Source organism: Talpa europaea (assembly GCF_964194135.1).
Source record: "Talpa europaea genome assembly, chromosome: 11".
Classification (NCBI taxonomy): domain Eukaryota; kingdom Metazoa; phylum Chordata; class Mammalia; order Eulipotyphla; family Talpidae; genus Talpa; species Talpa europaea.
The window spans coordinates 17,020,957-17,092,141 of NC_140078.1; the positions used below are offsets into that span (position 1 = coordinate 17,020,957).

Below are 71,185 nucleotides of genomic sequence, written 5' to 3' on the forward strand. Positions count from 1 at the left end.
AGGAAGGAAGGAAGGAAGGAAGGAAGGAAGGAAGGAAGGAAGGAAGGAAGGAAGGAAGGAAGGAAGGAAGGAAGGAAGGAAGGAAGGAAGGAAGGAAGGAAGGAAGGAAGGAAGGAAGGAAGGAAGGAAGGAAGGAAGGAAGGAAGGAAGGAAGGAAGGAAGGAAGGAAGGAAGGAAGGAAGGAAGGAAGGAAGGAAGGAAGGAAACCGGCCTGCAGAGCTCTGCAGTGACACCAACTGGCACGTTTTGTAACTGCATGTCAGAAGCTTCACCAACTCTGTTTATACTAAAAACCACCGAATTGTACACTTTGTGGAGTCGATTTTATGCCGGGTGGATATCTCAATAAAGTTGTGAAATAAAAGACATGACGAAGTTATAGCAGCGTGAGGCTATTGTATGGTATCCTTTTTTCTTTTTTTTTTTAATTAACGCCAATTTTATTTGTGGGTAGAAATCCATTCCAACAGATATCCACCATTCCACCATTACCGAAACAAGGAATAGAGATAATAATGAGCTGCATAAAAACCATTTGGAGACCTCATTTTATCCCAGATGTCCTAATGCAATTGATCTCAGGTAGGAAGGATGGAAGAAAAGGTGCAGGGAGCAAGTTTAGTCTGCAGGATTTAACCCTTGGTTCTCAGAACCTAATTCTGAATCCCCTGCTTATGATAGTGTCCCTGATGCTTTTCATTTTTTAATTTTTTTAAAGATTTATTTATTTACGAATACAAGAACTGGGGTACAGGCCAGAGGTGTGGGGGGTGAGAGGATTCAACAGAGACAGAGTGGGGAGAACAGGCAGATCAACTTCAATGCACTGCTGAGGGGAGCAGTAGGCAAGTCAGGAGAGGTCTGCTGTGCCACTGTAGTGCCAGGACGGGCTCTGAGCAGGTTGTCTATGATCCGGCAGATAGGTAAAGGAGAGTCTTGGAGCCCTCGGTGACCTTCTCAGGCTTTTATTGAGCTTTACATGCATCGCAGCAACCAGGTACAATGGCAGGCAGGAGTGCCAGGGGGCCAGGAGGCCAGTAGGCCTCTAAGCCCCCGGCAAGTCTTCACTCTGGGCTTCTCTGGCCTCTTTCTCCCCCTTTCTCTCCTGCCTCTCCTGCCTCTCTCCTGCTTCTTTTCCTGCTTCTGCTTCTCTTGGTGACTGTCTCAATACTCCTCCCATGGCCCACGGAAGTAAATAAGATAGTTTGCAACAATGCAACAACTAAGGGTGCCCCATCAGGGAAGGCAATCCTAATGGTGGGAGGGCAGAAAAGCCTGAAAAAACCATTTATCCTACAGCCATGTAGGTAGCTCTCTGGCCAGGGATCGAACTCCTGCTGCACTGCGAATAGCTTCAAAGGTTGTGGGTTAACGCCTTGCGTCACCAGGGAGGCCCCCTGATGCTTTGTAAAATGGTAGTTACTTGATTTACCCAATAGGTTTCTCACCAGTCCACTATCTACACACTGAGGCAGTGAACTTGGGGACTTTTCCACCCCCCAGAAGCCTCTAGCCAACTTCCCCTCACTTCTGATTGGTTAGAATTTCAACACATGTCCCAGCTTTGACCAATGGCTCTACCAAACATCAGCCAGGGGTGGGGCCATCATACCTGGCCCTAGGGATGATCTGTCTCCTGGGGCTGAGGTTCCGCTGAAACCCACTGCTGAGCAGAAGTGGAAGGGTCTGTTAGCAAGGAAGAGGGGGATGTGGCTGTGGAGAGGCCCAAACAAGGGCTTCTTCCACAGACTGGGTGATGAATCTAGTGAGCTGTGGAAAATGATATTCTGCTAGGCTGCAATACCTGAAAGCATCTGGGTGTGGGGACAGGGTTTGGGGTCCATCCCTGGGATGCACCCCAAGAACCAGAGCCCTTATACAGCCCAAGAGTAAGGTGGGAAGCTGTGGAAAATAGCTACTATTCACTATCTGTGTTCCGGAAAGGGCTGAAGGAAAGAAGGGGAACACTTCCCCTTATGGCTCAGTAAGGATATCAAGAGACAAAGGAGAGAATGCCAGGAGTTGAGATGCCAGGGTCCTGGCACTCCCCCACTCTGGGGTTAAAATGCTGGGGGAGGATGGGTATGGAGAAGAGAAACCTCAGGTGGGTTTAGAGGTTCTTAGAACAGAGGCACCATATCCTGGTTTCCTAGATTGTCCAGGAGGCTATAGATCACCCCAAAGTTCAATGCCCAGCCTTGCTTCTGAGCAACAAGTCAGAAATAGTGAGGGGGTTGACTTTCCAGAAACTGGTGACTGGTGAACCCTCAGGAAGGTAATATCTGGGAGCCCTAGAAAAGACTTTGAATCCTATGACTCCTGAATCTTATGGAGGCCCATGATAGATCAACTACCAAAATGTCCACAATTCTTCACCCCTTCTCTATCGCCATGCCCTTTGCAGTATGACTTTGCAGCTCCTTCTAGGAAGAGGTGAAGTCTACTTTCTAGCCTTTGAATCTGATCTGACCTGTGACTTGCTTTGGCCAAAAGAATAGCAGAGCTGACACTGTAACTTGCAACCTCCGCTCTGTCTCAAGACTGTCCCTTTACTGTGAACACACCCAGACTAGTCTCCCTGAGAGACCACATGGACGGTTGCTGAGTGGCCCAGATGACCGTTAGCCCTGGAGTTCCCTAGTCAACCCGCCCCTGATCTCGAGTGCATGAGCAATCCTGGTCAAAATCAGCTGAGATGAGAAGAATCAAGGAGCCAAGCCCAATGAAATGACCAACCCACAGAATCACAGATTAAATAGCTGGTTCGTCTTTTAAGCCACTGCATTTGGGGTGATTTGTTACATAATAATAGCTAACCACTGCAATGCCTTACCTATTACAATAAATAAAATGAAGCAACATTTGAGATCAAAAGAAATAGCCAAGTGAGGAATCCATGCCAACAGATAATTCAGAAGTTCCCTGCAAGAGTGACACAGAGGTGCCGGAGTTCTGGAGGAGATTTCTAGGCAGATGGGCAATTCAGAGAGGCTCCAATATCTGGTCTTCTCCACAGAAGAACAATAAAGGGAGCAGCAGGTTCTAACAGCACTTCCAGCAAGGTCCAAAGGGCCAGACGGGACCAGTGCTACCTCAGCACACCCAAGGCAAAGGGCTGAGGGACCCAACCATACAATTTTCTTATGACTGACCAGAGCACAAGACCTTCCCTCCTGCCCCAGGGTGAAAAGTCAGCTTCTTCTGTCCCCACAACCTCAACTTCCTATTTCAGGACCATGTGGAATAGGAAGGACAAGGGAAGTCCTGAACACCTGGCCTTTGATCAATATTTTCCTAGCCTAGAAAAGACGGTGTTGACCTAAAACAGAACGGTGGTGGTTACAGGGGCTCCACCCCTACGTGCACTGCATTTTTATAACTATTTTACAGATCAGAAAACTGAAGCACAATGTGCTCAAATGATTGTCCTAAGGCCACACAGTCAGAAACAGATAAAGCCAAGACTTGAAGCCAGACAACACAGCTAAACAGGCCATCAGAACCGGGGGAGACTGGGTTGCTTGAACTGGCAAATTTCAGCACTTCCTCCAAATTGACAGTCAGCCTTATGGGAGCTGCGGAGGAGTTTTGATCAGTTACAGAAAATCAAGATGTCACAAACACAAGTTTTTGCACAGCCTCAGTGTGTTTCATTTGAATCCCAAGAAATAGAGGCTTAGAGAATTACCATGATTATACTTTTAGGAATGGGGGCCGTGCCCTCCCTGCAAAGCCAAAAAGGAGGCCTGGGGGCTTGTTTTGTAGTAAGTCTTTCTTCTTAGGCTAGTGTCACCTCTGCAAATTCCTACATTTCATGAACAATGATGGTCAATATGTGCACCTAGGGCCTCCCCTGGTGGTGTAAGTGGTTGAGTGCAGCGCTGTGAATCTGTCCGCAGCCTCTGCAGCACCGGTCTGATCCCTGCCAGCGGGTGAGGGTCCCACGTGGCGCAGCAGACCTCTCCTGTCTCTCCACTGCTACCCTCAGCAGTGTATTTCAGTCAGTCTGCCTGTTCTGTTCCCCACTCTGTCTCTGGTGAATCCTCTCACCCTCCCGTGCATCTGGCCTGTACCCCAGTTCTTGTATAAATAAATAAATCTTTAAAAAAAAAAAGTGCATCTAATATGCTCACATCCATCTCACATGGAGCCCTCACACACATGCTTCAGGTAATGACCACAACAGGGGCAGGGGGTGGGGATTACTGCTGTCCCCGTTTTGCAGATGAGGAAAACAAGGCTCAGCCAGGCCAAGTGACTGAGAGGGCACCCAGCCAGCAGACCCAAACTCCATCCTAAGTCCAGCCAGCTCCAGGCATACGGTGACAGCCCTCATGTCCCCTCCAGAGCCTGAGGACAGCGCCTGTGGCAAGGAGTCATTATGATTTTGACAGAGTGATTATAGGAACCACTGTGGGGATAGTTATGCAGAATCCCTCCCTGTAGTGCCAGGAAGGCCACTGAGCAGGTTTCTGTGATTCAAGCAGACCAGACGGGTAAAGGAGTCCTGGAGCCCTCGGTGGGTTTTTCAGGCTTTTATTGAGCTTTTACATATAGTGCAGCAACCAGGTACACGGCAGGCAGGGGTGCCAGGAGGCCAGTAGGCCTCTAAGCCCTGGCAAGTCTTCACTCTGGGCTTCTCTGGAGTTCTTTTGCCCCTGTTTCTCCTGGCAATATCTCTATACTGCTGCCATGGCCCACAGAAGTAAATAATAGAACTGTAACAATGTAACAAAATGCAGGTGCCACATCAGGCCTGGCAATCCTCATGGCAGGAGGGAAGAAAAGCCTGAAAACCATTTACCCTACACCCCACCCCACCCTACCCCCCCCACACACACACACATACACACAAACACACACACACCCCTGGCTCCTTCCTCTTGCATCAGCACTTTGTCTTACTGTAAACACTTCCCCAAGTAGCCTTGTCTGAGAGAAGCAGAAACAGCCTTGCCCACTGACCCGAGCTCAGTTCCTGCACACACCAGAGGGCAGAACGGAAGGCAAGTCTTGGGAGCTGCGGGAGCTGCCCTCCCAATGCCCACCACAGTCATCCCTGCCCTCTGCTCCCTGCTGCCAAAGCTTCTTCTCCTCTTCTCAGGTGAGTGGGACCTGGGACAGAACAGGATCCCCCCCTGCCTGGCCCCAGAGAGGTAGCGGGAGCCCTAGCAATACCATCAGGATGAAGTGAGAGGGCAGTTGAGAGCCTTCCTGACCTCCATGGACCTCCTGGGACCTCAGTGTCCCAAGAGGCAGGACTTCTTGAGAATGTAGTGAAATTAAGCTTCTGGGCCCTGGGCTCCCGGAGTGTGGGTTCAGGTTCCGACACTTGTAGGGTCGTGTCGGAGACCATGCTCTTTGGGGAGCTAATGGGACCTTTCACTAGCGGGGCTGTATTAACTATAAAAGTGGTGAGGCTCAGCCCAGGGCTGGCTGTGTAGTTTGCCGGTCCTGTGCAAAGTGAAAACACAGGTTCTTTGTTTAAAACATTTAAGAATTTTAAAGCAGCCAGAGCAGAGAATTGACGCCAGCACGGGAGCCCGCTTAGCCTGGCCCTGGGCGACCGTACCCATCCCAAACCCACCAGCCAGCGCTGGCTCAGCCCGAGACAGGCTGGAACCTCACCTCCGATCACTTTTAGTATCTTCTCTCTGGGCCTGTTTTCCTCTCTTTAAAGTGATCCAATCATAGGGCCCACTTCATGACTTTTAGGGAGATTCACTGACATGACACCTCTAAGCACCTGGCATAATGTAAATTTAACAACTATTGGCTAACATGGTTGTACCTGTGTCTCTTCTAAACCAAGGTCAGTTTAGCTCAAGTCTTGGGGCTCCTGGGCACAGCTCAGCCTCAGAATACTCTTACCAACCAGATAAGATGCCTGGCTCTCAGTGGGTTCATCCCATCTCCTGCCCATGTGGTTGGGGTCCTGTCCAGGCCCTGTAAGGTTCAGCTCCCTGCTAGACCCTATAGGTTCAGACTCGCCCTATAGGTTCCGGCTGGTGGTGAAGTTCATTAAGGGGCCAGTGCCCTGCCATGCCCTATAAGTGCAGGCTTCCTGCTGGGCCCTATGGGTGCCAGGTTCCTGCTGGGTCTTATATTGTCAGCCCCTGCTGCATTCTGTTGGTGCCAACTCCCTGATGCGTTCTCTAGGTGAAGTCTCCTGTTGGATCCTGAGTCCCTGTTGGGTCCCGTTGTTGCCCGCTCCACCTTGGTTCTTTAGGTGCTGGCTCCCTTCTGGGTTCTATATGTGTTGACACCAGCTGAGCCCTACAAGTGCCAGCTCCCTGCTGGGCCCTCTCGGTGCGGGCTTCCTACTGTGCCCTGTAGCACAGGCTTCCTCTGGGCCAGGTGGGTGTGGCCCCCTTGTGGGCACTATAATTACCAGCTCCCAGATGGTTCTGTAGGGTTTGGCTCCCTGCTGGGCACTGTAGGTGTTGTCTCCCTGTTGTGTGCTGTAGGTGCTGGCTCCCTGCTGAGCACTGTAATTGCACAGTGCCTGCTGGGCCCTATAGGTCCTGGCTCTTTGTAGTGTCCTATGGATGCAAGCTCTCTGCTGGGCCCTATAGGTGCAAGCTCCCTGCTGAGCACTCTTATTGCCCTCTTCTGCTGAGCACTGTAATCACTGACTCCCTGCTGGACACTATACTTACTGGCTCCCAGCTTGGACCTAGAGATGCTGGGCCCCTGCTGGGCTCTATATGTTCAGGCCCCCTGCTGGGTTCTGTAGGTCCAGGCTCCCTACTGGGCTCTACAGGTGCCGGCTCCCTGCTGGATTCGGTAGGTGCCAGATCCAACTGGGTCCTTCTGCCCCTTTGCTGGTTTTGTAGCTTGCAACTCCCTGCTGGTCTCTATAGGTAATGGCTCCTTGCTGGTCCCTGTAGTTGCCAACTCACTGCTGGATTCTCTAGGTACTGGCACCCTGCTGGGTTATGTAGGTGCAGGTTCCCTGCTGGGTCCAATAAGTGCAGGATCCCTGCCGACCTCTCCTGATTGCCTGCTGCTCCCCTTATCAGTGTATTTCTTTTTTTTTTTTTAAGATTGATTTATTTATTTAAACAAGCACTGGGTACAGTCAGAAGTGGAGGAGTGCGAGAGAATTCACCAGAGCCAGAGTGGGGAGCAGAACAGGCAGAAGGACCGCTGAGGAGACACTGCTGAGGAGAGCAGCGGGCGCTGCAGGAGAGGTGTGTGCGCCATGTAGGACCCTTGCCCAGCGGCCAGGGATCAAACTGGCTCTGCAGAGGCTGCAGGCAGCTTCGCAGCCTAGCGATCAACCGCTGTGCCACCAGGGGAGGCCCCTTATCAGTGCATTTCAATAAATCCACCTGTTCTGCTCCCCACTCTGACTCTGGTAAATCCTCTCACACGCACACACCGCACACACCACACCTCTGGCCTGCAGTTCTTCTGTGCAAAAATAAATAAAATTTAAAAATAAATAAAAGATTCCTTGTGATGCATCCCCTCCATTCTGCCTCCTCCTCAAGCAATCACCTATCTGCTTTCTGTCACTGCAGACAGTTTGAATTCTCTAGAACACTTTACAACAAAGTTCAGACAGTATGCCTCTGGGTCTGCTTTTACACAGCATAATTATTTTTAGGTTCATTCCTGTTGCATGCATCAATCATTTGTTTTTTCCCCCATTTTTATCTAGTGTATGGATAAACCACACATCATTTTTTCATTCACCTGTTGACAGAAAGTTGCGTTGTTTTCGGCTTGGGATTACTAGAAATAAAGCACCTGTAACTATTCGTGTGAGCCCTGGTGTGAACATATGCTTTCATTTCTCTTGGAAAAGAATCTAAGAATAAAATGACTAGATCATGTGGTTTAACATTTTAAGACACTCGCAAATTGTACCATTTTATTTTTCATCAACAATGCCTGAGAATGACATTTTTCCTCCAGATCCTTACTGACACTTGCTACTGTCAATCTTTTTAATCTTTTGTAGTCCTTCTGGTTGGTTTGTAGTAATATCTTGTTGGGGTTTTCCATATGCATTTTCTAAATGCATAATGATGTTGAATATCTTTCATGTGCATTCTTTTTGGTGAAGTGTGTGCCCAACTCCCATTTTAAAACTGTGTTCTTTTGAGTTTTGAGAGTATTTGTTACAGTCTGGTTATCAATCTGTTATAAATAATATCTTTTGCAAAGATTTTCTCCTACCCTCTAGCCTGTCTTTTCAGGCTAGAACAGGAGTTTTGAACAGGAGTTTTTAATTTTTAGGAAGTCCAATTTATCAATTTGTTTTTATAGATCATGATGTGGGTGTTATATCTAAGCATATGGTAGATTTCACTAGTGAAGCCATCTGGGCTTTGAGTTTTTCTGTGGAAAGGTTTTTAATGCAAAGTAAATATTTTAAATAGATAGATAATAGGTCTTTCAAGATTATCTATTTCTTCTTGCAGTAGCTTTGGTAGTTTGTGTTTTTCAAGGAATTTGTTCATGTTGTCCAATATATATTCATTGAACTTGTACAACTTGTCAGTAATATTATCTCATTATCCTTTTAATTTCTTTAAAATCTGTGCTTCTGCGTCAGAGAAGTGATAGGACCAGGTGGGCTGGCTCTCAAGAATGGCCAGAGCAGGGCTGAGCATCTAGGAGTCTGCCCTAGTCTCTCTAGCTCTTCTTGGGGTAGGGGGCTCTATCTTAAGCTCCCCACCCCCACCCCAGTTACTGAGTGTCTTTCAGAGTCAACAGGTGATATGACACAGGGCTGGGCACTGGCAGGTGTGAGCTCATTGAACCCATACATGATGCTGGAAGGTAGGTGTTCCTCATTCTTATCCCCAGTACCCCTTCCCCTTCTCCCCCATGCACAGAGAGCCCGGGAATTAGGCAACCACACAGCTAGACTCTTGCCAGGATGCCTGGCTCTGCAACACTGCTCCACACAGTTTCACTGTGAATCCTTGCACTGAACCACCTTATCTCTTTCCTTGTCCAACACAACCTTCAGTGTCCTGAATAACTGTGCTTGGCTAACTAGTAACTGAAGAACTATGTTCAGCTTGCCTGGAGAGCTCCCGTCCTTCCTGCCCTGCATGAGACCCTCTTCTTTCACAGGAGCCTGTGAACAGAGCCTCGAGAGCAGCAGCGAGGGGCAGGTGCTACAGCCTGAGGGCCCCATGCTGGTTCAGGAGGGTGAGTCGCTCCTGCTGCAGTGTTCTGTGGCCGGCTCCTGCGTCGATGACATGATCAAATGGGTCAAGGTGAGCGATCAGCGCCAGCAGGAGATTTACAACTTCAAACATGGCTTCTTCCCGGGAGTGACACCCTTGATCCAGCGGACACTGGAGCCACATAATTGTGACTATTCCATCTATTTTCACAATGTCACCAAGAAGCAGGCTGGCACCTACCGCTGCGTGCAGTTTGATGACTTGAGTAAGAACTCAAAAGTGGACCTGGATGAGGGCACCTCAGTGCTTGTGAAGGGTGAGTATCAGGCTCTCCTCTGTCTCCCAATATCAGTCACCTTTTTTCACGATCCTGCTGCACACGCAGACTCTCGGGGTTATACAACTATTAGCATAGCACATTTACAGACAGTTGGGGTGATTTTGCTACACCTGTCTCATTCTGGAACCCAGACTGGAAAGGTGAAGCTACCCGAGTGCCCAGGAGGCAGAGGCACCAGACGGTCCATCCCATTATCCCAAACACATTTCCAGCTTCTACTCCCCTAATGGCTGCCCACAGCCCATTGGCTGCAGCAGATGACCTTGCTAAGTGCCAAGTCCAGAGATAAGGAAGTGCTGGCCACTGGGAGGCCATGCAAAAGCATGGAGTACCCAGAGTACCATGTGACCAGAGAGGGTCAAGGGCTGGAGCTCCCTAAATAATCAGTTATCCTACCTCTAAGTTCACCAGGGGTGACCTGGAAACCCAAATCCTGGGGCTGTCATTCAATTGGAGTGTGTACTTAAATCAGTGACATCATTTCTACATACTTCAGGTGTTTCATTGGTAAAGTAAACAACATAATTCCTACTTCAAGGGCCATTCAGGTATAGAAAACAGAAGAAAGATGTTTGTGAAGCCATTCTGTGAACTGTTAATACAAAAAACATTGGGGCAATGGAGGGGCGGGGAGGTTCATTTTAACATTTCAGGCACACTGCCAAGTCGTGACAGGTGCCTCATCTGTGGTCCTGTGTCCTCTGGGTTTCCAGCCTCAGAGGGATTTCCTAGGCTGTCTCCACCAACAGAGTGAGCACTTCATAAGGGCCCCAGCTCCTACTGAAGGGCTCAGGAGTGGCAGACAGAAAGGTGTGTGTCCTCTAGCTTTCCTCTTCCCCAGTTTTAGCATCTCTGCTTCCTTACTGAGTGAATCAACTAGTGAATGATGATGGAATGGGAAGGGAAGAGCTGGGGAAAGAAATCAGACAAGGAATAAGTGAGGCAAGATATGAAGGAGGAAATAAGAGGACAAAGGAGTAAGAGAGGGAAATCAACAAGGACCCTCTCTTTGGCTTCAGGAGCTGGAGACCAAGAGCCAGACCTCTGGATCATCCAGCCCCAGGAGCTGGTGCTGGCAATTGCTGGAGACACTGTCATCCTGAACTGCACAGTACTTGGAGATGGTCCCCCTGGTCCCATCAGGTGGTTTCGAGGAGCTGGTCTGAGCCGGGAAGCCATTTACAACTTCGGAGGCATCTCCCACCCCAATGTGACAGCGGTTCAGGCCTCCAGTGTTGATTTCAGCATTCTTTTCCAAAGCGTCTCCGTTGAAGATGCAGGCACCTACTACTGTGTAAAGTTTCAGAGGAAACCCAACAGACAATACCTGTCTGGGCAGGGCACCAGGCTGAGAGTGAGCGGTAAGACAGGGGATGTAGAATGTTGGTGGGGGGGACAGCTTTATCCCAAACAAGCCAGGTCTTCTCAGCCTCCTTGACTTTACATAAGCACTTACCTCTCCCTGGAATGCTTTCTCTTTTTCTCTGTAGTACTCCTACTTACCCTTCAAGACCCAGAACAAATAGCCCCCTCTCTGTGAAATCTTCTCCCAGGCAGAGTTAATTTCTCCCCATTCTGGGCTCCACAGAACTTTGACTAGACCATTAATGATTCAACAAAAATATACTGCATGCCTGTTGACTGCTCTGTACTGTACCTAGGTGCTGTGGACACTGCAAAGAATCAGACATTGTCCCTACCCCAAAGATGCCCAAGCAGGTCTAACGAGCCTTTCATAGTTACCAGGTTTGACTTTCAGCTCCTATCCCAGGTAGCAACTGCCAGACTGATCTGAGTAACCCCCAGCTCCTACACAGAACTCAGGAGTGGCAGGACAAGGGAAGAAAAGGGGAGAATATGAGACAATCTTTCTCCCTTGCAGCAAATCCCATATCTCCCCAAGATGCAGAATTCACCAATGAACATGGGCAATACTGGCTACCTATACCAGGTGAGTATACCTAACTCCAGTGGAGTTAACCAATCCCCCACAAACAAAGGGGCCCAAAGTTGGGTTGGGCATGGGAAGGGAGTGGTCTCAGACTTCTAGGATCCACCTGCCACCAAGAAAATTCCCTGGACTCCATCTCAACTACCAAACCTGAAAACATAACGAAAAAAAATACTTTAATAGCCAATGCTAACTTTTCAGTGGGCAATGTGAGGGTTAATAAGCTCCCTGTGATTCAGTGCAAGGATTCACTGTGAAACTGTGTGGAGCAGTGTTGCAGAGCCAGGCATCCTTGCAAAAGCCTAGTTGCATGGTTGCCTAATTCCTGGACTCTCTGGTGTCCTGATCTGTGCATGGTGGGGAGGGGCACTGGGGATAAGAACGAGGACGCCTTTGTGTATGGATTCAATGAGATCACATCTGCCAAATGCCCAGCACTGTGTGTTGGCACTGAGGGACACTCAGTAACTGGGGCGGGGGGGTTTGGATAGAGCTCCCTATGCCCAGATGAGCTAGAGAGACCAGGGCAACCTCTCTGATGCTCAGCCCTGCTATGGCCATTCTTGGGAGCAGCCCACCTGGTCCTGTCACTTCTCTGACACATGTTGCCTTAGCGGAGCAAGCCACTTCCCCACTCTGGGTATATATGCTCATCTATTTAAATTAGATTGTTCTCTTACCTCCTAAGATATGTTTGAGGACTATATCAGACTATTTGGAAGTATTTAGCTCAGAGTCTGAGAGCTGAGCAGCCTGTTGGTGAAAGCAATTTCTTTTATAGTCAGAAGTCAGGGATATTGTCCAGATGAGGAAAGGTACAGGTAGCCTATTGGGCAAAACTTCTTTAGGCGCTGGACAGAGGTCTCCTCCCCCAGTGTAGAAAGAATGTGGGCCCAGAGATGATAGGGCAGCTGGGCCCACCTCACCAACAAGGAGCACTGAGGTCTGGGCTTCTGGGACCTTACACCAGGTCCTTCCTGAGCTCTTCCCTTTGTGCTCCAGGCTACCTGTCTGTCCTCATACATGTGATCCTGGGACTGAAGGTGGTGACACTGGCTGTTTCCCTGCTAGTCCTGGCTGCCCAATGGAGGAGTGTCCAGCAATAAGACATCAAGATCCCAGGCCCAGCAGAGCTGTGCTTAGCATAGGGTGGGGGTAAGGGGTTAGCACAGCATATGCTGAGTCAGAGAGGGACCCAGGGCTCCTAAACCATTTTTCTGCCTTTATCCCAGCCTCAGATGCTCCTGGATCCTCCTGGATCCTTCTATTTAAATTTCGTCCACCTGGTAAAATTCCCCATTATATACCAGGCTCCCGTCTGATGTATCTACCTCTCTCTTCTCAGCCTGTTCCAAACCTCGTTGTCCTCAAGGCCCTTGTCCCTGCTGCAGCCCCTCTGGAGTGCCCAGGGTTTCCTGGCGCATCTCTGAGCTCGCCCAGTCAGACCTCTGGGGCCCCTCCAGTCATATCTTTCTCTTCCTCTTTTCCTGCATTCTTTCCTTCCCCTTGTGGCTGGCTCAGGCAGCTCTAATAGTTAGAATGCAGACTTTGCAACTTGAATAAAACTCTTAAATAACAGTGACTTCAAACACAAAGTTGATTTTTCCAGTTATACAAGCATAAGCAGGCAAAGCTATATCTTTGATATAAAGACCCAGGATTCCTTGACCTTCTTGCTACTAAGTACACATCCCAGGCAGCAGGGCCTAAACAGAGGCAATGAATGGGAGCATAACCCTCCCCTTCCTGGGCACAGCTCTGAATGTGCCCTTCACTCTGATTGGCTAGAGTGTGGTCATATGGTCATACCTACCTGCAAGGAAGCTGGGAAATGTAGTCTTTATTCTGGCAACAGTGTGCTTTGCTAGAATTTTCCAAATATTAGTGGATAACCTCTTACTTGCTCTCTGGGACACCTGAGTCAATTCCCAGCTGACACGGCACCCCCTCCAGCAAAGCCTCACAATGGAGGATAGTAGTTCTCAAGAAGAGACTTTTGCCCCCAAGGGTCATTTGGAAATATCTAGAAACCTACTAGGTTGTCACAGTTTGGGGGGTGCTATCCCCATCTAGTGGGTAAAATTCAGGGGTGCTCCTAACTGTCCTACAACGCACAGAGCAGTCCACACAATGGTTAGCTGGGCCTCAGGGTTGCAAGCCCTGAGTGCAGACACACCTGACTGCTATCCCTGAAGCCTCTGCTCTCTCCCATGGGCTCTTAGCAACTATACGGCCACTTCACCTCTCAGAACATGGAGAACGATAGTGCGGACGTCTCTGCCCTAACAACCAACTCTAATCAGCATTTACTGAGGGCTGGACATGTGCTATGTGCCCTATGAGCCCCCTTTCTCCCCTTCCTTGGGAACACTTACTAAATGTCCCTACCATGTGGGGAAGTGGGTTAGTATGGATGTTTCTTATCACAACAGAGAAACAGCTTAAACAAACCTAAATCAAAGGAAACACTGATTTAATCTGAGTGCTAGTGCATCGTTTAATTACCAGAAATCAGAAAAGGTAAATAGGGTAAACTTAATGTCACCTCCACCCCCTCTAAGTCCTCATCCCTAGCTTAAAAAAAAAAAAAAAAAAGGACTTCACCAGGGTAATTTAGGATCTTGAATGGGGAGGCTATCTTGTACTACCCAGAGGGACCCTAGATGCAGTGACAATTGTGCTGATGAGAGAGGGAGATTTGATACAGAAGAGGAAGAGGAGAAAGCAGTGCAGCCACAAAGGCAGAGATGTGGTGATAACAAGGCACAGAATGCCAGCAGCCACCAGAAGCTGGAAGGAACAAGAAACAGATTCTCCCCAGAGCCTCTGAAGGGCGCAGGACCCAGCTGAAACCTTAACTTCAGCACAGTGATACTGACTGCAAACTTCTGACCTCCAGAACAAGGAAAAAATAAATTTTGTTGTTTTTAACCACCAGGTTTGTGGTAATTTTTACAGCAGGAAACTAATAGCAGGGGAGCATGGAATGGTATAGCACGGGCCGGGCCTCTTTATACTGGAGGTGGTTTCCTGCTCTGCGCTGGAAACCTCCTCATCTTGCAGGGTCCCACATGCTCTAGTCCCTGCCACCTATTTTATCTCATCTCCCACCATCACCCTTTAAACCCGACATAGGTAGTGTTAGGATCTCCACGGAGCACATCAGGAAAATTAAGCTTAGAGAGTGTTGTAATAGGAATTTTGTTGCCGCTTAGCAGTGGGGACGTGATGAGGGACACAGCAGTCGTGGAGGTTTGCAAGACAAGACTCTGCTACTTGAGCAGAAGTTCTTGTGCCATTTATTGAAAGCACACAGGCTAATAAAAGCCTATCATGTGAAAATGGTTTGAGGAATAAAGTCTGGAGGGTGGGATTGGAATGGGGGACAAAGTTTTATGAGGGACAGGGAAAGGGACATTGTGACCATAAGTGGAGAGACATTTGCATCAGCAAAGTATATGATGTTATCACGGGCAAAGTTATCCCGAGTCCACCATGGAGGTAGTCACATAATCAGGTCAACAGCGGCCAAGGCATCCCCGGGCCTGCCTGGTGATACGGGCTATACTCCGTAGGCAGTCCAGGAATGCTGTGCTGTGATTTGCAGATAGCAAATAGGTCACAGCTGCCCATGAGTGGCCAGCTAGTAGCCAGCTCACAGGAAGCCACAGAGAGATCATCTAGAACTCACGATCATACAAGCAGTAATACCTGGGCTTCACACCTGGGTTAGCAGAGTCCAGAGCACGTGCTCTTGAGTCATAGCCTCTGGTGTCACTGGGTATGCATGGGGGACTACCTGATGGATCCTCCTTGAGGAAGGGACGCCTGGACATGGATGAGAACTGACAAAGGGAAGAGGAAGAGAAGAGCATCCCAGGCAAGAGGCAAGCAGACAAAGAACCTGTGGACCTAAAAGACAGGGTTGTGTCAGCAGACACCTGAAGAAAAGTGAGGGAGCACCTTGACCCCCAGTGAGGGAAAGAGAGGGAGCAAATGACATGGCTCTGATGCAAATGCATGCCTGACACTTTCCTGGAACAGCACGGGGTGGGGTTGGGACGGAGGGGGCGGCTTAGTGCTTCCAGAGCCAAGGAAGCTAGTGGGAAGCCCAGGAGCTGACATGGAGGGGCTGGTGTATTTCCCACGGGTCTCGCAGGTCATGACACTTTGGAGTAAGAGGCAAAGGCATGGAAGGGTTGGGAAAGAAAAGAGATTTGTTCAAAGTCTGGTTTTGTTGCTTAGAATATGAGCAACAAGAGGACAGGGCTTTGTTGTGCACATTATCCATTTCCAGGCCCTGGAAGAGCACCTCGCCCTTGATAACATTCAGTAAATGATTGAACAAGTGAATGAACGAACGAGTAGATCAATGACATGAGATGAGCCGATGAAGTAAATGGGAATGACCCCGCATGTTTACGGAAGAGCCACCCCACCTCCCAAGTACCTACGGCCCCCACCCCGCCGTTAGGCTGCGGGTCCACGCCGCCGCCTCCAGAGGGCGCGGAGAGTTTCTCGCACGGAAGGCTTTGCGTGAGGCACCCCGAGGGGCGGGGCCTGCGGGCGGGCTACGCTCGGCGGGGCTGGTCCACAGGCCGGCGGAACGAGGCTGCGGGACTGAGGCTGTGCGGGGGCGGCCGGAGCGGTTTGAGCGGTGCACGGGCCGAAGATGGCGGCGGAGCGACAGGACGCACTGAGGGAGTTCGTGGCTGTGACGGGCGCCGAGGAGGACCGGGCCCGCTTCTTCCTCGAATCGGCCGGCTGGGACCTACAGGTAGCGCCGCGAGGCGGGCGGGGTCGGGCGGGCCGGAGGCTGCGGGGCACGGGCGCCTGGTGCATCAAGCCCGTGATATCCGAAGCGCACAGTCATCCCGCCGGCCGAGGCCCGAGTCAGGCCTCAGGGTCCTGAGGCCGCTTGCCACGCGTCGCTAGCCCGACTCGGGCATGGGAGAACGCGGGGCAGCCCCGGCCCATGCCTGCCCGGCTTCGCTTTCCCCGTCTGCCTCGCTCGCTCGCGGGGTCAGCGATACTTTGGGCACTGCCGCAGCCCGCGTGGAGCAGGCGAGCCTGGGGGCGTGGCTGAGGCGCCGAGTCTCGTCTGCGGCCCGGACGGGCGAGAATGACCAGCTCTGACTAGAGCAAGCCCGGCGTCTGGGGGAGGGTGAAGCCGGGCCTGGGAATTGGCCCACGCCCCCTCCTGTCCCCTCCTGCCTGATTGCTGGAGAAACCACCGCTGGGGTGGGAGCGCAAGGTTGGAGCCTCTTCATATGTCTTGGTTAAACTCGTGTAAAATGGAGGTGTAGTGGAGTTTATCATAAACTAATTCACTTGCACGTCTTACAGGGTTCGTTAAGTAAGTGTTAATTAAGTCGGCATTAAGATAAGCTATATGAGACAGGGTTTTTGTAAACTGTTGTCTCCAGTGCGTAGAAAATGCCTGTCACTAATAGCCACTCAGTAATTAATTGTAGAGAGAATTCCAATTGTAGAGAGAAGTCTGATGGGCGAGACTTCATCTTAAGTAGGTGACCATGGTTAATATTTATTAAGTATCTACCAGGAGCTAGGTGCTATTCTGACAGTTCTAATACTCAAGTCATTTGACCTTTGAATTTTGCTGCTTGAGGTTTAGGGAGGTTGAGTGACTTGCTCAAAGCTTCACTGGCAATCAAATGAAAGAGACAGATTTTGAATTCTGCCTGATTCCAGAGCCCAAGCTCTGAACCTCCACAGGCCAGGCGCTTTATGTATGATGATTTGTTTATTGCTAGCAACAGTGTGAGGTAAATAAACCTGGCCTCATTGTAAAGATGAGGCTATGCCCAAGGTCACACAGCCACAGTGAGATTGGGACTTGAACTGAGTCTGCTGACTCCACCATTTGAATTATTTTCCAAAATAAAAAGACCCATGGTGTTAATCCCCTATGCTGGGCAGAAATGCAAAACACAGCTTCTGTGTGAAAAACCTAAAAGTTCACAGTGTTACAGTTTGCAGATCATCAGCCCCAGTTTCCTCCCACTGTAGAGGGGGAAACAGATTCTTATATGTGATGTGATTTGCCTGGCAGGGCCAAGGCTTGAATGTAGGCCCCTCAGTGCTAGCTCAGTGGGTGTCCTGTGACTACACATGCCTCCTTAGCAGACCTGATATGTTTGTAAAAGCTCACTACCTCTAGGTGACTGGTTATGTTTCAGGAAGGCACACTAGTCCAAGCAGACCAGTTGGTCCTACAAAAAATCATAAGGCTGGTGACCTTGAAGACAGGAGTCTCTGTAGTCCTCAGTGTTCTTTCTTATTTCTTTGTGCAAAGTAAATGATCGGTAAATATCTACATTAAGTTGATCACAAAGCACTCCTGTATTCCTTTGGTATATATAGAGCTACATGACTGTGCATAAATGTTAGTAGATCCTCTCTCCTGCTGTGCAGGGTTGGTGGGTGTTATATCTCTATTACAGACTAGGAAATTGGCCCTCAGAGAGCAAGCAAAAGTGGCAGTCTGGACTGACCTCCCAGTTTCTGGCTTCTGGTTGTCACCTCAGAGCTGAGATGGCCTGCACAGAGGCCTGGTATCAAGCCTGACACCCCTTAACAGTTGTGTAACCTGGGGCTGTTTTCTCAACTTCTCAGTGCTTCTGTATCAACTATAAAATAAGATAATAATTGTATTTATTACGTAGCGTTTTTTGAAGATTTAATGGGTTAACATATGTAGTTACGTTTAGGACAATGTGATACATGATAAAATACTCAAATGTATATTGCTTTTACTAGAACACATTTCTTAATACAATAAGCATGAGGACTGTCTCCATCCCAACCTCCTCCTTTTCCATTTAGTAGGTGGAATTTGTTTCACGCAATATGAAGACGTACAGTTGTGACTGTTGGTCAGTTTTCTATAGCCCGTAAATATAGACTGCCTTATAACTGTGGGCCATATCTTTGTGCCTCTGTGTTCGAAGGAGATATATATTCAGTGAAGGCCTATTAAAGGATGCAACGTTACAACCTCTGTGTTCCAGATTGCCCTGGCAAGCTTTTATGAGGATGGAGGAGACGAGGATATTGTGACCATTTCACAGGCAACCCCCAGCTCAGTGTCCAGAGGCACAGCCCCCAGGTAAGAACCAACTTCACTTTTATTGCTGCATGGATGTGCTTCCAGAAGTGATGAGGAATTGATTCCTTATTTGACAGAGGGTTCAGACCTGGGGATATGGACTAGTGGGTTTGCATGTGAAAGACTGACTGGTGGGCAGTAGGTCCTTGTAAGACTGGTTTCTTTCCTTAGTTTGTGGTCTGATCTTGAGGGAACCACAGAACCTACTTTTAAGATATTTAAGGGTCTTTATTTATGAACCGTAAGGAATGACTTTTTAACTCTGAAAGTTTTTAAAGTAAAACCACTCACTAGGGCCTCCCTGGTGGCGTAGGGGTTCAATCCCCAGCCAGGGAGTTAACCCACATAGTGCAGCAGACCTCTGCTATCTCCCCCACTGCTCCCCTTAGCAGTGCAGTTCAATAGATCCACCTGTTCTGCTCCCCACTCTGTCTCTGGTGAATCCTCTCTCTCTCTCTCTTTCTCTCTCACACACACACACACACACTCCCGCCCAGCCTATACCCCAGTTCTTGTATGCGTAAATAAATAAATCTTTAGAAAAATAGAAGATAAAGTAAAATGATACAGAGATGCTATAAATGAGTTTAGAAAGGCTCAGCCAGAACAATGTAATATCTGCCTCTCCTTGTGAACAAGGTGTTCCTAGGTCACCCTGAACTAAGCATCCCAGTCTCACCCCCTTTTCCTCATTTCTGAAGTCTTTGTTCTAACCAAACAGATTTGTCTCAGTTCTTCTTCATCTAGTTTTCCTGCTTTTGTCTGAGCCTCTCACCTGCCAGGACATTCCTGCTCTCTCACTTTCTGCCTATCCACATCCCATCCATCCGTCCAGGTGTAGCTCCAGCCCTACTTTCTTTGTTGAGCATTTTACCTCCAACCCCTATCTAGACAGTACACCACAATCCTGTTCCTCAAGACTCCAGTCACAACTACAGTTCATTCACTCTGTAGCCATAACCATGCACTATTGTGTTCTCTTGGACTCTTTTGATATTTGACTTAATTTTATCCCTTAAGTGAATTGTAAATTCCTGGAAGTGGGAGGACTAATATTTTAAGAGCACTGACCATCTGTGTAGCTCTGCTAGACACCACTGTTCTCTTTCTACACTTCAGCAGCTTTGGAAATAGGTAGGGTGCTCATCATTTTCCAGGTCTGGTTGCTGAGTCTTAGATAGGTTGAGTAACTCACAGGTGCTATTATGGCAAATGAAAAGCTGGTATGTCGTAATCAAAGCTGCTTCTGCCACATGCTACGTCCTTCTCCTGCAGCTTCCACCTGTCCACTTACAGGATCAAACAAGAGGTAGAGGTTAATTTCCCCTCCACCCCCTTTATTGTTTTTCATTTTTCATCAGTACAAGCATACTTTTTAAAATTTCAGGAACTGCTACTGTCTGAGTCCCTAAAACTATACAATTAAGTATGGTAACCACTGGCCTCGTGTGGCTCTTTCAATTAAAATTAAGTAGACCAAGCATTCAGGTATTCACACTAACCACTTTTCAGATGATAGTAGCCACATGTGACTGGCAGGTTCCATACTAGACAGTGCAGATACAGCATTTCTGTCGCTGCAGAAAGTGTTTTCTGACATGAGGACTTTTGTGCCACTTCAGGGTTGCAGGATCGCCTAGGAGATGGAATTTTTTATGCTGAAAATTTGAGATTTGAGACAGTTTGCTTATTTGTGGAAACCACAATATAAAGAATTCTTGAATTGGTAATGTCCCTGGGACAACCAAGCCATAAGGTAACTCTCAGATCATTACTCCAGAGGCAGTTACTCTCAGATCATTACTCCAGTGGTTCCCAGCTTGAGTGTGTGTGAGAAATATTTAGACAGCTCCTTAAAACCAGATTGCTAGGCACTCCCTAAAGTGTGTGATCCAAGAGATCTGCAGTAGGACATAAGGCTTTGTGTTTCCCACAGTTTCACCGGCAGTATGAATACTCCTGGTCTGAGGACTGAACTTGGGCAATCACTGCTCCAGTGTAGTACCTGAAATGTACTGCACCATGCAATGGGCTTTACATGTGTTGGTACTCCTGCTGTTCATAAAGCACTGTGAGGTTGACACTGTGACTGTCTTCATTTACACATTAGAAAAGTCTTAGAGAACTTCCTTAGCATGCCCAGCATCCCAAGATGGGAGGCAGAGTTGGGGTCAAACTGAGTATGTGGACACCAGAGCCTGTGTCAGATACTGTCAGGGTCTAAGTGTAAGAACTTAAAGGGAAAGAATCAAACCTGTAGTCAGAGTATACAATTTGTTCAAGCAAGTGTCCATGTGTGTATTTGAAGGCATTTAGCCCACAAAAGAGGATGTTTTCCCCCATAGATGTTAGGCTGAGCATCTGTGGGAAACTCCTCCGGGAAGATTAATGAGTGGAATTAGCTTTTCAAGACACTGGCACAGATCTTAACGTTGAGACCCTTTTGAACTATATCTTACAGGCACTGAGGAATGCCCAGGAGTCTAGCAGGAAATGGATTTGCTGCATCGATTGGTCTTTGATCTCCCATTTTTAGCTCATAGAATCTCAAAGCCTGTTCTGTTCCTTGATTGTCTCCTTGAAATAAATGTTTCTTCATAACTAAACTGTGGCTTCCTCCTAGTAAACAATTCCTTCCTTTCTGTCTAGCTTAAGTAAAGCTGTAGTTCCCTCTTCCTCCCATATTAAAGAAAGGAAATGTAGAAAATGTTTTTGTAAAATATGTTTCATAATCCTTGAAAAACTAAGGTTCCTTGAGAACAGGTCTAAACTAGGGAGAAGGGGCAGCGAGGCATTAGCCTTTCTCACACCCATTTTTAATGTGCCCTCTGCACACACGTGCGCAGCTCTACTTATTTGCCTAAACACTGATGAGTACTTTTTCTTGACTAACCTATAACAGAATTAGAAGCCTCCTTGCCCACATACTCATTTCATTTCTCCTTGACTACTCGTCCCCCTCCATGTCTAATGTCAGGTCTCTGGATTTGTATATGCTGCTTTCCTATAACGCCCTGCTGTTCCTCTTTCCCATAGCCCCACCTTCCTCTTTGGAACAGACTGGCCATCCACCGGTTCTTCAGTGCTCACTCCAAATGTTGCATTCTGGGAAGTTTTCTTGATATCCCCTCATCTCCACCCCACTCAGAGCGGAAGGCTGTGTGCTTCCCTCTGTCACAGCCCCCATTGCGTCGTGTTTAATGGGTTGTTTCCTGGCTGAAATGGTCCTAGCCTGCAAGTCTAGGAGGAGGATTGTCTGGTCGTCTTTATAGAAACCTAGCTTCCGGTTCAGTGCCTGGCGCATAGGCATTCCCTCAGTATTTAAAAATTAAGTGATGAAAGTAGCTTTCCAGTAATAAATTTTTAAAGTAGTACTACAGACCCCTTCCCATTCCCCCTCCTCCCAAGGGGAACTTGAACTTAAACTTATCACCATCTATTTCATAATAGTGCTTTTTTTTTTTGGTATCCAAGTTTAATTTATTAAAGACATCATGAAATCAATAAAATAATTTCTCTAAACCTTTATAAATGGTAGAATTTTAGACTGTTTACATGCTTTTCTAAAAACATTTCCATCAGCAGCCCCAAATACATTTAAAAGGAAGATGCTTAAGTATACATGGTTAATGCAATTTTGGTCATGCTATGATTTCAAATAACTCTGAAACAGGAAAGCACAAGACGTTTTTCAGCAGAGTTCATTATCATATTTCATAATAGTGCTTTAAAATTCTCAAACCTGTGTGATCTTGAGGAAACAAATGCCACATTGTTTTGCATATGAACTTAGAGAAATAAGCCCTCTTCCACATAGATCTTCTCCTGCCCCGCCAAAACAATAACCCTGGTGTCGTCAACTCCTTAGCCACTGATGATGGAGGTTACCTTTCTTAACTCCCCCTGAGATCATTTTGTTCCTTTTTGTGTCTCCAGTGATAATAGGGTGACATCCTTTAGAGACCTTATTCATGACCAAGACGAGGATGAGGAGGAAGAGGAGGGTCAGAGGTGAGTCTTTGATGGGGGACAGAGTCCACAAAAAAGTCCATCACAATGTGTAAATCATAGTAACATGTCAACCATCCAGGATTAAACACGCACAGTTAGCATTCATCATTACTCCTGTGGGCTGGTCTGGACGGATTATACCGTCGATGCTATTTGCCATTCTTTCTCTGAAATGGTTCCTCTCCCCTCACCTTTTATATTTTATTTTATTTTTTTATTTTTTGCTGGTATTCTGGGTTTGGTTTAGGTTTTTAGTTATTAAAAGACTATTTTTTCAAGAATATTAGGGCACGGGAAAGAAATAGATAAGAAAAAGTCTTTCATAATACCACATCCCAGAGGTAACCAGGTTTCAGTATTTGGATGTATTTCTTTCCAGCTTTTTCTTTCTAATTAAAATAGCTCTATATCACCTTATTAATAGATGAAAAAGCAGAGCAAAATACATATTCACCAATACACATACACTTACTATTTGTTTCTAACTTTAAGGAATGTTATAATAAAGCTAGTGTTTATGGTAGTAAATACAGAATAGTGTATTAAAGTATAATACTCATCTACCTTGTGGTAAGTATGGTTAATATTTTTGCATATTTTCATTTAGTCTTTGTTCTGTACATAAATATACTTTGTTTTACATCATATTTTACATAATGATGGTCAGATAATTTTGTTTCAGTTTTTATTAGTTTAATGCTACATCTTAAACACTTTCTCCATATCATTAAAATTGTTCAGAAGCATTACTAGTGACTATAATAATCCCCCATCAGACAGGATTTCAGCAGTAAGATTATTTCCTGCTTTTTTTGCCACTGTAAGTAAATATCAATGCTGTGAACAAATTTGTGTATTAATCTTTGTCTACATTTCAGATTATTTTCTTAAAATAGTTTCTAGAATTTAAAATGCAGGGTCAAGGGCCAGAATATTTTTAAGGCATTTGATTACATGCTCCTTGTTTGAGGCTTTGAGACCCCTTTGTTAAAGATCTTACAATCCATTGAGCAGAAGTTCATCTACTTAGAATGAATAAGAACAAACTAACTATAGCTGACCTTCTTGGGTCTTATTCTCCAAGGAATCTGCCTTAGTTGTCAAACATTCCTAAGGATTATTGTATAATAAGCATTTTGAAAAGGCAATTTCCTATTCATGGTCACGCTTTGGGAAGTAGACTGAGAAATTACTTGTGTTCTGTTTTCTGCTTTCATCCACATAGTGACCTTTGTACACCTCAGATCCTTCTTTTTAGATACATTCAAGGCTCAGGAATAAATGTTAATTTCAGGGTTTTACGCTTTTTGAGTAAGAGGCATTAACAAGAAGTACGTGAATGCCCAGCTCCTAATAGATCTCCTCCTCCCTCTCCTTTATTTCTCTCCCTCTTACTTCCTTTGTCTCTTAGCATTTCAGACCTGAAATGGCACTGGTGCTGTTTTCCTCGCCAAGGCCCATGGCCTTGGCTCACATTCTCTGGGGAATGTCAGGAAATTGAAGGCTAAGACTAACATTATAGATTCTCAATTCTCCCTACCTGGGGAGTGCCATTGTCTTGCCTGTGAATAGGGGTGATGAGGAGGCAGGTAGTCAGGTTATGTGACTACTGGTTTTCAGCCCAGGTAAAAAAGTGCCAACTGAATCTCAGTCAGTCATTCCTGACCCTTTACAAAACCTGCTATGGGTATCCTGGGCTTGTGTTTGAACTTCCCTGACCTTCTCCAGTACCCTCTCCTCAGTGTCCCTGGTATAGCTGACACAAACAGTGAGGTAAAGTGAGGCTTGGGTGAACTCTCAGTGCTGTATCACACCACCTCACATGTGTGCATTACTCTTTGCTTGTTCTTTTGCATACATCCGCTGATTTGAACCTCACGACCTGACTTAAGGAGCAGGTAGGTAGGGCATGTGATCCCTCCCATTTCAAGTCAAGCAAAGTGAGGTTTAAGGCAATGCACTGGCTTGCCCAGGGTCACTCAGCAGCAGAGCCAACACTGGAGCCTAGCTGCTTGTACTAACCACACCATTGCCACCATTAACTCAGAGCTGCTAGTGGTAGCTGCTTCTGACCATACGTGCTGTCTCCTGGAGAGGCCACCAGATGTATACTTCCCAGTTGGGACTCTGCAGAGTTGATGTGCTGTCATGCATGCCTGGAATGCACTTTCTTGCTTTCTTTACCTGTTAAAGCTTGCCCTCATCTTCAAGACTCAGTCCAAAAGACCCCTTTCTAGGAAGCCTTTGCCATCCCCCCACCTAAGTGTGTCTAGAGCACCACTTAACTTTTATTGCTACTCATACTATGTTATGCCTGCCTCTTTACATGTGTCCCTCTAGGCAGTAAGTTCCTTAAACACAGGCATTGTATCCTTCACCTCTATGTGCCCAGCCCCTGGGCTAAAGCCCTGCGCGTGCTCTCTTCATGTTGTCTAAGTGCATTTGGTGTTAGACGTGTATTTTCTGCACAGGTTTTATGCTGGGGGCTCAGAGCGAAGTGGACAGCAGATTGTTGGCCCTCCCAGGAAGAAAAGTCCCAACGAGCTGGTGGATGATCTCTTTAAAGGTGCCAAGGAGCATGGAGCCGTAGCTGTGGAGCGAGTGACCAAGAGCCCTGGAGAGACCAGTAAACCAAGAGTGAGCATTGGAGTTTATTTTCTGTGCCCACAGGACTAAGGTTCCAAAGGCGGAATCCATGCCTCCCTCACCCCATGGTGGCTGACTTTGTTTTTGTTTGCTCACTCGCTGTCCTGTGCAGAAGAGGAGTGCAGTGTCTCCCGCCCTTTAACATGAAATCAAGATTTGGGGAAAAGTTTTCAAACCTGTGTATTATGATCTGGATATAAACCTGTTTGTTTAGCCTGTCCAATTTGACTTAATTCTTTTGCTTTATTTTGATTTTATTGAATTAATAGCCACCTACTTTACATAAAATCTGAATTTCTGTCTTTCAGAAAATCAAAAAGTCTTTAGTGTTTTCTGCCCCAGATTCTGACAAGGCCATGATTAACTAGAGCTTGTAGCAGCTATGTAGTCAGGCAGTACTTTGCCTTCTATTCTCACCCCAGTCCTAGCCGCTTAGTTCATTTCCCATACTGCCTGGCTCTCTAGCTCTGAGTTTGATGCCCAGAGAAAGTGTCTAATTAACAAACTTGAGATACTCATTATATCTGAGTAACCCCACCACCATGGGTACCCCTCAGGTGTTTATGAGTGTGTCTTTTATAGCCCTTTGCAGGTGGTGGCTACCGCCTTGGGGCAGCACCAGAAGAAGAATCTGCCTATGTGGCAGGAGAAAGGAGGCGGCATTCTGGCCAAGACGTGAGTGCATCTCCCTTTCTTGAGGAAGTAAACTGTTCTGCCATTTTTCAGAAGGGATAGGTCACATGTTGGGCATGAACCAAAAGCTTCTGAAAGCAAAGCCACTAGAGGCAGTGATCTTGCTATTGTCCATGAGCTGAGAGGCTTATGAGAAATAAAGGCAGCTCGAAGGAAATTGTTGGGGGAGTGGGGCCTCATGAGGAGGAAATAGGGAAGGTAGATAAATGAACACATTTTTTGAGGGCACCGTGGATATCTCAGGCAGAGGGACAGTGTAACCAGAGTTCTCTGATGGTAGGGGCATGGCTACAGGACTTGAGCTTCAGACCGCTGAAGGCATGAAATACAGCTTTTTAAAAATTGTGCTACTGTTGTCTAGTCCTTTTCCTCCCCATGCACAGGGTACCCCCCCCATAATAAATGAAATATTATATATGCAGTTTTGAGGGTTTTTTATCCTTTAATATTATGCCATAGACATTTTTCAAATACCATTTGTGATCACAAATACTATTTGTGACCATTTGTTTTTAATTATTTTGGTTTTTATTCCAAAATAGTCAAGCAAGGAGAAAATAAAAGTCCTATCCACCAGAAGCAGCAGCTACTAGTACATTGGTTTTTAACCTCTTAAACCCTTTCCTATAAATACGTGTAAAGAGTTTTTAACAAATTGTAGTTACCATTTTTAATGACTGCCCAATAGTCTATGAGTAGATTTGCCGTGATAGCTTAGTTGAGCATGACCTGTATGCCAAGCATGCTGGCAAACCATAGGGGAGCCATATCTCTGTTGAGTCACTTGCTCACAGCCACTTAGCTAGTGAGTGGCAGAGTCAAATGCAGACTTTTATCAAAGCTCATGCATTTAATCTGTGCCATATTATTTTAATACTTGTTTGATTATTTATCGATTGACTTCCTGATACATGCATGTGTCTGTGTTTTAATAATGGCATAGTAAAGAGTGAAAACCTACTAATTTGCAGGTTCACGTTGGTGGGCCTGCCAGCTTCCTGACAGTATTTGGACTGCTTACTCCCTATTGTCACAGGTCCATGTAGTGTTGAAGCTCTGGAAGAGTGGATTCAGCCTGGACAATGGTGAACTCAGAAGCTACCAAGACCCAGCCAATGCCCAGTTTCTGGAGTCTATCCGTAGAGGGTAAGTAGAAAAACCCTCTAGGGTTCATATCCATGAGTGAGATGGCAGATGGGAAAGAAACTGATCTGAATATTTATTAGAAATGTAGAAAAGATTAAAATTAGTGCAGGTTGAGATACAGATTCACAGACCTGCTGCTTAGACCTTGTGTGTTCATTTGTGTGGGCCTATGGCAGAACCAAGTGACCAAATACAATAAAGCTTTCTGCCGTGAATTTACACAGACAAGAGAAGAGAGAGGCATACAGGTAGCCACTAGAGTATCTGGTTCTCTGTAAAGACGCAGCAATTTTCAGAATTCAAGCTGAGAAGTTTCTTCTCCCCTTGCACCTGTCGTTTCCATCCTGCTCTGTTTATACCCAGCATTGCCTTTCTCCCACAGGGAGGTGCCAGCAGAGCTACGGAGATTAGCCCATGGTGGGCAAGTGAACTTGGACATGGAGGACCATCGGGATGAGGACTTTGTGAAGCCCAAGGGAGCCTTCAAAGCCTTCACTGGCGAGGGTCAGAAACTGGGCAGGTGAGGCGGAGAAGGAGCAGAACGGGGCGGGAGATAGTCACTGCAGCAGACCCTAGTCACTCACTTTGCATAGCTCTTTATTGTTCATAGTACTTCAGGTTTCATTTTTATTGGAGAAAGAGTATGGAAAACATGGGCTTTGATATTAACCGTCCCCATTCTTACTCATCATACTGTATTGCATCCTAGATGTTCTCACATGGATTTGAGACAAGATGCTTCATCCCTAAGTTTTCTCATCAATAGTGGAAGTGATGACTCATCACCTCATGAACTATTGTGGGACAGGGAAGAATGAATACATACAAGGTGCAGGACACAGAGACCCAGCTCGGGAATGGGCTCTCCATAAATGTACACCTTGTTCTTCATGCTTCCCCAACTCACCTTATTTTTAGCGTGTGTAAGAAAAGTAATTAGAAGCAACACATCTGCCATTCTTTTGACTCTCAAATGCTGAGCACCAGCTCTGTGCAAGAGGCTATGCTGGGAAAAATGCCAAAAACATTTGTTGCCTCCTTGTGTGGAGGACTTGCTAAATATCTAGCATGTGTTAAGCTTTCTGCACTTGTCATCTCTAATTCTCACAACCCATCAGTCCTTGTGTTGTTACACCTGGAGACTCTGAGCCCTGGGAACTTCCTCAAGGTCACACCTCTTGTTTAGGTCATCAGTGGAGCTGGGACCAGATGGTGTGTCTTGTGCTATTTCTCCAGTATCACACTGGCTTCCTTAGAAACAGTGACTTCCATTTGGTGGACTCCCTACCCTAACATATTACAGTGGTGATGGGGCCAGTATTTCTATTTTATAGAAAAGGAAATTGAGAAGTGAAGATGCTCAATAACTTGCTGAGGGCCACAGCTCATAAGTGGGTTGTCTGGGACCAAGGGAGAAGTATGAGAAAGCATTTCCAGTGTAAAACTTGACAAAGTTCTGACTAATAGGACTGACTGCACAGAATATCAAGGGAGAAAACTTATACATTGCATAACTTTTGTAAAAATTTAAAATAGCTCTACAATAGGTGCTTCTGTTTTCTTACCTGTAAAGTAGAGGTAATGCCCTCCAAGGGAGGGTTACAGTGACTCTCTGAGGCCATGCTGAGTTCTCTTTCTGATCGACACAATAGCTTCAGTGAATACCTGTTCTACACTTGAATTTGTTATAAACAATTAAAGAACAAGCTGCCTACAGTCTAATTAAACTTGGCCTATTGCCCATAGAACTAATGAAAATAGTAGATCTTAAGCATTTACTGTGTAATTTTATTTATTTTTAAGATTTTATTTTTATTTATGCATACAAGAAGTAGGATATAGACTAGCGGTGTGGGGGGGGCAGGAGAGAGGATTTACCAGAGACCGAGTGGGGAGCAGAACAGGTGGATCCACTGAAATACACTGCTGAGGGGAGCAGCAGGTGAGACAGGAGAGGTCTGCTGCTCCATGTGGGTTAGCTCCCTAGCCAGGGATCGAACTCCTGCCACAGTGGCTGGCAATAGCTTGATAGTGCTGAGTCTTTTACCCTTGCGCCACTAGGGAGGCCCTACAGTATAATTTTTAAATTTCACTATTTCCAAGCATCTCTTGAGGCCTGTGGTGGTGTGGCTTATCTGTGTATGCAACCTATATTTGAGTCCCACATGCTGTGACGCATAGATCTCCTCTCATTGCTCGCATAGCATAGCCAGTAGTCTCTCTTCTGAGCTCCACTTTACAATTCTCTAAGCCCATATTTTTCATTCACCAAAAAGAAGTTCTCTCTTCAGGACTTGTTGGCTAGATATATGCTTTGGGACATTATTTCACACACTGGGGCCCATCAAGTGCCCGACCTGCAGGAGGTTCACAAGCGGAACATGGAAAGGGATGTGGAGGTCGAATACATTTGCCTTAACTGCATGTTCTCTCATCTCACTTAATATGCATGTGGCTTGTGCTGCTGCTGGTGGTATAATATGTGGCATTCTGAAGCCTTCCCAGAGATAGCTCCAGGTTTCCGCTCGGAAAGCACTTCCAGTTGGATTTGTTGTACCTGCCCTTTTTAGGTGTGGTCAGTAGGAAAAGAGAGGTGTAGAAGTGAACTAATTAGCGGTTTGGGGAAGCCAGCAAGCTCTCATCTCTCTTTCCTCTGCAAAGGTGTCAGCCAGGGCATCTCAGCCTACAAACAAGATGCCTGGGTGGCTTACAGCAGAGAGATGTAAATCTCCAAATGATGATGGAGCGTTGGAGTTCTGTGTGCATTTTGTGTCTATTAGCCACCCTAGGTGCTTTATATGATTTCCCCCTTTAATCCTCACAAAAATAGAGCAAGGCGAGGTAAACTTAACCCTTGTTAAAGATTCTGTTACTATCTTTGTTGAAGCTAAGGGAGCGTAAGTAATTCGCCTACCTTCACAGTACTTAGTAGGTACTGATTGATTTTAAGATCCAAGCTCTAAACACTTCCACGGAGGCTGTGTCATTGTTAGTGAGTAATTTATCCCTACCATGCCCCTTTGGGAAATCTTGGACCTTTTGTGATAGTTTATACATGAGTATGAAGTACATACGGAAGAGGTTGCACTAGAGAATGCAGCCCTGGAAATTCCATCACAAGCAAAGAGTTTGGACTCCTCGCTTATATCCCCCAGTAATCAGCTCTGTCAGGCCTGCCTCAGCTGCAGGCTGAGTGCCCTTTCTCCTTCTGCCTGAGCCTTTCTCTTGGGAGCTAAAACTCCTGTTGCGTCCTCCAGTCTCAGATCTAGGTTTTCCACCCCAGACTGTCATGCGTGTTGCTTTCCTCCCTTCAAGCTGTTGTTCAGGGGACGACCCCAAGGAAGAGTGGCTTGAGAAATTTGTCCAAGGTTACTCAGGAATGAGGGGGCTGGCAGTAGCTCAGGGTTTGAGGCGCATACTGCTGGGCCTGTAAGTTCCATGAAGGCAGCAATACTCACTGGGTCACTCCTTGTATCAGCAGAACTAGACACTGAAATGGGATTTCCTTCCTGCTAGGGACTTTTATTTCTCTTCGTGTCCTGATAGAATCCTCTCTCCTCAGCACTGCCCCCCAGGTGTTGAATACCAGCACTCCAGCCCAGCAGGCAGAAAACGAAGCCAAAGCCAGCTCTTCCATCTCAATTGATGAGTCACAGCCAACCACAAACATCCAAATACGGCTTGCCGACGGCGGGAGGCTGGTGCAGAAATTTAACCACAGCCACAGGTACCTTCTGGCCTAGCTTTTGTAGGAGGGTCCCAGAGACTCGCACCAATGGGTGGGAAGCAGGAAACTGCTCTTCCTGTAAACACCAGCAGGCACCCCGCGCATTTCCCAAAGGAGGCAGTGGATGGGAAGGCCTGCAAGTCTGGTCCCCACTCTTCCTTGAAGTGTGACCAGGATTGCTCTATCCAGCCTGGGTCATATGGGTCTCGTTTCTCATGTCTAATCAGAGGGTCGGATTCCTCGGGGGTGTTTTTAACCACCAAACTCTTTGAAGTCTTGGCTAAAGCCCAAGTGCAGAAAAGATAGGTTTTTAACGTATGCTTGATAGAGGGGAGAGGGCCCACAGTGCCAGCATCTCCTCTTCCTCCCTCCCCTTTGGGAACTCTAAAAAACCACTACCTTGTTAAGGTCTCTTCTAGATTTGGCCATTGAGGATTCTAGAACACCAAATCATCTGGGGGATCAAAACAACTCTGCCTCCCACACAGCGGGGAAACTCTGAGGCTTAGTGCAATGGTCAGCAGGGGCAAACTGTTGCCAGTAACAATATTTAGCAACTCCTTTCTCTGGAATAGCAGTGTCTAAATTTCATCATTCACAGACCAACTAAATGAGAAGCCACATGTGGCACCAAGTGAATGACTTGACAGTCCTTGAGCATGGACAGGGTTAGGATAAAAGTGTAAAACAAGCCCCAGGAGCATATGGAGGCTTTGTTCAAACATTTCTTGTTCACTAGATACATTTCAGATGCTTATGGGATTAACCTCTCCACAGAGTTAAGTGCTTTGCCTCAGCTTCATTTCATTAACTCCGGCCATTTAGCATGCGCTGCTCACTCCCTGCGGTGGACAGCTCGCCCCCAGGCTTACTAGCTGGGTGGCAGGCTCTGTCTGCTACAAGTGTCACATTGCATGTGGATGTTCAGGCCCTCAAATGTGCCACATTATGAATTGCATAGTTTTTCAGCACTGTAGGGGCGAAGCCTGTCTGTTCCTGGGTGATCCATTCTCGTGATCGTCAGGTTCAGGACACAGTGCTAAAGTGGAACCCCTGCACTCCAAAGCTGCCTCCCTGCCGCCATCCTTCTCATTAATTTATGTTTAAGTGCTTCCTCTGACACACAAATGAGACATAGTATTTTCTCTCTTTGTAGAATTCCTAGACTACAGAAGTGATAGGCCTTAATCAGATCATCCCAGAACTGTGATTGCACCCTTGTTCAGTGCCACAGAAAAAGGCCAGGGAACAGAGATTAGGAGTATGGGGAAGGCTGCTCTGAGCAGGGGCATCCAAGCTGAGGCTCAAGGTTTGATTAGGACTACAGGAAGGGAATAGGCAAGAGGAAGAGGAACCCAAACATGGGCAGAAAGCTTGGCATGGAAGTCTGAAAGGAGGAAGATAGCAAGGAGAAGAAAGGTGGTATGAAAGTGGGCCTTGGCACCACAGTAAGGATGCTGCTGTTCGTCCCAAGGAAAACGGAAACAACTGGGAAGGCTTTAGGTCATGATCTAGTATGCTTCCAAATGAGAGCTCTGGCTGCCCTGTGGAGATTGAGGCCAGGGGAGGGGACTTAGGGAAATGTGAAGCACCCGTTTTTTAGGGTGGGGGTTGTCAACACCGAGAAGGGCGCACCTCACCTCCGCACTCACCCCCATTCCACCAGGATCAGCGACATCCGACTCTTCATCGTGGATGCCCGACCGGCCATGGCTGCCACCAGCTTTGTCCTCATGACTACCTTCCCGAACAAAGAGCTGGCTGACGAGAGCCAGACCCTGAAGGAAGCCAACCTGCTCAACGCCGTCATTGTGCAGCGGTTAACATAACCGCTCAGGCCCGGCGGGCATCCTCGCCTCCGCCTCCACGGACCCCACCCCGTGGGGACCCCCCTCCCAGCATCCCCCACACACCCAGCAGTCCAGTGCCACGTCTCCTCCGTAGCTCTGGGTTCTTAGATCTCGGTTGGACATTTGTTTTCTCCTTAGTTGCATTACCTGGGTTTTTGTGACGATCAATGAACTTTAAAGAAAAAAATAAAAACAACCAAAAAAATTGAAGGACTATCACCAGCATGTTGTATGGAACCTCTCCCACTGAAGCAGGTTCGTTGCTTTCAAATCATATTTATCTCCAGAGTGTGTGGGGGGAAGCCTTTCTTCCATACTGTCTGCATAAAGATTGCTCATGGCACCATCTACTGGTCCAGTATCACCCTCGCCAAGGTGACCAGTAGAGGATTTCTCCCTTTATGGAGAAGGGAGTGGCACGCTTGGAGAAAAGCTTACAGCCACAAGCTCCCACAAGAAATGATCTCTTACTGGTATAAAACCAGGCAGAGCAAGCATTCCCTGAAGAGTGAGGCCAGATCCAGATAAATACCACCTCTTCAGGTAAAAATAAAACTTCCCTTTGCTCCTTTCACTCAAACCCTGAGAAGTTCAGGCTCCCTGGACTTTGGCCAGTTGAGATTGTAACTGCACCTGCCTATGTCAGCTCTGCCCTCCTGCATCACCAGATGATCTCACCCTGGTGATTTCCTTTACTCCATGTGTAGAAACGTGAATGCACTATGGAGGTAGATGGGCACTTTTTATTGGGAAACAAACAGCCTGTGTCAAACCAGATGAATTCAGAGTCAGGGTATCTTTGCCTGGAAGATAAACAGAATCAAAATGCCCCTGAACTGTTCACTAATGATGTGCGGCATATCCAGTTTGAAGAAGGTGTGGGTCTTCTGAGCTACAAGCACCTTTGACTTAGCATTTGCAGAGTGCTCTACATAAATTTTGAGGATAATGCCAGTGCATAGCTTTGGGTGCAGATTTTGTCTCACAGATTCTGTCCGGCAGATTCTGCCCTGTCAAATTCTTTCTTCCAGCAACTTATATATGACTGTCCCAGCCTGGTAAAGACCCTGCCCTCCAGAGTGTGCTTCTTGTGCACATGTGGGAGAGGAGGCTCACTGGGGTCTTGGAGGCAAGCTTTTCCACCTCCCTAGCCAAATGAACCAAGGACTTAGAATCAATACTGACTCAGAATCTCCTGGTTTTGAGTCACAGCGCACCCCAGTCTTGCAGTCATCACCAGTCACTCTCTCCTGCTTCCTCCGCTGCAGTGAGCCAGGAACCAGTAGTACTACCTGCAGCTGGGAAGGGCTTGGGTTTCAAACGCAACCTGAGGGAGACTTAGTTTGGTGCTTCTGACCCAAACTGGCAGGCTGTATTGGCAGGTGGAGGTAACTATGGAAACGAAAAGTGGGTCTGGAAAATTTTTGTAAATTTTTGTCACCTTGACCATTAAAACCCAGAATGAGGACAATGGAGTTTTGTACTTTGTAATGGTTGCTTTGAAGGAAGTTGTATAATAACTGCAGCTGCTCGAAGTGCTTCTATGCCTCACCACAGTCCGTCCCTAAGGTCCAGATCACACAGCTGATGAGGGGTAAGGTCTGCTTCCACAGCTCCTGGTCTTCACCCACTGCACCTGTATACAGACACAGACACTGTCCCCAAGCCCTGCCCTGTGTCCATGCACTCAGCCCCCTCCTACCCCTCTTCAGGGTTTCTGTTTATGTTAATTAGCACACATCAGAAAAGATTATAAAAACACCACTTAAAACCTGCATCACCTAGGATAGTTTACAAAGTTCTCTGTCTCCCTACCCATCCCTGGAAAGTGAGTAAGGCAGCCAGTTTGTTGTAGTTCTAAAAGGCTGGGGTTCTGGCCCAGGATCAGGAGTTTGCCAACCACAGAGCCAGGGGTCTGGATCCAGGCTGAGTAAGGATGTTTTCAGCCCTAGTTTTCTGTTCTGGATGGCACAGATGGAAAGGTTTCTTTGCCCACATAGGCTGCATGGGTTTGGTTTGGTTTGGTTTGGTTTGGTTTGGTTTGGTTTGGTTTTCAAAGAAAAGGGTACTGGACAGCTACTGCTTCTGAGACTTCTGAATTCAGGACAGTTCTCAGCGTTTTGTGAAACTGTGAGCACATTGTGAATCATGCCCAAAATTGGTCAGTAAGTAAAGGGAACCTCCTGGCATTAAGTGAGCTGGGCCAAGGTTATGTTACAAAACCTGAGACATCCCTATGGAAAGATACCCAAAGTTCATCGCTGAGTGAAAAATACAAGCTGTCAAGCTGATGCCCTGAGGCGTTCAGTTGAATCCAGTCTTCACTGTGGGGCATGCACACTGTCTATTTGGTCTTATATACCACCCCTTTCTGAACAAGCCCTTAGGGACAGTTGGGGGCACACCTGGTTGCTTCCTCAGGAGATGGCCCAGGAGCTGTGTGGGGTGACTTTGGACTGGTCACAGCTTTGGATGGCATCAGCCTCCAAAGCAACAGTGCCCTTTCTCTGCCCACCAACAACACAAAGCATGCCCGCACCCACCAGCTAACTGAGCTCATTTAAGGGGAGCAGCTGAAATGTGGGTTCCCTGCTGCTCTTAACCATTAGCATTTTCAGAGAGAACGACTGTTAGAATTCTGTTTCCCGGGGACAAATAAAGGTCTTTATTTTTGCTACTGTGTCATGGACTGTGGCTGTGGGCTGCCTCTCCCATCTCCCAGTTCCACTCTTCTCAGGACAGGATGGGGAAGCGGAGACAGGATGGGGAAGAGAGAACACACTTGATTTCTAGTGTCCAACCTGGGTCCATTTCTGAGCAAGCGCCTGCACCGTGTGATGACATCTCAGCAACCTCACGCATCACCCCATGTCCAGTCCACCAGCAAGTCCTCCAGGTTCCAAATTTGGCAAATGCATCCCAAATCTAGCCACTTGTTATCTTTCCCCTGGGATCTCCCTGGCCCGGCCTCCATTATCTCTTAGACAACTGCACTGATCTCACTGCTGGCCCCCTCACACATCCCCTCCCACCCACCCCCCCGCCCCTGCCGTCACACGCCCTCCATGCCCTGCTTTATTTTCCTTCTTATTCTGTCTCCCTGGATGCATTATATACTCTGCTTGTTTCCTGTCCCTCTGCTAGATTATAAACTCCATGAAGGCAAGGTTTTTGTTCTTCACTCTTGTATCTTGAACACCAGGCACAGTGGCCAACACATAGTAGCTCCTCAACAGATTGAGCTGGATGAACCTACAAAATGGAGGTCCAACCTCCCTAAAAAGGAAGACTAATGCTTAAAATGCCAACTATTAAGGACTGAGAACTACAGTCCCTCCTTCCCCCCAAAGTAGGTTCTCATTCAGCCACAAGGTGGCATCCTTCTAAAGGGCACCTATAAGTTCAGATTCTTCCAGCAAAGGTGCTAAAAAGTGAAGTGAAAACTGGTGTGCCTGGGGGGAGAGAAAGCATGTGAAGGAGGTGTGTCCCAGCACTTTGCTGCCCTGCCTGGACTAAACTGGGAAGTTTATTAAGGGCCAATTACCCTCCCTGCTGAGTGCCTGAGAATCTCCAGGCCAGGACCTATTTTCACTACTACTGACGCTACTAGCAGCCTCCATGATTTAAGCCCTTACTTCAAGCCAGGCTCCTTATGTCCTTTACCCCATATAGTCGGATCACAACCCAGTGCTACCATGGTTAGCTCACTTTGTAGAGGAAGGTGTTGAGGTTTAGAGCAGTGAAGGGACTTACTTGAAGTCACACATTAAGTAAAAGGCAGAACCAAAATTTGAACCCTCAACTGCCTGACCCTAAGCCCTTGACCACAAGGCTCTACTGCCATGAAAAGTATAGGCATAAGAACAGGTGTGGGGCAGGGAGAGATCAGGGACACCTTCGCAGAAGAGGGTACCCTTGAGCAGGGGTGTGAAGAATGATGTAGGGCTGGTTCTTTGACAAAGAGGCAGAAGGTTTTTCCTTCCTCAAGAGACAAACCCAAAGAAATGTGAAGTATATAGCAGCAGATCTGAGTCTGAACTTAGATTCTCTGCTATCCCAGGTATGAACTTGGACAAGTCACCTAATCTCTAGGCTCCGAGAGGGAGCCTATGCCAGTGACAGCCTCTTGTCCCCTACTGATGGACCGTCCCTCCCAGACGCTGGATGGAGTGGGCTCCAGGTCTGTTTTAGACTCTTCCTTCTCAACTCACTTTCTGCTCTGCAGTTTTCCTCTCTAAAGTGGCTACCAGCAGGACTCACAGTGTTCCAGTGTCCTGTGTCCCCACATCCACCAGCAATGTTGGTTTAGACAACCACATTCCAGCTTCCAGGGTGGATTTGGGGACACCTGAACTCCCTGCAGGTACTGGGGTTGATGAGAAGATTTCAGTCAGAAGATTTCAGTGGCAGATCGGCTCTGGTGACCCCGGTATCTCTCTCCCCAGGTCAGGGGTCTCTCCTTTTCTGGAGGATTTTTAACCAGGAACCTGGCGAACAAGACCCCAATCAGCCAAGACACAGAAGGCTCTTGGTAGGTGGTTCATTAATGACCCTTTGATCCCAAGGAACTGACTCAGCTTCCCCTTCAGGTAGACCAGACAGGCCCCTGACGATTGTCCCTCTGAACTGTAGCTCACTGACCAGATGACTCTATATTTTACATTGGAGTGGGAGGAAGTCCCTGCGGGAGAGAGTTATCACAGAGACCCTACAATTCCCTAAACAAGCCCTACCTGCCACAAGTAGAAGAAATAAGTGCCCAGGACCCTTGAGCTGAACTTGCCTTGAATCTTGGCCCCACCCCTTATTGGCTGTGTGTCCTTGGGCCAGCTGCTCCCCTCTCTGATCCTTAATGTTATCATTTCTAAAGAAGATAATAATTATATCTGCCTCAGGATTATTATGAGAATTAAGTCAAACAACATGTATTGATTCATGCTCTAGCATTCAGCATTGTGATCTGGATCAGGGCAGGAAGTAGAAAAGCTGTGACTGCACACCTGGGAGCTCTCAGGTTCACCTGGAGCAGTTGAGATCTTAAGCTCAAGGTAATGCATTTCCAGATCTTACAGATTTAATTTACAAGTGAGAGAAACATCCATGGTATTTATCATCGGTCCACACAGGTTGGGGAGCACCTACCTGCTGAGTGCCAGGCCCAGGGATCCATGATAAGCCACCAGGCTCCTCCAGAGTTCCACCCAGGTACAGTCTGCAGGGCAGAGGGGCAGTAACTAAAGGTGGGCAGGGTTGGTGAGCAGGAATCTCTCAGGTAGACGTGGCCTGACAGGGGTCCAGGGAGTCTTCTCTGAGGAGGGGATCGTGGAACTGAGAACTGGATGGTGTACAGGACTCAGCCAAGCGGTCAGAGCACAGGTGAAGATGTTCCAGACTGAGGGAGCAGAAAGTGCAAAGGCCAGGAGGAAGCCCAGGAGAGGAAAGTGCCTTCTGGGAGCGGAGGGAGGCCTGCATGCATGAATGAATGAATAATGTTGACTCAGTATTTGTAATACAAGATTCTAAACCAATTTAATTGCCCATCAACCCAGACTTAAGTAAATTATGGTACATTTACATAGTGGATACAATGCAGCCATTTATAAGAAATAAGTATTCCCTATGTGCAAAAGGATGTTCTCCAAGATTCCTGATAAGCCAATCCTGTTCCAGGAACAGGGCTTACCATACATGGGGCACTGTTCTAATACTTTATAAATACTTACTCATAATCCTCACACCAACCCCTCTAGGGCCAGGGAAACAGAAATGGGGAGGTCAGACAGCCAGTACGTGGAAGAAGCAGGATTTGAACCTGAGCACCAGCTGGACCAGCCAGCCCCTCCCTCTCCTTTTTCTCTCTAAAAAGGAAAAAAACAGCAGCAAAACTTCACTTCTACTCATCTTAGGTTTTCAGTTGGGACTCTTAACCCAAAGGTAGGTTAACAAGAGAAAAAACAGTTTTGTAATGCAGCAGTTTCAGGGAAGAAACCTGATGAAAAGTAACTCAAATGGCAGCTTAGAACTCCAGCTTCTGTAACATCTTCGGCAAACAGCAATAAATCTGTAGGGAAATGACAGGACAAAGGCAAGCAGTTTAGCTTCCAAGGGCAGTGATTGGGGGAAGGTAACACATGTAGGGCACCGTTGGAGTAAGATTTGCTAGCAGATTCCTCAGGTGTCAGTTCTAGCCTGATAAGATCAATCTGTCTCCAGCAAAGGGAGAATTTATATCCTTCCTTGCGGCAGAAAAAGAGGTTTTCTGAGTTTGTTGCTTCTTAATTACCTTCAACTCAAAATAATTTTTATGTCAAAGAGGCATATTTTGGGATGACATATTCTGGTTTCCTTCTCTGCCATCCATATAAAATAAAGTAGATATAAATATGTATTTTCTCTGTCTATACAGACCCCCTCCCAATTCTGTAAAGACACACCAGATGGTAATTGCGGTGTGGGGGGAGGGGCACCTAGTAACAGAGTGATTGGGTGGAAAGAGGACTTATTTTACCCTGCTGTCTTCTTTTTTTTCCAATACTCTAGAATTTTGAACTGTGCAATTTCAATGCCTACTAAGATCATGCCAGCTGGAGGAAGGGAGTGGATGGCTAACATGTACACTGTGGGTAGAGCGCAAATTGTTAGGAGCACCTTAGAAAACACATTCTCCTAGTTATATAACCAAGAGAAATGAGCAGATATATCCCCACACAGCATTTCAGTAGCCCCAAACTCGAAACAACCTAAGTTCCCACAAATGGTAGAATGTATGAATAAATGTGTCATATTATACAATGGAATATTACGCAGCAGTGCAAATGGGCAGGTGACTACACACAGTGACGAATCTCACAACCAAAAGTTAATCAAAACAAGCCACACACAAAGGAGCACATTTCACAGGATTCCATTTATATGAAAGTAAAGGTGAGGATCAAGGGTACATGAAAGAGAAAAGGAGCCGGGGGTGGGGGGGCTTCTTGGGACTGGTCATGTGCTGTTTCCTGGCCTTGGTGATGATTTCCACATGTGTTCAGTTTGTGGAAATTCATCAAGATGCACACTTTTGATTTTTGCAATTGTTCCTATGTATGTTAGACATGAATAAATGGATTTAAATGAGGGGAAGGGTCATTTGCAATTGTCAAGGTGAGAGATGAAAGGGCCACAGAACTTGCCTGGGTGCTGGCATGGGGGTGGAGCAGTTGGGGATACAGGGGTGGGAGAAGGGCAGAGCGCCAGTGGGGGCAGAGGTACTGATAGACCCGGTCAAGACCACCCTGTCCTCCAGCTGGTCCTAGTGCTACCACGTCCCATATAGGGTGGGTGGCCCTATGGGCCCCATAGTCCGTGGTGTTCTACAATGACAATATCGCCTAAGGAAGCATTTTTCAGAACCTAGCCCTGATGTTAAGCGACACATGACTGCAAATTCCTTGAAACAAAGGCTGTTCTTGGGAGGGAGCTGAGGGGATGAGGACTGCATTTCATAAGTTAGGCATCCATGCCTCTGCACCCCTCCAAACCTTGGGGGTTCTCAGTGCATAGCACACACGGCGGCGGCAGGGGGGCTCTGTAAATATGTGTTGAATGGATGCATGACTATTGCAGGTGGCAACAGTAGTTATGAAGCAAATAAGCTGAGTAAAGGGGATGAGGGTCCAGGGAGACCTCTTCCAAGAGCTGGCATTTGTTCAGAGACCTGAATATAGCGTGTGTGTAAGTGGGGAAATAGGGCAAGTGAAGACCTGGGGGGAGCATATTCTAGGCAGAGGGCAAAGCACGTACCACACCCTGAGACCTTTCGGCTACATCGAGGTCACCAACCCCTCCACGCTGCCAGGTCCAGTGACCACTCCTCAGGCCCCATGTCCTCCTGGCAGCCCCTTGGACCTTCTGGGACACCCCACTCTTAAGCTGCCCCCTCGCAGCTTCCTTTGTTGGGTTCTTGGGTTTTTTTTTGTGTGTGTGTGTGTGTTTTTTTTTAACACTTTTCTATGACTACAAGATGCTCCTGGCTCATTTTGTATATTTCCTGCCTCCGTCCTAGAATCATCTTTTTAATTCAAAAAAGAACCTTGGTTCCTTTTCTTGGAGAACAGTTTTCAAAGCCAAAATTTGGGTACTAGGTAAGCTCACTGTTCTGTGGGTATCTTTCTTTAAGGTGTTCTCAAGTAACAAAACAAAGAAATACATGTGTGCATACTAATCTATAATATACACATATCTATAAACATTTCTGTATGTAACCATCTGTAACTATATTAAATTAAACATGAGTTCTCACAGAAGGCTCTATTTTATGTCTATTACATTGCCGAGATTTTCTTTTTCCCGCTTTGCTTCAAAGGAATTTGTAATTGATTATTGAAGCATTTTTCTGAGGGTTGCTTCCAAATCATTGTCAAATAATTCTAACATTTATTTTAATATTGGAACCAGCCAATTGTGTTTTGTTTTTTCTCATTTGAGTTGTGATTTTCTTGGTTCTTATTGCAGTGGGTGATTTTCACCTGTATCTGGGTCATTCTGTTATGTATGGAGACTCTAGGTCCCATTTAAATCCTTTATTTTTAGCAAGTGGCCACCCTATTCAGGTTTAATACGTAGGTCCTGGATGACATTTGTGGGCTGTCATTTAGTTTCCAGGGCCTCTGCACAATGATCATGCTTGACTTGGTTTATGTGGTGTTACTGGGTCTCCTGCTGGCCTCTGCTCACACTGCCAAGGAGGTAGAAGGGGTGTCCGGGGCCTGGCTGCAGTGTGATCCATGGAAGGAAGGGAGTGTCAGGCCTGCTGGGCTGCTTGTTGTGGTGGATCCATCCTGCCTGTCCCACCTGCTCACCCCCACCTCCCATCTCACCCCTGTTGGGTAAGAAGAATGTTTCCCCTGCATGCTTATTGTTAGCGGGGCTCCCCCATCCACCCCCTTTGCCAGCACTGTTGGTCTCACTTGATATTGGCAGAGTGCCTACCTGGGCTGCCTTCTGTTGTTGGATTGGGGGGTCAGGGAACTACAGATCTGGGTTGCCTTCTACTGTTGGGTAGGGAGGGACATAATACACCCTGCCTCTGTATTGTTCCTCCAATCTTGGGGTCCCAGACTCTCCTCTACTACCTGTTCCTTTGGCTGTCTCTTGCTTCATAGTTAGCTCAAAAGGGAGGAACAGAAGAAACAGGTCTGTGTCAGCTTGTCCAACCAGAAGTCTGGTAAGCACGTTTTTAAGGTGACCAATTAGTACTGCCAAGATGCTTTCTTGAAAGGTCATTCTAATATATATTCCAACAAATGACGCATGGCAATGCCTATTGCTCGTTTTGCAGAATAGGAAATGGACACTCAGGGTAAAGTCACCTGCCCAGTGTCACACAGGAACGCAGTGGAAATGCAGTGTCCTGCTGAATCCTGGGTTCCTTCCCTGATACTCCCCCATGACAGTTGTGGCCAGTGGATTGTGTGTGTGTGTGTGTGTGTGTGTGTGTGTGAGAGAGAGAGCGAGAGAGAGAGAGAGAGAGAGAGAGAGAGAGAGAGAGAGAGAGAGAGACCGAACACATCCATTATTATTCCGGTGCTGCTCTAGGTCTAATCTACAGGAATAGAGATCAGAACAGTGACGCCTGTTAAGGAGGTGGTTGACTAGAAAGGGGCAATAAGGAAGATTTGCGAGGTGATGGCAGTACTCTCCATCTTCTTTGGGGTATTGGCTACAACCATGTATATACAGTTCTCAAAACCTGGGCCTCCCTGGTGGTGCAGCTGGTTTAGCACCGTGCTGTGGAGCTGTCCACAGCCTCTGCAGCGCTGGTTCGATTCCCGGCCGGCCAGGGTGATTCCCATCCCAGACCTCTCCTGTTGCACCCGCTGCTCCCCTCAGCAGTGTGTTTTGGTCCTTCTGCCTGTTCTGCTCCTGCTCTGTCTCGAGTGAATTCTCTTGCTCTCCCGCGTCTCTGGCCAGTACCCCAGTGCTTGTATAAATAAATAAATCTTTAAAAAAAAAACTTATTTGATCTGTGCAATTAAGACCAGTGCACTGTACTATAGTAACTCAGAAAGAGTGGACAGTTCCCACAGTGGGTTCCCCGAGTCACAGCAAGTCATTGGCAGTGCCAGATCTAGAACAGTCCTCCTGGTCCCCTGCCCACACCTCTCCCTACTATGCCACCCACCGTACCCTGGGAACTTGTGTCTTCTCCAGGAAGGGCTCATTTGTAGGGGAAATCCTCCATGCTGGTGCCTTGCACAGAGCCACCTAGGCCACGTAGACTTAGCCCAGCTGACCTAAGCCTGGCTGGAACGCTCTGGGCTCTGGCAGAAGACGGGAAGTTGGGTGATCTTGTGAGGAGCTGCCACGAGGCCAGCCATAGTTTCTGGGCGGTGGTGCTAAGCTGCTTCCATTCTGCTTCCCTGGTTTGGATGAGGTGGGGTTCCCCCTGCATTCCTCTCCTTCTGGGGGCTATAAACTGCTGAGCTGCCGCAGGGACTGGGCTCCTCAGCGACAGGTGCCCACTGTTCCTATCGCATCACCTGGTCCATTTGGACCTGGACAAGCAAGTCGCTACTCTGGCTGGTCTTGCTTTTGCTGTCTATATAAATAACAACCTTAGTCCCTGTGGCCTTCATGTTCTCCCACATCTACGGCCTAGGGGCACCCTAACCTAGCGGCTTCTGCTACTTGGAATCTGTTAGCCCATCTGGCAATATTACTTTCACTGCCATTATTGTTGGCCCCAGGAGCACATCCCTTCTCATCCCGGGCTGCCCTTGCCCACCACCCATCCTCTGGACGCAGACACTGGATCCTCAGTTACTCAGAGAGCTGGACTGAGGACCCCTTTTCCGACTGCCACATGTGGCAAAGTCAGTCTTCATAATAATAATTCTCAAAAAGCTCGCCATGCTCCCCCAGCCGAATAGTGCTCCTGTATCAGATCTCCATGCCCACGGCATCCCATCAGTGCAGCCCAAGGAGTGGCATCTGTTTTCTCCACTGGGGCTCCATGGTGCAGAGGAAGCAGCAGGGCTGCTGCGGGCAGACAGATAGACCAGCCACAGTTCTGGCTTTATGTGGTGTTAGTTTCCAGAGGGTGTTGTGACAAATTACCATAGCTTTGGTGGCTTGAAACAACAGAAATTTATCCGCTCTGTTCCAGAGTTCAGAAATCTAAAATCAGCATCACTGGGGCAAAACTAAAGTATCTACAGGACCATGCTCCTTCCGGAGGCTTTAGAGGAGATCTCTGTTCCCTCACTCTCCCAGCTCTGGTGACTGTTATTCCTTGGTTCTTGGCCACGTCATTCCAGTTTTCAAGGTCAGCATCTTCATGTCTTTTAGCTCCACAGTCACATCGTGGGGGAGGGGGGTGTGTGTGTATTTATAAAATCTTATATTCATGAGTGTGTGTGTGTATTTATAAAATCTTATATTCATTAGTGTGTGTGTGTGTGTGTGTATTGATAAAATGTTATATTCATGAGTGCATGTATACTAGGGTCCACCCTGATTATCCAGGATAATCTCCTAGTCTCACATCCTTAATCACATCTGCAAATGTCTTCTTTCCATGTACATTCCATTCACAGAGTCCAAGTATTATGACCTGATTTCCTCAGGAGAGCATTTTTCAGGCTACCCCATGGAGCCTTTACCTCAAGTCACTATGATGGAGACTAAGAAAGTTAAGGGTGAAAATTTAGGATGTAGGTGTCATAAGACCAAAGAGATGAGGATAGAAATGACTAACAGAATTGTTAAACCAGCTATAGAAATGAAAACTCCTCAGGCACCAACTGCTATAGCAAGTATCAGACTGCTATAGAAAGTATACGGTGGGGATATAGAGATTGAGGGCCATTACAGAGAATCATTGGGCCTTACAAAATCAACCTAGTCATGCCCTAGAAGTAATTAATTTAACAATAGACAACAATTTCACAAAGGAATGAACCCCTCCCCAAAACAACACTTATCAGTACAATTTCTGCACTGTCAAAATGCAGCTCTCCTGCCCGCCTGTGACCATGCAGGTGCCTTTTTATTTCTCCTTTTCCTAATAAACCTGTTCTTTAAAAATGTAACTTTCACTTGCCTGTGTCTGTACAAACGTCTTCTCTCTGGGTATATTCACTATGTGCCATGGAAAGGGGAACCCTGCTGAAACTTTTTTCAGCGACAACCCAAGGATCCAACATTCATCAAGACGCCATCAACAGGGCCTCCCTGGTGGCGCAAGGGGTTGGGACACAAACTGTGAGGAGTCCGCAGCCTCTGCAGCACGGGTTCCATCCCCGGCCAGGGAGATACCCACATGGCGCAGCAGACCTCTCCTGTCTCACCCGCTGCTCCCCTCAGCAGTGCATTTCAGCAGATCCACCTGTTCTGCTCCCCGCTCTGTCTCTGGTGAGTCTTCTCACCCCCAACATCTCTGGCCTGTACCCCAGTTCTTGTGTGCATTAAAAAAAAAGACGCCATCAACAGTATAATGCCAAGCAGCACAATCCTTACAGACTGGACACTGCACGTGTATCTGTGTGGTTATGTGAAGACGTCTGTCTCCCCTAGGGGTAAGTTCTGTGAGGCCAAAGCCTGAGTCTGCCTCCCTGACTGCTGCATCCCCAGCCCCGGGTAGAGCCTATCATATGTGCTCCAAAGCAATGGCGGCAGGACGGCACGAACACGCGGATCCCGACAGGAGACAGGAATTGTCCAGAGCAGTGTAAACACTGGCTCCCGGCCAACGAAGAAGGGCCGAGCTCCGATTCTGCACGGCCCGCCGGGCGCCAACGCGGACACGCGCGCGCTTCCACCCGCCTCCCCCAGGCTGCGTCACGGTGTTTACACGCGTGAACCCGCCCAGCGCGGCCCGGTCACTGGCAGCTCCACCATCGCACTCCCACTTCTCAGCTGCGGTTCCTCAGCGAGCAACACGCCCCCCCGCCGAGAGCCACGGCAAAGGCAAGGTGGGGGAAGCGGCACAGCCCCAAAGAGCCGCAGCCGGAAGCCTCCGGGCTTGTGGGCTTCCGGGCTTCCGGTGCCCGGGCCCGGGGCCGCGGGGGCGCGCGCGTGGCGCGGGGGCGCGCACGCAGGGCGGGGCGTGCGGGGGCGCGCGCGTGCGCAGGCGTCGTGAGGAGGGACGAGGCAGAGCCGAGAAGCCGCCGCCAGCTCGCCTGCCGGTCCACGCTGCCCGCCGCGCCGCCCGCCCCGCGTCCGCCGCCGCCCCGCCGCCATGGGAGTGCAGGTGGAGACCATCTCCCCCGGAGACGGTGAGTCCGCGCGCCCGCGGGCCCGCCGCGCCCCCGCCCCGCGCCCGTCCGCTCACCGCGCCCGTCTGTCTGTCTCCTCAGGGCGCACCTTCCCGAAGCGCGGCCAGACCTGCGTGGTGCACTACACGGGTGAGTGAGCGCGCGGGGCCGGGGCCTGGGCGCGGCCGCCCGCCCGCCCGCCGCGGGGCCTGGCGCCGGGGTCGGGGCGTGGCGGCCGCGAGGCCCGCGTGGCCCAACGCTGAGGCCTGGGCGGTGGCAGCGCCCCCGAGGGGGCAGCCTCGGGCCTGTGGAGCCCGGGACGGTCGGCGCCGGCGCTGCTGGGCGCTGCCCGCGGGCCGGCCGGCCTCCCTCGGCCGCGAGCGCGGCCCCCTGCAGAAGCGGCCGCCCTTGTGCCCACTGCGCAGATGGGGAAACTGAGGCTCGGAGAGGGGCAGTCACTCGGCCAAGGTCACGCAGGCAAGCAGGGGCAGAAGCCGGACCTGCCGCCCTCAGAAAGGATTTATACCGCTGCCGTGTCCCGGGAGACATCCAGTCCCTGCTTCCGGCCCCCCCTGCCCTGGAGATCAGGGCGAGGTAGTGCCCGTTCCGCAGAGCTTCCTCTCTGGGGAGCTCAGGGTCTGTCCCCTCTCCGCGCCTCCCCCCCACCCCACAGCGCGCGTGGGAAAACGTCCCCCTTCCAGACTCAGAGCTTTGGTTTGTGCCAGCCGTGGAGGAGCTGGATCTGCCTGGTCTTATTCTGCTTCTTACTTCTGAGCCACTTAGGTTCCAAGCCTCGGTGGCAGTAAAACACCGTTTCGAACCCTGGCCCTTCTGTTTTAAAGGTTGGGAAACTGAGATCCCAGTTAAGGTAACGAACAGTAAGCCAAAGAACGTTTTAGATTCGCAGCCAGAATTCAAACGTCAAGTCCTGTGCTTTGGACCATCCGTTTACTCCATACTCTTAAAAAGTCCCCCTGTGTTGGGGGGGAGGGCAGGGTTGTGACTGAGCGGGTGGAGACTCCAAGGTGCAGCCTGACAGGGGGGAGTGGTTGTAGATGTAGCCACAGTTGATGTGAAGAACCTTCTCCGCCCTCACCGCTTCTTCTTACCCTTCCCTCTATTCCTCAGGCCCTTTCCTCTCTTCCCTCTCTGCTCCTCCTGGGCAGTAAGTTGTAGGCAGTTCTGACTGGTGCTTGGGCATCAACTCTACCCTTCTCTCAGATCATGAGTGAGAGATCTCTCCCAGATCTCTCTTGAGGAAAATGACTTTACTTGGAAAGGGAAAAAGGCAGCACCCCCTCTTCCTTGCCTTTTTCTTTTGTCTGCCCTATCTTCATGGATGGAAATGGGAGCAGGAAGTGGGGGGAGTTAAGGACTAGAACCTTTAAAAAGTCTACAAAGGAGGAGGGTTGAGACCCATCTTAGTAGGGAGCAGTTTCATGCCTGTGAACAAAACTAGAAAGTGTTTTTGAGGTTTTAAATGGCTGTCTTTGTAGCCCCAAGCTTCAAGGGTCTGGTGGAAGAAAGCTCATTGGTTTGATCAGGTGAATTAGAAGAATCACCTTTGCCTTTCACAGTGCTGGGGTGAGTGGCAGTCCATTGATTTGCCACAGTCAACTAGGGCAGAGGCTGGGGCTCAGAGATGATGAAGTGACTTCTCCCCCCACCCCTTTGTAAGCCTCACTAGGATAATTGACTCCATATCTCCCACTGCCAAGTCTGTGCCCCTCTTCCTTGGCTCATCAGTTTTCTGTTGCTGCTGGCAGAACCGGACCCCCCAGCATGTAGGCAGAGCCACATTTTTCACTGTGTCTTGGTGAAATGTCCCTGCACAGCATGCCTGGGGCCTTTTCCTGAGAGAACAGATGGTCATGGGACCCAGAACACCATCACGGCTTCCACTGTCTCTTCTCTAGTCTGTGTTTTCCCGGAGGGTAGCACCCACCCACATATTACCAGAACAGCAGCAGGACCCTGACATGCTTTAGGACAAAAGCTTTCTTTTTTATGTCATTTTTGATAAACCCTACAAAGACTCCTTAGCGAGAAGCTAGCTCTGCTTCATGCTCACAGAATAGGCTGTTCTCCGGCGGGTGGCTTTGTTCCTGCGGGTCTGCCACCAGCCACCCAGGAAGAACCTGTTTGAGACCTGTGGGGGCGTGAGAGGAATGGGTAGGCGCTTTGAGATTTCATCTGTAGCAATTAAGGCTTTTAAGCATCTGGGAATAGAATCCATCTTGAGGGAATATGATGGGCGTGGGGTGGGGTATTGGAAAGATCCTAGGGTCGTCACAGGCAGGAAGCCCACAAGACTTCAAGAAGAAGAAATTGTCGTTAGTGCCCCTATTTTTCATCTTTGATTTTCTACCTGGCTGCCTCAGTAGTCTCCTGTTATAGACTTCAGTGTTTCTTCTCCCAAGTAGTGAATAATGGAAGTCGCTGCATGCCCACCCACACCCCCACACCCCCATGCTCAGATAGTTTCTCTGTCTCCTTTTGAATATCTCACTCAGATTCCTTGACTGTATGATTCCCATAGTTCTAGCTCCTAGGATGGAGGAATCCATTGACCAAGGTTCAAGTCAGGGTAACACTCTTAAATCCAGTCCATTGCCATCACGTGTCCACTACTAACTTGGGGTCAGGTCCAAAGAATCAACAGCCCAAATTCCCTCTCAGCCACTAGATAGGCATAGCACAGACTGACTTTCACCACTCAGATGTTTGAAATGCTACTCGTAGCTGCAGTAATACCCTTGATGCCATTCACAGTACTTCCTTTGCTGCCTTCTTGAGGCGCACAGCATAAACATGGCCTCATAAAAAGGCCTGTACCATCTCTTTGTGGTGCCAGAAGGGAAAATGAAATTCACTCTCACCAATCAGGCACCTCCTAATAGCATGAGGCGTTGAGGTGGGAGGGCGGAGGTGGAAAGGTAACCTGCCAAGTATGTGCCTTGAGGATCAGGTGTATTCTCACATCTCCCTAGTTGCTGTAGTAGCTTTGTCATCTTTATTATGGAGCTTGTTCTGACACACAGCTAGGCTTGGATCCCTTTTATTCACGTCATCAGGTCATGTACCAGCCGTTGTCAGAGCAACCTCAAGTAGATTGAAGGAATTCTTTTCTTTTTCTTTTTCTTTTTTTTTTAAGATTTATTTATTTATGCATACAAGAGCTGGGGTACAGACCAGAGGTAAATGGGGGGACTGAGAGGAATCACCAGAGACAGAGTGGGGACCAGAACAGGTAGATCGACTGAAATACACTGCTGAGGGGAGCAGCAGGCGAGTCAGGAGAGGTTTGCTGCGCCGTGTGGCTAGCTACCTGGCCGGGGCTCAAACTCATGCTGCACTGGCTGCCAATAGCTTCATAGGTTGTGTCTTAACCCCTTGAGCCACCAGGGAGGCCCAGGAATTCTTATCCTCTTAAAAAGCAATTGGACATCTTGTCTTTGGGATCGGGTTTAAGTTGTCTGTAGCCTGGCTTCTCATTGAGAAAAACCAAGGATCCCTCGGTCCCATTATTACAGGGTTCCCAGTGGCCGCATTTCTACAGCTCTTCCTCTGCCTCTTGCTTTTGCTTAGCTTTTTTCTCCCCTCCTCTCTGCCTTTTTCCATTCACTCTCCTCCTGGGTATTTCTTGGCATATGATCTGATATCTAGAAGAAGGCTCACCCTCAGCAGACTCCTCAGATGGCTATCTCCTACCCCCACCCCATGTGTACAGCCTTCAGGCAGACATGCTGAACTGTTTGGGCAGGGCTGTGACAGGACCCTGTTCTCTTTCCCGTTTATTGAGCAACAGCATCAAGCCAGGTACCAGGGTCATGGCCAGTGAACTAAATAGACAAAAACCTGATCTGGTGAGGCTAACCTTGGGGTGGGGAGACTAATACGAAGGTGTGCCTTGGCACGTGTTGAGAAGTCCTGTGGGGAGTAAAGTCCAGTGAGGTCATGGGAAGTGGCTTTGCTTCTTTTAGTGAGGGTTGTTGGAAATGACCTGATAAAATGACACTTTAATACTTACCCAAAGGAAGTTGGGGGGTGAGCAGTGTGACTGTCCTGGGAAAAAGTTTTACAGACAGAGGGAAGAACTGGGCTCTGAGGTGGGGACCTGCTTGTGTTAGAGGAGTAGCAAGGAGAATGATGTCATCGGAGTGGATTGTGTGAGGGGGAAAGCAGTTGAGATGAGGTGATGGGTGAACCTTTAGGTTGTTCTTTGAACAGTGACTTTCTCTGAATCAGGTGGGAACTGACTTGGGTTTTAACAGGACTCCTCCTTTCTGGCTACAGTGTGGACGTTGGACAGTTAAGGACAAGGATAGAAATGGGGTCCTCATTGTGTCCTGGATGTTGAGAGTGTGCCTACCAAGGCATGTGAACAGTGGTCCCCAGAGGGGATGGTGGTCCTTTGCTAGTTTCAGATTTTGCCTATGCCTTGCTCATTTTAGATTGGGAGTAACAGCTCTTGCGGTGAAAAGTTGGTGGTGTCTGGTGCGTTCAGGAAGGGGGAGAGGATGGCTTGTCTCTGTGTCACAGGCACTTAGTAACGTCCCCCACGCCACACCCTCTTCTTTCAGTCAGCACCACCTGTGATGTCTAGAGTAGGAGAAAGGCAGAGTCCTGGTCTGAGTGCTCCAGCTCAAGTGGCCCAAACTTACATGCAGATTAGAATCCTTAGAGTTGGATGTGGCTAAGACTTCATTCTCCTTCTGTTTTACAGATGGGGAAACAGGCACTTAGAAAAGAGAAATGAATCTGAGTGAGGATTTGTCTTAAAACAGGCCCACAAATTGCCAACAGAATATGTTGACTAAGAAAGCTGCAGCTGTTCTCTTAAATGTAGGGACCAAGGGAGGTTTTTAGTTTGTTTCTTGGTGGGTATGAGGGGATCAGGGTTAGACTACACTAGTTTGGTTATGAAGAGAGAGCAAGTTATGAGATGGTTATGAGCAAGTTAAGGTGTTAGTTCTTTTTTCTCCCTTAACATAATGGGAGTGAAACATCTTGAAAATATACCTTGCCACAGAAACATTACTTCTGGGATTGTGGTTCCCAAAAACCACAGAGATGCCATCATCTTGTTGGCACAAGAGATGCCATCATCTTGTTCTACAGGTAAGAGTGGAAGAAGGGGCGCTTGTCTTAAATGAACCACAGCCCCCCAGAACATCCTTATGTATGTGCAACTCGTGTTTGTGAAGTTCTTAGACATAGGAAAAAAAAATCACAATAGATTCATAAATACCCATATGCCCACCTCCTACATTCCATGCTGGGTGACATTTTGTCGTGTATGCCACTTCTGTTTACCTGTAGAATATGAATGTGTTTATATCATCTTTTTTTGGGGGGGGGCTATTTAAGATGCAGATATGATGCTGTAAATACTTGAGCATGAGCTTAGAATTGAGAATATTTATCTTTCTGCTGGTCACATATCAGAAAATGTAAATGATTCAGTAGTATCTGAAAACAAATTCATACTGAGACTACCTAGGATGTCAGAGTTCTTTTTAATAGTCTTTTTTTGTAGACTCCAGAATTTGATGTTGATTCATTATGTTGGTTATGTCTTTAGTATCAATATAAATGAGTCCTTGCTAATTTTTTTAAATTATTTATTTATGCAAGCACTGGGTACAGTCAAATGCGGGAAGGTGAGAGAATTCACCAGAGCAGGGAACAGAACAGGCAGAGTGATGAAATACACTGCTGAGGGGAGCAGCAGGCGGCAAGAGAGGTCTGCGCGCCATGTGGGACCCTTGCCCGGTGGCCGGGGATTGAACCGGCGCTGCAGAGGGTGCGGGCAGCTTCGCAGCCCAGCGCTCAACCACTGCGCCACCAGGGGAGGCCCTAATTTTTTTCTTAATGATTCTGATTTTTCAAAGAGAGCAGGCTTGTTACCTTACAGAATGCCCTGTCTCGTCTTCTCAAGTGGCCCAAACTTACTTGCAGATTAGAATCCTTAGAGTTGGAATTTGTTCTCTGCCTCCCTTTACTCCGCCTTGATTTCTTGTAACCTGAAAGTTGAGTTTTAAATGTCTGAAGAGTTTCTGGTAAATATCTTAGTGTGAAGATTTCGTACATGATGCTGTGTACTTCATATTCAGCACGCCGTGAGGACATCAGCATTTGTGATGCTAAGTTTGTTCTTTTTTCTGTAAAGTTGCATTTTCCCCTTTGTGGTTAGCACATGCTCTGTGGAGTACTTACTTGGACATCTTGCAGATGCCCTGTTCCTCATTAGCCTTTTACCTACTGGAATTTTCACCAGTTGATAATTCTTACATGAAGTTATTTCATTGGCATTTACAAAGTGGTGATTTCTAAATTCGTTCATTCCACATTTATTAGCTACCATTCTTCTATAAAATATGATTAACTATTTCTTTCCCTTTAATTCCTACTTTAAAGTGAGAAATTGGTGTTATGGTCATCCCCAATGGAGGCAAAGAATTTTTCCCTCTTTTTTATTATTTAGTGTACTGAGAACTCATATTTTACTCAGGGCCTTAAGACTAGTAATATTCATTATTTTTTTTTGATAGACTTTTCCGAATTTGTCAAGTGGAAGCCTCTTCATGGGGCCTCCCTGGTGGTGCAAGGGGTTAAGACGCAACCTATGAAGCTGTCCACAGCCACTGCAGCAGGAATTTGATCCCAGCCAGCCATGGAGCTACCCACATGGCGCAGCATGTGAGCTACCCACATGACTCACCCGCTGCTCCCCTCAGCAGGGCATTTCAGTCATTCTGCCTGTTCTGCTCCCTACTGGGTCTCTGGTGAATCCTCTCACCCCCCACGCCTCTGGCCTGTACCTCAGTTCTTATATGCATGAATAAATAAATCTTTTAAAAAAAAAAAAAAGAGGCCTCTGCATGCTCCCTTTCTTTCTTGACCATTTTCTTAGTTTCACTGGTTTGTCTTGGCATCAGTCATCTTTTCATAGGTCTCCTAGACATGTTTTCATTAACAGTTTTAGTGGATATGATGTATATACCATGAAATACCCATTTACCCGTAGACTTTTTAAACTAGAAATTTTGAGTGGTTAAAAGCTGGTTTTTGTGACGTGCCAGTAAATTCTTTTTATCTACACACTGGGGGCTGTTTGTTTGCCTTAAGATTTTCCCTAAAAATATTGTAAGGGCCTCCCCGGTGGCGCAGCGGTTGAGCGCTGGGTTGCGAAGCTGCCCGCGGCCTCTACAGCGCCGGTTCGATCCCCGGCTACTCCCCGTCCACCGGAGGAGGGTCCCGCTTGGCGCGCAGACACCTCCTGCCGCCCACTGCTCCCCTCAGCAGTGTACTTCGGTCCTTCTGCCTGCTCTGCTCCCCGCTCTGGCTCTGGTGAATCCTCTCACCCTCCTGCGCTTCTGACTGTACCCAGTGCTTGTATAAATAATAAATAAATATATCTTTAAAAAAAAAAAATATATTGTAAATTGCTATTTCCCATGGAAGGGGGCAAGGGCATTACAGGGAACTTGGATATATCGTGTCCAGTTCTCCCTTCAGTGCTCAAGTAATACTTGTTTATTTCTATTCCTCCCCCCCCCCCATCCTGCCTTTTTGGTTTGTTTATTTTTTTGTGTTTTGTTTTTTTTTGTTTTTTTTTTTAATAAACTACCTAAGAACTCAACTGAGTCCTTGGATTCTTTCTCTCAACCCTCTTTAACCCTGGCCAAATAGTTCAAACAGTACAAAAAGTAGGAGTAAAGGGAGGCAGAGAACAGATTCCTGGATGCTGCCATCGCTCCTCTCACTGCCTTCAGTCTTCCCCACCAGGAGCTCAGACCACCCTGGTCTGCATCAGTTCCTCAAACATGCCAAGTCTTTTCCTTCCAGGAAGGCCTCTGTCCTCCTTATGCTTAGGTGCCACCATACTGTCCCTACTGCACCTTAATAACTCTTCCCCTGAGCCTTGGCTAAAGTGGTTCTTCACACGTGCACACATACAAGCCTCTGATTCTCTGACATGGTGCCCATCCATTTCCTTCTCAACCTTCCTCACAGTCGGGCTGTGTGTGATTCCATTTACTCTTTCCCCAGCAGACTGCGGGCTCTAGGAGGCCAGGCCCACGTTTGTGGTGTTCTCCAAGGTCCTTCTCTATCTGCACCTGAGGTGGGGTAGATACTCTGTGACTGCTTGAATTCAGAGCCAGGATCTGGCATGAGGTTCCAGTGGGGGAAGACTACATTCTTGTCACAGTTAGTATAATATTTCTATTTCCTTTTAGAATAAGAAAAAAATACAACATTTTGGACTTTGCCCATTGCCAGTAGATTAATGAAATTTTGACCATGCCTCCTTCTCACACTCCCTGCATACTGCTTAACAGAACCTTTCAGTCATTCAGCAGATGTGTTAGGAACTGGGATGCAGCCTTGCCCTCGAGGTGCTTATCTTGTATAAGGGAAGTGCCATGAGCAGCCCACACCTGGGACTTGATGTTTATGCCTCTTTCAGGCAGGAGGAGAGGGCTTGCCAAGTGAGTGCAAAGGCCTGCATGGGGAGTTGGGGGGCAGATACGCTTCTCAAGTGCTTACTGGTCATCTATTCTATGCCTTGTTCTTGGTACCAAGATATGAGAGTGAAGGAAACACGTTATAGATCTTATACTGCAGAGGGAAGGACTGTTAATAAATGTGATTAATAAGCAAAATATACTGTGTATTACCCAGTAAGTGCTAAGGAAGGGACAGGAGAAAGTTGAGAGTTTAGACTAACAAAGGCCTCAATGAGAAAGTGACATTTGAACAAAGACCTAATGGAGGAAAGGGGCAATACATGTGACCATCTGGGTAAAAGCCTTTTAAAGCACAAGGAGCAGTAAGGACAAAAACCCTGGGGGGAGAGTGTCCCAGCGTGAATGGAGAACATAAGGAAAGTGTTCCCTGAGTGAAGTGTGAGTGAGTAATCAGAGATGAGGTCAGAGAGATGGCAGTATGCGGGGCAACTCTTACAGGGTCTCATACGCCATTTTAAGGACTTTTTTGACTTCTGAGTGAGGAGGGTCATTGGGATCGTTTTCAGGAGAAGAACTATATATACACATACATATGACTGTATATAACTATCGGTGAAATAACCCATGTACAAATAATCCTATTATTAGATATGGCCTGCCTTGTATTTTAAAAGACTGTCCCTTTGGCTGCAATGTCAACTTTAGACTCCTAGAGAGCGAGGAAAAAAGCAGGAGAGCCAGGGAGGGAATTACTGTAATTTGGAGTCAAGTTCTAGAGCTCATGCCTTTAGCTCTTAGACCCTGCAACCTCCCTCCTCTCTTCTGGAAAGTAGAAATCCTATGTCATCCCTGCTGTAAATGGAAAGCACTTTATTTTGTTTTGAAACTTTAAGGGCTGGGATTTTCTTTTATGTTGTTGTCATTATTTCGTTTAGGTTTGGGGTTTTTGGTTTTTCTTGTCATAAACTTGCTATTTTTGAACCCTGTAAACGGTAGCATATGAAAGCCACCTGCAGTGATTTATTAGCAGTTGAAAACCACATCATGAGTCATGATCTTTAACTACATACAATAAGTGCTGAAGCTATATATAACTCTATAGGTGCCTGCTTCAGTCATCTCTCCTTACTTAGCAGAGGGCATATGGGGAACTCTACCTTCTAGAAAGCAGAATACATTTTAAGTGACTCTGTTTCTATTGGATTATTAGTGAAGCAATAACCCAGTGATCCTCGCAAAACTCCAAATCCTAGCTTTGAATCTTATTTATTTATTTATTTATTTATTCAATTTGGTGTAGAACTGAGGTGTAGGCCAGACGTGGGCGGGATTCACCCGAGACAGGGTAGGGCAGGGTGGGGAGCAGAACAGGCAGACCTACTGAAATACACTGCTGAGGGGTGCAGCAGGTGAGACAAGAGGGGTCTGCTGTGTCATGTGGGTCAGCTCCCTGGCCAGGGATTGAACTTGGGCCATCGTGATGGGCCTTCACAGTTGTAGTGCTGAGACATAACCTCTAGGCACCAGGGAGGCCCCTAGCCTTGGATCTTAACCCCTTCTTCTTTTACTTGGGCCGAGTAGCAAGAACATAGCCAAGAGCACTTTGTTGACCCAAAGCTTCCTCTGCTGGTTCCTTCTGAGCAAGAATATTCAGAGTTGAGTAGCAGGAAAGAGCAGGCTACCGTGAGGATATACAAACTCCAGACTCTACCTCATCATCTTTGTGTTTTCTTCCTCCCCCCTGCCCCGCCTCCCCTTTCCCCCCCACGTCCTCCCTCTCAGGAATTTCAGTTTGGTTCTTCCTCAGAACAGCTAAACCACTGGGTGGACACACAGGGGAAAGGGACATAAAACTGCCCTGTAGTCAGAGGTTGCTTTAACAGTCTCTCCTCTCATGAAACCTTAGCTAACTTTCACTCCTTTCATGGTCTTGTGCTGTTAACTGGAGAACTCAAATTTTCACATTTTTCTCATTGATAAGTAATTTAAAGATGCTGAAAGCAAAAACTGCCATTCTGGGATTACCCCTCTGATTCTTCCTACCATATAAGGAAGAACTAAATATGGAGGCCCCATGCTTGTCCTCCCAGTTCTTAAAATTAAGCAAGTGAAGCATATCTGAATGTGCTATGAGTGCCAGCGTTGCAAGTGCCAAGGTTGAACTGAGTGTCACAGGGACAGAACTCCAAGTTCAGTCTGACCTTGAGCTGCATTCAGTCAGGATAGACAAGAATTAATTCTTGAAATTGAGGGTACAGAGCTACCCCAGACAGTGTCTGGGTCATGAAATATAGCTCTGTGTGTAGTCAGGAATGAAGTGGTCATTTGTGGAAATAGAAAGTTAATGCTGGTAGTGGTTTTTGCTAGAAGTGGGCCTTTGAAGTTTAAAGAATCTGAACTATGACCTCAGTTGCCTTCTGTCAGTAGAGTGTGCCTTCTCTAGGAAATTATGCGCTTACTTGGCAGGTGGTTTCACTGTTCAAGGTCTCTGGAGTTGTCCAGAATTACAGTGGGAGCCAAGTGGTGTGACTTGACTTGGTGCCTGCTTCACTTGCTCCCTTCCCAACAAGAGACAGGTTTGCCAGGTTGGGTGTAGGAGGTAACCATATGTAGGCTTTTAGTAAATCTCACTTTTTTCTTTTTTTGTTCCCTAAAAAAATTTTAATTGAGACGTAATTGATATTTCACAAATTACACATATTTAAAGTGTACAACTTCATAAATTTTGATACATTTCTTTGTTCCCCTTTGAAACCTCTCCCACCTTTCCATTTAACTAACCTTACAACCAATATGCTTTCTACCAGCATACATTGGTTTGCGTTGTCAAAAGTTTTATTTAGGGCCTCCCCGGTGGCGCAGCGGTTGAGCCCTAGTGCTGGGTTGCGAAGCTGCCCGCAGCCTCTGCAGTGCCAGTTCCATCCCCGGCCGCTGGGCGAGGGTCCCACATGGCGCGCAGACCTCTCCTGCCGCCCGCTGCTCCCCTCAGCAGTGTACTTCGGTCCTTCTGCCTGCTCTGCTCCCCGCTCTGGCTCTGGTGAATTCTCTCACCCTCCCGCGCTTCTGACTGTACCCAGTGCTTGTATAAATAAAAATAAATCTTTAAAAAAAGTTTTATTTAAATAGAATCAGACAGCAGCATGTACTCTTATGTGACTTCTATCACTTAGCATAATTATTTTGAGAGTCTTTGATGATGTTACCTATACCAATAGTTTGTTCCTTTTTATTGCTTGAATAGTTTTCTGCTGTATGGCGACGCTTGGTAGTGCATTCACCAGTTGGCAGGCTCCCGTTTGGGACCATTACAGTTAAGTCTGCTGTGAATGTGAGTATTTGTGTGAATGCAGGCTGTCATTTCTCATGGCTAAATCCAGGATAGGATGCCTAGGTCATGTGAGAGGGAAGTGTATGTTTAAATTAATCTGCTATTTTGTAAACTGGTTGTTCCATTTTATCGTCTCACCAGCAGTATATGAAAATTCTATCAGTAGTTCCTTCATGTCCGCATCCAGCACCTGATCCCTTCCGTCTTTTCAGTTGTACTCATGCTAATTGGTACTAGTTATATCTCCTATTTGCTTTTTTATAATGACGAGTAATGTTGAATATCTTTTTGTGGGGTTATTTGCCATGTGTATATACATCTTTTTCAGTGAAGAGATTCTTTATCTGTTACATCTTTTGCCCTTTTAAGTTGGTTGGTTTCTGAGTTTTGAGAGCTCACTATATATACTCAATATGTCTTTTATCAGACATATTTAAAGTGTCTTTTATTCATTTGTATTTATCTTTTTTGATAATAGCTATCCTAGTGGGTATGAAGTGATCTATCATGGTGGTTTTGATTGGCATTTCCCTAATGATTAGTGACGTGGAGAACCGTTTCTTGTGCTATTGGTCATAAGTCTTCTTGGGGGAAATTGTTCAGATCCTTTTTTTTAAATAGAGATTCATTTATTTATGCATATAAGAACTGGGGTGTAGGGCAGAGGTGCCAGGGGTGAGAGGATTCACCAGGGACAGAGTGGGGAACAGAACAGGCAGACTGACTGAAATATACTGCTGAGGGGAGCAGCAGGTAAGACAGGAGAGGTCTGCCGCAGTTTGTGGGTTCTCTCCCTGGCCAAGATGTTTTGTTTTGTTTTGGACTGCTGACTTGTATGTCTTTTGGATAATGATTTAAAGTGTCCTATTTGCATTTTAATTTATCATATGAATTGTGCCTTTTGACATCATATCTAAGAAATCTTTGCCTAACTCTGTCACAAAAATTATTTTGCTATATTTGCTTCTAGAAATTTGCATTTAGGTCTATTACTCATTTTGAGTTGATCTGCATATCATGTGAAGTCTGGCTAGATCCAAGTTTTTACTTTTTGCCTGTGGTTGTCAATTTTTTTCCAGCCCAGCGTATTTTCATTGTAGGCATTGTAGTTTGCATCTCTGGAAGTTAATTTGAATTTTATTGTTGTTCTTCACTAATTCTAACAAGTGAATCAATTTTGGGTTGGTTTCAATTGATCGATGGTTAGTCTTCTTACTCATCAGTGGGATGTGTTTTCCTACCTATTTGCATGCTGGTAATCTTTGGATGCTGTACATTGTGAATTTCACCTTTGCAGGTGTTTAGATACTCGTATTCTAATACATTTTCTTGAACTTAGTACTGGGAACCACTTCAGTTACTTAGAAACAGTTTGATCTTCTTGGGTCTTAACTTGATGATTTGTTAGGGAGCACTGAATCTCCACTAAAGAGTTGAGATCTTCGTGGGCATCCTACCTAGTGACTTGTGAACCACGAGTTTCTCCAGTCTAGTGGGAGCAAGCACTGGATTCCAGTCTGGTGTGAAATCTGAGCACTATTGTTTTGGCTGGTTATTTTCCTTGCCTTGAGTAGTTTCCTAAAATACGTGTGTTAAATAGTTCTCTACTGAATACCCAAGGGGGACCTGCTGCAAATCTTTGGGGGTCTCTAGTAGTCCTCTTCTTTCTGGTATGTGTCCTGTGACCCAAATTGCTTTGTCCTCTATCTCAGTTCCCTTTCCCTGGAAACTCCCTAGGATATAAGCAGGGCAATCATAGGACCCCCCTTGTTTATTCCCATTTCTCAGGGATCAGTCCTTCGTTATGTTGTCCAGTGTCTTAAAAAAACATTGTTTTAGCTACTGTCTAGGTTGTTTCTCTTTTTTTAATATGGTTTTTCGGGGCCTGTTTTTATTGTTTGTTTTTGATTGTTTCCGCTAGGAGGATACATTTGATTTCTCTTGCTCCATTTTGGCCAAAAATACCTGTTTTGACAGTCACAGCTTCTCTTACATTCTGCATTCAACACTCTCCAGCCTAATATCCACTCCAGAAAATGCTGATACACATTCATTCCTGCTTCTTCACATTACTGCTTCTGCATACCATCTCGTTACAGCCAGATAGAAGGTAGTGTTCCTCCCCATTGGCAAAGCCTTCCTAGCACCTCACTTTCCCAGAGGGCTTCCTTAGTAGTGACTAAGTGACTGAGCAAGAAGCCCTGAAATTCTATTCAAGGTCTAAAGAGAGCAGAGCAGGAAGAAACTATGTCTGGTTTTCAGTTTTATTCATGGCTTACAGTCCCCATTGGACTAAACAAAACCTTTTGTTAGAGTTAGTCCCCATTCTCACTGGTTCTTCCTTGGGCAAGTTACTGAACTTTGGAGTTGCTTGCTTTATTTCTATTATAAGCTACCTTGGGCAGGTAGATAGTAAGGCTCCCTTCCTGGCCAGAAAAAGGATTCTAAGGATCCTAGCTGTTCATTGCCTACTTTCACCCTTCACTCTGAGTTCAGTTGGGGTGGGTGCAGTCTGTAAAACAGAACTCAAAATGGGCTACAGGGAATGTCTGCAGTGCTTAATGTGGACAGTAGAGATCTGTACTTTTCCCACTTACTCATTTATAAAAGCTGTTCTAGCCCTGCCATTTGTTTTATCAGTACTGGCTGTGTTCTGATACAGGGATGAACTGCCAGTATACCCTATCTTGCTAGGTTTGGAGTGTGAGAGCTCTTGACTCTTCACTGATTTAGGGCTAGGCGGGGTGGATCCCCATATTCCTCTTTCTCTCTCAGACTTTCCCAATTCCAGGCTGTGTCACTGTAAGTGCCCACTCTGTTCCAGGGCCTCTGTCATCCCCCCATTGCCCCCAGCCTCTCAGCCCCTGTTGTATTAGGACAGCAGTTCCTGCCTCCCCCATTCCCCATTCCCTAGTTTGTCAAAATATAGTCTGGGGACAGTGATAACTCTCTCCATTGATCTCTGCTTCCCTGTTGCATGTATGCATGTGGATGTTGTTTTTTAGGTTAGAATGTTGGAGTTTCCCATCTCTAAAACATACAAACACCAAAATTCTGTGTTTTGCTGGATCTTCTGAATATTGCTTAGACCCACTGCGGGTGTCTGCCCTCAGCTTCCAGTGAGATCAGCTCTGTAGTGATCATATTTCAACAACTTGTTGGCCCCTTCAGTTTGGGATCCTGTTAAAAGAGCTTTTAGGACCTCCATCACAACTACTATAGTGGCTGATGCTGGCTTCTGGGGAAACTGATGCTGATGGGTTAATTTCTTTTATCTCCTGGCACTCACCCTCAGGTATTCCCCCTTTTAATGGAGGATGCTATTGTGGTTTGTCTGGAAACAAGTTTAGAGAATGAACATGGTTTATAGTCTAGCTAGACTGTGTTGGCAGGTTACCACTTCTCTCTGCCTCAGTTCCTTCATCTGTGAAGAGGGAATAGTGCTTTAGGAAGGATTGAATAACCTGATGTAGGGAAGGAAAGTGCTTAACCCCATTCCTGTCTCAGTGGAAGCACTACCCACAATTCAGCTAGAGTCAGAGTCATAAGCAGTTCACTGGTGAGAGGATTTTGGTGTCTTTTCCAACACCGCTTTTGAGTCTCTGATACTTCAGCACCAACTGGTATCCTCATTGCATTCATTTCTGCACTACCATGTTTCTGTAAAGGATCATGGGTGAATTTGAGGAAGAAATACTGCTTCTTGCTTTGTATGTGACTTTCAGCTGTTGAGTGCACCCAGAGGGTCCACAATTATCCTTAGTTTGGGAGGAAATCCACAAAGTGCTAGAAATTCAATCCAGAACTGTTTATACTTTCCCATTCTCCAGACCATTCATAGACTGGTAGGCTGGGTCCTTTGTGGTCAATTTACTGCTGTGAGGTGGGGGAAGAGTGTTGACAAGCCTAGTAGAGGGACTACTCCAGCTCCGAAGACGCCCACCAGGATGCAGAATGACCCCTCTGGCCTCCACAATTGCTCCTCAGGCATTGGACACCCTCCCGGGCCATTCAGCCCTGGCATCTGTGATGGGCTCTCTTCTGCAAGTTTCTGACTGCTTCTTGTCATTACTCCTTGTTACTCATGTTACAACTGCCCTTTTTCACAGGGATGCTTGAAGATGGAAAGAAATTTGATTCCTCCCGGGACAGAAACAAGCCCTTTAAGTTTATGCTAGGCAAGCAGGAGGTGATCCGAGGCTGGGAAGAAGGGGTTGCCCAGGTATGCTCTTGTTTGTTTTGTTTTGTTTTGTTTCCTGGTGTTTATCTTTTAAATTATGAGGATGGGTAAGACATTCATGTTCAAGAATGAAATAAGTATATAGATGAAAAACCTGACTCTGATCCCGTTTCTCTAGTGCCCTACAAGTAACTCCTGTTGTTAGTGTTTCCTGTTGAGTTTCTCTACGTATAGACAAAACATGCTCTTTTTTGTTTTCTTGTTAGGTACACACATTGTTTTGTACTTTGCTTTTTTCCCTTGATCTATCTTTGATACTTTATAGATCGGGACATAGAAGAGCAGGAAAGTCTCCTGTGGTCCGTCAGGCGGGCATGCTGTCATTCATCTGACCAGTTCCCTACTAATGACCATTTGGGTCATTTCCATTTCTCTGCTATTGTAAACAGTGCTGTGGTGACTGATCTTGTATGGACTTTATTTTATATTTGTGCAAGTGTTGTCATAGGCACGCTGTCACAAGTAGAGTGAGTGCTTCATTGGCTGGATGCACTGTATTTTGACATATGTTGCCAAGTTGCCATCTGTAGGGATTAAACTAGCAACTGCCACCAGCCTGCTACGAAGGTGCCTGTCTTCCCAGTTGCTCCAGCACAGTGTGGTGTTAAACTTTTGGCTTCAGGACAATATGAGTGAAAATGTTATCTTAGTGTAATTTTAATTTGTGTTTGTGTTATTGACCCTGTTGAGTCAGACCACTTCTGAGAGGTCATACTCATGGAGAAAGTCATTTTGTTTGTCTTGAGTCTGTTTCCTCACCTCTCCCCCCCAGTTTGTGTAAACAGCTTTTGTTCTGCCAACACCACGGAATTCCCAGTATACAATAGGGTGCCCACAGTTGCCAGAGTTCAGTTAAGATTCTCTCCTTCCATCAAGCCTAGTGATTTTTTTCTTGGCTTTAATCACATAAAGGGATGTTTACAGTGGTCTTGGACCAACGAGACTTTATTTTAGACCCTGCCTGAAGCGTAATTAATCTGTTTCTCTCTTTCCAGAGAGAATTAGAGATTTAACTAAAGTAGAGAGAAAGACTTCTTTCTCTTTTCCAGAATACACATTGCTCCAATTCATCTATAAAATATCACTGATTTATCTCCAAATAAACAGCTTAAGTTTCAGAAACTTTAAGCCATCCCACCCCCAGGTGTCTAGATTTCTGTTCCTGTAGTGCAGAGGGCTGGCAGTACGACGAGGAGAGGATCTTTGTGGTTTACTTCCTTTGGAAACATTGCCAACTGTACCTTTTTGTCCCATCCTGTTGGCCCCACATCCCCATCCCTCCTCTCACCCCCATTTCTGGTCTGCTCTTGGGTCTGTGGCCCATCTCCAGTGCCAGCCATTGTTCATCTTCTGTGACTGTTCCAGCGTTGGAACAATGACTGTGTTGTGTGTTCCAAGAGCCATAGCTGCCACCAAGATAGTGTGATCTGCCTATTTCACAAGGCATGACAGAGTGTTGGGGAAATGTCCAAGCTCCCCCTGGACCCTAGGAACTTTGGGGTCAGTCACAAAGCTCTGTCATTTGGGAGAAGTCTAGGTGAGAAGTCTGAGGCCTACATAGAACATCTTCTAACTCTGGACTATTTCTTGAACAAGTGAGGTAAAACCACAGTAAGGAAGGGATTGTCTTTTGTCCCTTTTTCTTTTTGCTGTTGTTTTGTTTTTGTGTATTTACAGGTATGCAGTATACTATCTGTACTGTTTTAGCAGGATTCTTCCCCTCCCCCACCAATCACAATGATGTGTCTTGGGCAGTTTTCCATGTTAATGCCATTTAAGGAACCATTCGATGTCACTGTACTATTTTCAGTGGCTAACCCATGGTCCAAGTGTATCTGTGTATTGGACATTTGAGTTGTTAGCAAAAGATGCTGAAAGTGGTATTGCTGGGTAAAAGGATATAATTATTATTAATTTTATTAGATTAAGCTTATATGCTTTTAGCTGTCCTTACCACCTTGGTCCAGCATGTCCCAGTTTCTTAAGGGAGCTGTTGGAAATATGGTTTCTGCGTTATATTAGGAGCTTTATGACAGCCTGCATCTTCCTCTTTACCCACCATCTCTTGAGTTGTCATAGAGAACCAGAAACAAACACATGGAGAACCTGTTCACTGTTCAGATAATAAATATTTAAACTTATTTGTGTATTTGATTAGAAAAAAAAAAAAAAACGGTATTTTTGAAAGTGATTATTTTCCCCTTTCCCTGGCCTACTGTAGTCTCTTCTCATAGGAAAAACGGTGGCATTTATCTTTCCAAGGGTGTTTTTTGTTTATACAGACAGATATAGATATTGTGTATGTGTGTGTTTCTTTTTCCTCTTTTTAAAGGTTTTTTTTTTTTTTTTTTGTATTTCTGAGAGTGAGTATAAATACAGAAAGTATAGAAAAGTAGACTACACCTAGTATTACTTTCTTTGTGTTTTCTTTTAAAGCACAGTTTTCACTGTGGAGTATTCCTTTTTCAAGAGCATAGATGCCATTTAACATATGTTTTAAGAGACAGGCCAGTGAAGGACTAGTGGGTGACACTATGGCCCAGAGTTAGGTCACTAAGACCTGAGCAGAAAGCAGGAGGGCCTTGACCACTCTAGAAGTCAGGGGTTTTTAACCACCACTGGGCACCTTGGAACCAGATACAGAGCTCCTCCAGCTTGCTGCCAACCTCCACCTGCTTGATGCCCAGACAGCTGCACACTCACTGGACTATCCTAATGACATCAACCTGGGCCAGGGACACCCACACACAGGTAACAGCTCTGCTTCTTTCTTGTGGAAATAGCTGGGGAGTGTGTCCAACTGATTCTTGTTCTTTTCACAGATGAGTGTGGGTCAGAGAGCCAAACTGACTATCTCCCCCGACTACGCCTACGGTTCCACTGGACACCCAGGCATTATCCCACCAAATGCCACTCTCGTCTTTGACGTGGAACTTCTAAAACTGGAATGACAAGAATGGCTGCCTTGTTAGCTCCTGGTCCTTGGGTAAGGAAATTCAGTGCTCGAGGGCCTCTAATTGCCTTCGCTCCTCCTGTATTGTACCCAGTGCTTGATGGGTAGCAGAGAGAACAAGAAATACCATTTTTTTTAACCCCCTACTTCTTCCTGTGTTGGGTATCCTTCCAGTTTTAGTTACTGAGGGCCCAGTCATGTCACTTAATGATGAGGGTATGTTCTGAGAAGTGTTTGTTAGGCAGTTTTGTCATTCTATGAACATCATCGGGTATATCTACACAAACCTGGGTAGTATAGCCTCCTGTACAGTGAGGCTGTCCACAGGACACTGCCAATAAATGCGTTGTGGTGTAGACTGACATTGCTGTGTGGTGCGTGACTGTGTACTTGGAATGTAGAAGTTGGTCACCCAATGAAAAGGGATGGCATAGCCTCTCAAAGGGATTCCTGGGCAGGGGAAAGCTGATGGTAGCTATTAAAATGAAGTGTTTTTATATGTAACATAAAATAAACTTGAGTTGGGAACTGTGGAAGTACAGGGCAGATTTTTAGTGCCAACATTTTAATTCTTTAGATGTCAGATGCTTTGCTTGCCTGTCACATTGTATGAGTTACCACCTTGGGCCACCTGCCTCAGGGGGCAAGCCGGGGACACCTGAGGGCAGCAGACCCAACTTTATTATCATTACATTGAAAGGTGAAGCCAAATGATACTTGTGAAGTGTAAATGATGTTCTCAGACAGTCCTGGGGAGGATCTTGGGACTGAGTCAACCTTCCTGTGCAATGGCTGAGGAGACAGACCCAGAGACACAGACCTTGCTCAGGTCAAGTTCAAGCAGCATTAAGCTAGGACGGGAACTTAATTCCTGTTTCCACTTCCTGGGCTTTTTTTCCTTTCCTCTACTCTCATTTCTGGGAAACCACGTTTGTTATTCTAGTGGTGCATGACTTTTCATGTGGGTGATAGACTCATAAAACCTGTGAATGTTGTCATCATCTTTATAGTTGGCCCCAGATCTCTAATTGCTTCCTCCTGCCCCTAGAACCAGAAAGCCCCAGCTAAGGACTAGGTGAGAATGCTTTTTGTTTGAAAGCTGCAACAAATGGCAACCAGATTAATGGTGTAACAGTCTTGTCTCTTGTGTGCTTATTTAGGTAGAGGGGCTTTTTTATTACCAGTTGTTTCCTTTTTCAGTGGTTTGAGCTCTACATACCTGGGTCATACAGGCTGGGTAGGTTTGAAGACTGTAGCTTCTTTGCTGCTTATTCCTGCCAAGAGAGAATCCTTGACATTTTACAAAGTCTGTCTCTACCCAAAGGTTTACACACCTAGTCCCAACCTTCCCGTTGTTTGGGAGCTGAATCATTTAAATATAAATGTACTTAAGGCAGTACTTGGATGACACCAAGTACTTTTTTTGATGACATGTAGTTGGGAGTTATGCTGGTGTGGAAATCGACTTTCTGTAAATCTGGTAGGATAGTGAGGGGGAAAGAGGGGATGGTAGGACTGAAGGGCTGTGAATCTCCTCATGCAGTTTCAAAGAACACCTCAGAGCTTCTTGGGAAAAAAAAATCTAAGGGCAAACCCAGAAAGGTACATATTTGAATGAAGGAAGGAAGACTGCAGATGTTTTCTAAGTCTATTCAACATGAGAAATACCACTTAAGTTTGCACACAGTAACATCACCTGGGAAGCTGCTAGGAATCCCTCCCTGAAGCATTAGGATATTTTAAAGCTCCTGAGGGAGCCCTATATGCAGCCATGTTGGGAGAGAGAATGATAGAGGGGAATCCTATTGTTATGGCATTGGTGGACTCCCCTCCTGCTGTTTTCAGCAAAATAAATTCAACCTTAGGTTGAAGGACCACTTTAAGCAGGAACCCGGCCAAGCTGCAAACTCCCCAGTTGGAGCAGAAGTGGCTTGGTCTCAGCAAGACCTCACCTTGACAGGGGGAGGGAAGGGTCTGGGGATGGCAGACAGCCTGTGGCTGGCTGCACCACACACAGAGTACTGAGTTGCTGGAACTCACAAACTTTCTGTCCCCAACAGATGTGCCATGGAGAGACCTGGCGCCTTCAGATGCGTGCACGCGAATCCATATGGAGCTTTTCCTGATGTTCCACTACACTCTTTGTATAAACATCTACCCCGACTGAATGTGTTCTATCACCCAGCTTTGCTCTCCCCCTTCCTCCTTGTATGTGTGTTGACCTAAACTATATGCCATAAACCTCAAGTTACTCATTTATTTTGTTTTCATTTTGGGGTGAAGATTCAGTTTAAGTTTTTTGGATATAGATAGGTTTCCAATTAAGTATTAACAGCACAAGTAATGGGTTAACTTTAGAATAGGAATGAGTGTGTGTGTGAGGGGGGGGTTACAAGAATCTTTATTTTATTTTTTTTTTTGGATGAAATTTTTATCTATTATATATTAAACATTCTTGCTGCTGCGCTGCAAAGCCATAGCAGATTTGAGGCGCTGTTGAGGGCCAAATTATTCTCCCAAGTAGAGAGATGTCCTTGGGTTGAATTAAAAGCCCTATTCAAAACTGAAGTGGGGAGGGAGGAGAGAGCCTTAGCCTCCACTGCCCCCCCCCCTTAAATCCTCTGCCTTTTGAAAGCAGATTGTTTTCACTGCGATGGACACTACAGGTATCTGTCCCCAGGCCAGCTGGAACCTCTGAAGCCTTCTTTGTGGCCTGGCCTTCCCACCCACCTCCACCCCCCCCATCCTGTGGTTTTTCTAATGGATATTCAGGACTTTTGTAATCTCCTACCTATCCAGACTTCTTCCTAAATTTTAAGAACTTTAATCGAAAGTTTAAATTGAAGGTGCTGTTTGTAGACACTTAACACCCAGTGAAAGCCCAGTCATCATGACAAATCCTTGAGTGTTCTCTTAAGAAAATGATGCTGGTCATCGCAGCTTCAGCATCTCATGTTTTTCGATGCTCAGTTCCCCTAGCTGATCTCAAAATTTCTTGGCATTTCCTTCCCTGCTCTCACCCCTTTGCTGTCCTGTGTAGTGATTTGGTGAGAGAATTTATTGCCGCCTACCCCCCTCCCCAGCCCCTGCACTACATATGAGTTTCAAGTTTTATTATTGCAATAAAAGTGCTTTATGCTGGCTTTTCTCAGTTCTGTGTGATGGTACTTACTTTCAGGGGCCTCCCCTGTCCTTTGGTGCAGGGTGATGGGGTTGGGGGTGTAGCGTCAGAGACCACCGAACATCCTTCTCCATTCTTCCGTGAGGGGCGGGAGAGCAGGGAGCTATAGGTTGTTTGCATCTGCACCCATGTAGATAACTACCTGGAGGTCAAGCTGGGGTTGTCAGGGAGCACATCCTCAAATAGCAGGAAATGTTTGCTAAATATGTGTCCTGGAGAGCACTATGCTGCTTTCTCTGGCGTTACCAGGAAGTGGGAGACAAGAAGTGAGTCACAACCCAGTTGGTGGTGTGCTACCAGCACGTGAATAAAGAATTACCGAGGGAAGACTGGGTTTTAAGTCAGTGTTTCTTGATTCTTTGTCATGTGGACATGCTGGGTGGATACAGTGGCTTCCCTGCCCACTACCCTTTGCGTGCTGGTGACGCTCCCCTCTTCCTTACGGAGACCATCAGAAATGCGCTCACGCCTCCATGAGAACCTTTCAGAATCACCCTGGTTGAGTCTTTGGTTTTTAATAGAAGTTATTCAGTACTTGTTGGTTCATGATTTTCCAGTTCCATCTCTACCTTTTTATTTGCCCTCTTAATTTGGTCACTGGGTTAATATTTCAGGGTCATAGCTTACTTTCCCAAAACTTCTTTAATAAAAATTGTTAGACAATAAATAAAAGATTTTTACAGTGAACACCTATAGACTTCAATGCTGAACATGTTATACCTTTTTATCACATATTTTCTCTTTTTTTTTTAAAGGAAATCTTTTTCTTTTTTTTTTTTAAGATTTATTTATTTATTTATGCAAGCACTGGGTACAGTCAGAAGCGCAGGAGGGTGAGAGAATTCACCAGAGGCAGAACAGGCAGAAGGACTGAAATACACTGCTGAGGGGAGCAGCAGGCACGACAGGAGAGGTCTGCCGTGCTGTGTGGGACTCTCCCTGGCCGGCTGGGAATCGAACCAGCGCTGCAGAGGCTGAGGACAACTCCACAGCACTGCGCTCAACCTGCTTCATCACCAGGGATTATCACATATTTTCTACCCTTCTAGTTGTCCTTTATGATGTCAGGTATTACTTCCCTTAAATACATGTTAAAATTCAGTATTTGTTTGCACTTTGTGCCCGAAAACCCCATCAAGATAATAGAATGTCATCACATCTTTTCCAGTCAGTACCCATCTCACTCCCATTGCCTCTAATTCAGGGCTGTTTACCACAGTGTTGCATGTTGTAGGCTTTAATTTAAATGGGGTCCTGCAGCAAGTTAGCTTGCACTCAGCACACTGTGGTACTGTTTTTCAGACACATAAGGAGGCTCTCGGTTGTCAGAGAAAACTAAGGTTTGGGAGGAAATCCTCTGGATTTGGGTCTGAGAGTTGGTGACAGGCAGAACCATGGCAGCCAAAGATGCCTACAGCCTAATGCCCAGAAACTAATTATGTTACTTTACATGGCAAAGGGAATTTTGTGACTGTGATTACATTTAGAATATGAGGCGGCTGGGCTTTGGGCTTTGGGATGGGGGGGCAGGGCACGGTTATCATGAATTACATGGTTGGTTCCACTGTGATCACAAAGTCCTTAAAGGGTCAGAGACATGAGGACAGAGAGACATCTGAAGACATCATGCTGCTGACATTGATGGAGGAAGGAATTACAAGTGGCCTATAGAAGCTGAAAAAGGCAAGGAGACGAATTCTCTCCTAGGACTTCCAGAAGTAACCAGTCCTGCCAACACTCATTTTAGCCCCGTGATACCCCTTTCAGATTGCTGGCCTCCAGACCTGTGATAAATTTGTGTTGCTCCCATATACCGAAAACGCATCTCGCTTATTAGGACAGAAAATGGGCTGTCACCTCTGTGGTCCTCTAAAAACAAACCTCCCACCCACCCTCATGTTCATTGGCCAGAATTAAGTTTCCAGAGACTTGACTGTCTGGACCAGTGGAGCACTCTTGAGGACCGGGAAGCGCTCAGCCTCATCTGAGGTCCAGGGCCCCAACATGGAGTCGGGGCTTCCAATAAAGAAGTAGCAACACTGATGGACCTTCTTGAAACTGGTTCATGTTGCTACTGACCATATTTTCACTTACTCTTTTACTTTTTAGAAGCATAATGGTTATGTTTATAGTTCTCGAGTTCTGGACAATTTATTTTTAATTCAGCTTCTAACTTTTGCTAAGGTTTAGGCACTAAATTACCCTTGTTTGAGTGTTTCCATTATTGAATGATCATTTCCAGCCCTAAAATTTTAACCATTTGTAATGTTTTGAAAATGAAAGAAACGTGTTGCCTTGGTAGTAGTCTCTCCAATAATTTCGAGTACATGTTCAGAGCAAAAATAAAAGCATTCCAGTGGCCCCCTACTTGTTGCAGGAAACGGCTGACCACAGAAAATCCTCCTCCCTCGTCCTTTTTTGAGATGTCCCCAAACTGCTGGCTTGCTCCCTTGCAGCTAGCCATCAATCTCTTCCTCACATCTCTAGATCCTAACCTAACCAGTGTTTTCCAATGAGATAGTGTCGGCTCCTTTACTCCCTGACACCTGTGAATGCCCTCTGGCAGAAGGTGATGGTAGAAGGAGTCCCTTGCTTCATGTTTGTGAGTAAACAGCCTTTTAAAATTTTGTCTTGCATTTAGTTTTATCTTTGACATGTAGGATGTCTGTAAGAATTTTATCCTAACTCACACCTGCTTGCTGAATAATGTGGGCTCCCTCGCTTGACAACCTTGGCTTCTTAGGTATCACGAGAAACCATAGCTTAGAGATTCTTGTTCAAACCTCTAATTAAATAAAGTGAATTAATGAGGGACACCTGAGACCAAAAATGGATTCATGCCAAAGGACAAGCATTGCCTTAGCTTCTGCCTAGAGTATGTCTGGTGAGTTTCTTTGAGCTCCCCAAGTTCCATGCGTGCACAGAACAGATTGATTACTGACCCATCAGAGGCTAGGCTTGCCACAGCAGCTGCCCCAGTGGGTACACAGAAAATAGCTGTCAGATTTTATTTGAAAGCTAGAAATGTTTGCCACTGGGTATGCAGAACTGATATGTTATTGCATCTGCCTTAATTACTATTGTAGTTTCTATTAGAATTAGATTGGTGTTTTGGTTTTTTGTTTTTTG

The 71,185-nt window shown here is 46.6% G+C and overlaps 3 protein-coding genes across 4 annotated transcripts; all 3 read left to right on the plus strand.

Moving 5' to 3' along the window:
* Positions 1-8,780: 8,780 nt before the first annotated feature.
* Positions 8,781-12,716, plus strand: SIRPB2 (signal regulatory protein beta 2; the record flags this gene model as incomplete). Its single annotated transcript, XM_084246647.1, is given in 6 exon segments — positions 8,781-8,793; positions 9,094-9,465; positions 10,509-10,850; positions 11,372-11,440; positions 12,443-12,543; positions 12,547-12,716. Coding segments are annotated over 6 exon segments (939 nt in total). The 3' UTR covers positions 12,589-12,716.
* A 3,396-nt stretch (positions 12,717-16,112) lies between these two features.
* NSFL1C (NSFL1 cofactor) lies at positions 16,113-32,851 on the plus strand (the record flags this gene model as incomplete). Of its 2 annotated transcripts, XM_084248348.1 has the most annotated exons (9): positions 16,113-16,217; positions 18,472-18,569; positions 22,506-22,580; positions 25,052-25,217; positions 25,809-25,901; positions 26,956-27,065; positions 27,448-27,585; positions 30,628-30,792; positions 32,459-32,851. In XM_084248348.1, the coding sequence occupies 9 exons, from the start codon at positions 16,113-16,115 to the stop codon at positions 32,619-32,621; spliced, it is 1,113 nt and encodes a 370-aa protein (XP_084104474.1). In that variant the 3' UTR covers positions 32,622-32,851. The 2 variants fall into 2 exon arrangements, with proteins under 2 accessions (XP_084104474.1, XP_084104475.1); XM_084248349.1 differs by lacking the exon at positions 25,809-25,901.
* A 13,013-nt stretch (positions 32,852-45,864) lies between these two features.
* On the plus strand, positions 45,865-67,134 carry FKBP1A (FKBP prolyl isomerase 1A; the record flags this gene model as incomplete). The annotated part of the gene is made up of 5 exons (XM_084247250.1): positions 45,865-45,901; positions 45,983-46,030; positions 61,792-61,904; positions 64,745-64,908; positions 66,936-67,134. 4 exons carry the CDS (start codon positions 45,865-45,867, stop codon positions 64,871-64,873), a joined length of 327 nt encoding a protein of 108 aa, XP_084103376.1. The 3' UTR covers positions 64,874-64,908; positions 66,936-67,134.
* Between the last annotated feature and the right edge of the window lie 4,051 nt (positions 67,135-71,185).